This window comes from Silene latifolia, chromosome Y (genome assembly GCF_048544455.1).
Source record: "Silene latifolia isolate original U9 population chromosome Y, ASM4854445v1, whole genome shotgun sequence".
In the NCBI taxonomy this organism is placed as follows: Eukaryota; Viridiplantae; Streptophyta; class Magnoliopsida; order Caryophyllales; family Caryophyllaceae; genus Silene; species Silene latifolia.
In genome coordinates, this window is record NC_133538.1 from 374,174,099 (window position 1) to 374,246,187 (window position 72,089).

At 38.0% G+C, this 72,089-nt stretch overlaps 1 non-coding gene and 1 pseudogene across 1 annotated transcript; both read right to left on the bottom strand.

Moving 5' to 3' along the window:
• Positions 1 to 21,640: 21,640 nt before the first annotated feature.
• Positions 21,641 to 23,302, bottom strand: LOC141631865 (hypothetical protein At1g04090-like; annotated as a pseudogene).
• A 7,384-nt stretch (positions 23,303 to 30,686) lies between these two features.
• Positions 30,687 to 30,793, bottom strand: LOC141634665 (small nucleolar RNA R71). The gene has a single exon (XR_012539390.1). It is a non-coding gene; the product is annotated as a small nucleolar RNA R71 (small nucleolar RNA).
• Positions 30,794 to 72,089: the final 41,296 nt, after the last annotated feature.

Here is a 72,089-nt window from a genome sequence, read left to right on the forward strand (position 1 = left end):
ACCCGCGTTAGCGGTCTGCCTAATCCAACCCTAAACCCTTTCCCGTCCCGTTTTAGGATACCCGGTCCCCTCGGAAAGGGGTTCACCCTTCCCCTTTTAGGGCTCAGTTTACGGTTCCCATTTCGATTACAAGGGAAAGAGTTTAGGGTTGGATTAGGCGGACCCGCATTAGCGGGACGCCTAATCCAACCCTAAACTCTTTCCCGTCCCGTTTTAGGATACCCGCCCACCGTTTAATCCCTTTTACGTAATAGGTACGTTTCGAAATAGTCTTAGGTTCGTTTTACATATATTGTGGGTACGTTTCGTCTAAATAACCCATTCCCGATAACAAGGGAAAGGGTTTAGGGTTGGATTAGGCAGACCCGCGTTAGCGGTCCGCCTAATCCAACCCTAAACCCTTTCCCGTCCCGTTTTAGGATACCCGGTCCCCTCGGAAAGGGGTTCACCCTTCCCCTTTTAGGGCTCAGTTTACGGTTCCCGTTTCGATAACAAGGGAAAGGATTTAGGGTTGGATTAGGCGGACCCGCGTTAGCGGTCTGCCTAATTCAACCCTAAACCATTTCCCGTCCCGTTTTAGGATACCCGGTCTCCTCGGAAAGTGGTTCACCGTTCCCCTTTTAGGGCTCAGTTTACGGTTCCCGTTTCAATAACAAGGGAAAGGGTTTAGGGTTGGATTAGGCGGACCCGCGTTAGCGGTCCGCCAACGCGGGTCCGCCTAATCCAACCCTAAACCCTTTCCCGTCCCGTTTTAGGATACCCGGTCCCCTCGGAAAGGGGTTCACCCTTCCCCTTTTAGGGCACAGTTTACGGTTCCCGTTTCGATAACAAGGGAAAGGGTTTAGGGTTGGATTAGGCGGACCCACGTTAGCGGGATGCCTAATCCAACCCTAAACCCTTTCCCGCCCCGTTTTAGGTTACCCGCCCCCCGTTTAAACCCTTTTACGTACTAGGTACGTTTCGAAATAGTCTTAGGTTCGTTTTACATATATTGTGGGTACGTTTCGTCTAAATAACCCATTCCCGATAACAAGGGAAAGGGTTTAGGGTTGGATTAGGGGGACCCGTGTCAGCGTTCCGCCTAATCCAACTCTAAACCCTTTCCCGTCCCGTTTTAGGATACCCGGTCCCCTCGGAAAGGGGTTCACCCTTCCCCTTTTAGGGCTCAGTTTACGGTTCACGTTTCGATAACAAGGGAAAGGGTTTATGGTTGGATTAGGCGGACCCGCGTTAGCGGGACGCTTAATCCAACCCTAAACCCTTTCCCGTCCCGTTTTAGGATACCCGCCCACCGTTTAATCCCTTTTACGTACTAAGTACGTTTCGAAATAGTCTTAGGTTCGTTTTACATATATTGTGGTTACGTTTCGTCTAAATAACCCATTCCCGATAACAAGGGAAAGAGTTTAGGGTTGGATTAGGCGGACCCGCGTTAGCGGTCTGCCTAATCCAACCCTAAACCCTTTCCCGTCCCGTTTTAGGATACTCGGTCCCCTCGGAAAGGGGTTCACCCTTCCCCTTTTAGGGCTCAGTTTACGGTTCCCATTTCGATTACAAGGGAAAGAGTTTAGGGTTGGATTAGGCGGACCCGCGTTAGGGGGACGCCTAATCCAACGCTAAACTCTTTCCCGTCCCGTTTTAGGATACCCGCCCACCGTTTAATCCCTTTTACGTACTAGGTACGTTTCGAAATAGTTTTAGGTTCGTTTTACATATATTGTGGGTACGTTTCGTCTAAATAACCCATTCCCGATAACAAGGGAAAGGGTTTAGGGTTGGATTAGGCAGACCCGCGTTAGCGGTCCGCCTAATCCAACCCTAAACCCTTTCCCGTCCCGTTTTAGGATACCCGGTCCCCTCGGAAAGGGGTTCACCCTTCCCCTTTTAGGGCTCAGTTTACGGTTCCCGTTTCGATAACAAGGGAAAGGATTTAGGGTTGGATTAGGCGGACCCGCGTTAGCGGTCTGCCTAATCCAACCCTAAACCATTTCCCGTCCCGTTTTAGGATACCCGGTCTCCTCGGAAAGGGGTTCACCGTTCCCCTTTTAGGGCTCAGTTTACGGTTCCCGTTTCGATAACAAGGGAAAGGGTTTAGGGTTGTATTAGGCGGACCCACGTTAGCGGGATGCCTAATCCAACCCTAAACCCTTTCCCGTCCCGTTTTAGGTTACCCGCCCCCCGTTTAAACCCTGTTACGTACTAGGTACATTTCGAAATAGTCTTAGGTTCGTTTTACATATATTGTGGGTACGTTTCGTCTAAATAACCCATTCCCGATAACAAGGGAAAGGGTTTAGGGTTGGATTAGGCAGACCCGCGTCAGCGGTCCGCCTAATCCAACCCTAAACCCTTTCCCGTCCCGTTTTAGGATACCCGGTCCCCTCGGAAAGGGGTTTACCCTTCCCCTTTTAGGGCTTAGTTTACGGTTCCCGTTTCGATAACAAGGGAAAGGGTTTATGGTTGGATTAGGCGGACCCGCGTTAGCGGGGCGCTTAATCCAACCCTAAACCCTTTCCCGTCCCGATTTAGGATACCCGCCCACCGTTTAATCCCTTTTACGTACTAGGTACGTTTCGAAATAGTCTTAGGTTCGTTTTACATATATGGTGGGTACGTTTCGTCTAAATAACCCATTCACGATAACAAGGGAAAGGGTTTAGGGTTGGATTAGGCGGACCCGCGTTAGCGGTCCGCCAACGCGGGTCCGCCTAATCCAACCCTAAACCCTTTCCCCGTCCCGTTTAGGATACCGGTCCCCTCGGAAAGGGGTTCACCCTTCCCCTTTTAGGGCTCAATTTACGGTTCCCGTTTCGATAACAAGGGAAAGGGTTTAGGGTTGGATTAGACGGACCCGCTCCGTCTAATCCAACCCTAAATCTTTCCCGTCCCGTTTTAGGATACCCGCCCACCGTTTAATCCCTTTACGTACTAGGTACGTTTCGAAATAGTCTTAGGTTCGTTTTACATATATTGTGGGTACATTTCGTCTAAATAACCCATTCCCGATAACAAGGGAAAGGGTTTAGGGTTGGATTAGGCGGACCGCGTTAGGGGTCCGCCTAATCCAACCCTAAACCCTTTCCCGTCCCGTTTTAGGATACCGGTCCCCTCGGAAAGGGGTTCACCCCCCCCTTTTAGGGCTCGGTTTACGGTTCCGTTTCGATAACAAGGGAAAGGGTTTAGGGTTGGATTAGGCGGACCCGCGTTAGCGGTCCGCCTAATCCAACCTTAAACCCTTTCCTGTCCCGTTTTAGGATACCCGGTCCCCTCGGAAAGGGGTTCACCCTTCCCCTTTTAGGGCTCAGTTTACGGTTCCCGTTTCGATAACAAGGGAAAGGGTTTAGGGTTGGAGTAGGCAGACCCACGTTAGCGGTCCGCCTAATCCAACCCTAAACCCTTTCCCGTCCCGTTTTAGGATACCCGGTCCCCTCGGAAAGGGGTTCACCCTTCCCCTTTTAGGGCTCAGTTTACGGTTCCCGTTTCGATAACAAGGGAAAGGGTTTAGGGTTGGATTAGGCGGACCCGCGTTAGCGGTCCGCCTAATCCAACCCTAAACCATTTCCCGTCCCGTTTTAGGATACCCGGTCTCCTCGGAAAGGGGTTCACCGTTCCCCTTTTAGGGCTCAGTTTACGGTTCCCGTTTCGATAACAAGGGAAAGGGTTTAGGGTTGGATTAGGCGGACCCACGTTAGCGGGATGCCTTATCCAACCCTAAACCCTTTCCCGTCCCGTTTTAGGTTACCCGCCCCGTTTAAACCCCTGTTACGTACTAGGTACATTTCGAAATAGTCTTAGGTTCGTTTTACATATATTGTGGGTACGTTTCGTCTAAATAACCCATTCCCGATAACAAGGGAAAGGGTTTAGGGTTGGATTAGGCGGACCCGCGTCAGCGGTCCGCCTAATCCAACCCTAAACCCTTTCCCGTCCCGTTTTAGGATACCCGGTTCCCTCGGAAAAGGGTTCACCCTTCCCCTTTTAGGGCTCAGTTTACGGTTCCCGTTTCGATAACAAGGGAAAGGGTTTAGGGTTGGATTAGACGGACCCGCTCCGTCTAATCCAACCCTAAATCTTTCCCGTCCCGTTTTAGGATACCCGCCCACCGTTTAATCCCTTTACGTACTAGGTACGTTTCGAAATAGTCTTAGGTTCGTTTTACATATATTGTGGGTACATTTCGTCTAAATAACCCATTCCCGATAACAAGGGAAAGGGTTTAGGGTTGGATTAGGCGGACCGCGTTAGGGGTCCGCCTAATCCAACCCTAAACCCTTTCCCGTCCCGTTTTAGGATACCCGGTCCCCTCGGAAAGGGGTTCACCCTGCCCCTTTTAGGGCTCAGTTTACGGTTCCCGTTTCGATAACAAGGGAAAGGGTTTAGGGTTGGATTAGGCGGACCCGCGTTAGCGGTCCGCCTAATCCAACCCTAAACCCTTTCCCCGTCCCGCTTTAGGATACCCGGTCCCTCTCGAAAGGGGTTCACCCTTCCCCTTTTAGGGCTCAGTTTACGGTTCCCGTTTCGATAACAAGGGAAAGGGTTTAGGGTTGGATTAGGCGGACCCGCGTTAGCGGTCCGCCTAATCCAACCCTAAACCCTTTCCTGTCCCGTTTTAGGATACCCGGTCCCCTCGGAAAGGGGTTCACCCTTCCCCTTTTAGGGCTCAGTTTACGGTTCCCGTTTCGATAACAAGGGAAAGGGTTTAGGGTTGGATTAGGCGGACCCGCGTTAGCGGTCCGCCTAATCCAACCCTAAACCATTTCCCGTCCCGTTTTAGGATACCCGGTCTCCTCGGAAAGGGGTTCACCGTTCCCCTTTTAGGGCTCAGTTTACGGTTCCCGTTTCGATAACAAGGGAAAGGGTTTAGGGTTGGATTAGGCGGACCCACGTTAGCGGGATGCCTTATCCAACCCTAAACCCTTTCCCGTCCCGTTTTAGGTTACCCGCCCCCCGTTTAAACCCTGTTACGTACTAGGTACATTTCGAAATAGTCTTAGGTTCGTTTTACATATATTGTGGGTACGTTTCGTCTAAATAACCCATTCCCGATAACAAGGGAAAGGGTTTAGGGTTGGATTAGGCGGACCCGCCTCAGCGGTCCGCCTAATCCAACCCTAAACCCTTTCCCGTCCCGTTTTAGGATACCCGGTCCCCTCGGAAAGGGGTTTACCCTTCCCCTTTTAGGGCTTAGTTTACGGTTCCCGTTTCGATAACAAGGGAAAGGGTTTATGGTTGGATTAGGCGGACCCGCGTTAGCGGGGCGCTTAATCCAACCCTAAACCCTTTCCCGTCCCGATTTAGGATACCCGCCCACCGTTTAATCCCTTTTACGTACTAGGTACGTTTCGAAATAGTCTTAGGTTCGTTTTACATATATGGTGGGTACGTTTCGTCTAAATAACCCATTCACGATAACAAGGGAAAGGGTTTAGGGTTGGATTAGGCGGACCCGCGTTAGCGGTCCGCCAACGCGGGTCCGCCTAATCCAACCCTAAACCCTTTCCCGTCCCGTTTTAGGATACCCGGTTCCCTCGGAAAAGGGTTCACCCTTCCCCTTTTAGGGCTCAGTTTACGGTTCCCGTTTCGATAACAAGGGAAAGGGTTTAGGGTTGGATTAGACGGACCCGCTCCGTCTAATCCAACCCTAAATCTTTCCCGTCCCGTTTTAGGATACCCGCCCACCGTTTAATCCCTTTACGTACTAGGTACGTTTCGAAATAGTCTTAGGTTCGTTTTACATATATTGTGGGTACATTTCGTCTAAATAACCCATTCCCGATAACAAGGGAAAGGGTTTAGGGTTGGATTAGGCGGACCGCGTTAGGGGTCCGCCTAATCCAACCCTAAACCCTTTCCCGTCCCGTTTTAGGATACCCGGTCCCCTCGGAAAGGGGTTCACCCCCGCCCCTTTTAGGGCTCGGTTTACGGTTCCGTTTCGATAACAAGGGAAAGGGTTTAGGGTTGGATTAGGCGAACCCGCGTTAGCGGGACGCCTAATCCAACCCTAAACCTTTCCCCGTCCCGTTTTAGGATACCCGGTCCCCTCGGAAAGGGGTTCACCCTTCCCCTTTTAGGGCTCAGTTTACGGTTCCCGTTTCGATAACAAGGGAAAGGGTTTAGGGTTGGATTAGGCGGACCCACGTTAGCGGTCCGCCTAATCCAACCCTAAACCCTTTCCCGTCCCGTTTTAGGATACCCGGTCCCCTCGGAAAGGGGTTCACCCTTCCCCTTTTAGGGCTCAGTTTACGGTTCCCGTTTCGATAACAAAGGAAAGGGTTTAGGGTTGGATTAGGCGGACCCGCGTTAGCGGTCCGCCTAATCCAACCCTAAACCATTTCCCGTCCCGTTTTAGGATACCGGTCTCCTCGGAAAGGGTTCACTGTTCCCCTTTTAGGGCTCGGTTTACGGTTCCCGTTTCGATAACAAGGGAAAGGGTTTAGGGTTGGATTAGGCGGACCCACGTTAGCGGGATGCCTTATCCAACCCTAAACCCTTTCCCGTCCCGTTTTAGGTTACCCGCCCCCCGTTTAAACCCTGTTACGTACTAGGTACATTTCGAAATAGTCTTAGGTTCGTTTTACATATATTGTGGGTACGTTTCGTCTAAATAACCCATTCCCGATAACAAGGGAAAGGGTTTAGGGTTGATTAGGCGGACCCGCCTCGCGGTCCGCCTAATCCAACCCTAAACCCTTTCCCGTCCCGTTTAGGATACCCGGTCCCCTCGGAAAGGGGTTTACCCTTCCCCTTTTAGGGCTTAGTTTACGGTTCCCGTTTCGATAACAAGGGAAAGGGTTTATGGTTGGATTAGGCGGACCCGCGTTAGCGGGGCGCTTAATCCAACCCTAAACCCTTTCCCGTCCCGATTTAGGATACCCGCCCACCGTTTAATCCCTTTTACGTACTAGGTACGTTTCGAAATAGTCTTAGGTTCGTTTTACATATATGGTGGGTACGTTTCGTCTAAATAACCCATTCACGATAACAAGGGAAAGGGTTTAGGGTTGGATTAGGCGGACCCGCGTTAGCGGTCCGCCAACGCGGGTCCGCCTAATCCAACCCTAAACCCTTTCCCGTCCCGTTTTAGGATACCCGGTCTCCTCGGAAAAGGGTTCACCCTTCCCCTTTTAGGGCTCAGTTTACGGTTCCCGTTTCGATAACAAGAGAAAGGGTTTAGGGTTGGATTAGACGGACCCGCTCCGTCTAATCCAACCCTAAATCCTTTCCCGTCCCGTTTTAGGATACCCGCCCACCGTTTAATCCCTTTTACGTACTAGGTACGTTTCGAAATAGTCTTAGGTTCGTTTTACATATATTGTGGGTACATTTCGTCTAAATAACCCATTCCCGATAACAAGGGAAAGGGTTTAGGGTTGGATTAGGCGGACCGCGGGTCCGCCTAATCCAACCCTAAACCCTTTCCCGTCCCGTTTAGGATACCCGGTCCCCTCGGAAAGGGGTTCACCCCCGCCCCTTTTAGGGCTCGGTTTACGGTTCCGTTTGATAACAAGGGAAAGGGTTTAGGGTTGGATTAGGCGGACCCGCGTTAGCGGTCCGCCTAATCCAACCCTAAACCCTTTCCCCGTCCCGCTTTAGGATACCCGGTCCCCTCGGAAAGGGGTTCACCCTTCCCCTTTTAGGGCTCAGTTTACGGTTCCCGTTTCGATAACAAGGGAAAGGGTTTAGGGTTGGATTAGGCGGACCCACGTTAGCGGGATGCCTAATCCAACCCTAAACCCTTTCCCCGTCCCCGCTTTTAGGTTACCCGCCCCCGTTTAAACCCTTTTACGTACTAGGTACGTTTCGAAATAGTTTTAGGTTCGTTTTACATATATTGTGGGTATGTTTCGTCTAAATAACCCATTCCCGATAACAAGGGAAAGGGTTTAGGGTTGGATTAGGCGGACCCGCGTCAGCGTTCCGCCTAATCCAACTCTAAACCCTTTCCCGTCCCGTTTAGGATACCGGTCCCCTCGGAAAGGGGTTCACCCTTCCCCTTTTAGGGCTCAGTTTACGGTTCACGTTTCGATAACAAGGGAAAGGGTTTATGGTTGGATTAGGCGGACCCGCGTTAGCGGGACGCTTAATCCAACCCTAAACCCTTTCCCCGTCCCGTTTAGGATACCCGCCCACCGTTTAATCCCTTTTACGTACTAGGTACGTTTTGAAATAGTCTTAGGTTTGTTTTACATATATTGTGGTTACGTTTCGTCTAAATAACCCATTTCCGATAACAAGGGTTTAGGGTTGGATTAGGCGGACCCGCGTTAGCGGTCTGCCTAATCCAACCCTAAACCCTTTCCCGTCCCGTTTTAGGATACCCGGTTCCCTCGGAAAGGGGTTCACCCTTCCCCTTTTAGGGCTCAGTTTACGGTTCCCATTTCGATTACAAGGGAAAGCGTTTAGGGTTGGATTAGGCGGACCTGCGTTAGCGGGACGCCTAATCCAACCCTAAACTCTTTCCCGTCCCGTTTTAGGATACCCGCCCACCGTTTAATCCCTTTTACGTACTAGGTACGTTTCGAAATAGTCTTAGGTTCGTTTTACATATATTGTGGGTACGTTTCGTCTAAATAACCCATTCTCGATAACAAGGGAAAGAGTTTAGGGTTGGATTAGGCGGACCCGCGTTAGCGGTCCGCCTAATCCAACCCTAAACCCTTTCCCGTCCCGTTTTAGAATACCCGGTCCCCTCGGAAAGGGGTTCATCCTTCCCCTTTTAGGGCTCAGTTTACGGTTCCCGTTTCGATAACAAGGGAAAGGATTTAGGGTTGGATTAGGCGGACCCACGTTAGCGGGATGCCTAATCCAACCCTAAACCCTTTCCCGTCCCGCACTACAACAAATTGTCACTTGCGCCACGAATTATGCCACGGGAATTTAGAATTCGTGGCGAAATTCAGCTTAGCCACGGGAAAAATGTATTCATTATTTTGGAAAAAAATTTATGCCACGGGATAACTTTTCCCGTGGCAAAAAGTCACTTGCGCCACGAAATAGGCTACACCCGTGGCAAATAATCATTTTAGCCACGAAATATGTCACATCCGTGACGAAAATTTAATTAGCCACGAATTGTTCCGTGGCAAAAAATAATTTTAGCCACGAACTAACAAACTCCCGTGGCGAATATCTTTTCCGACTTAAATTAAGATATTTTCATGTTAAGGCAAACTTAAAATCGAAAAGAAATTTAATCAAATATAAATAATATGAAAATGCATTTAAATATTAAATTTTGCAAACATTTTGATTAATTTAATTAATATTTTTTTATTGTTTTATTTTTTTAATAAAAAATTTTAAAATTTTATAAATTTATATGCAAGAAAAGAAATGTTTATCGTCTAAATTTTTTTATTCTTTCAGAAATTACAATTATGTTTTGGAGGTTTTTCAAAACATTTCTAATTTAAGAAATTTGTTTTAATATATAATTCTGTTTATTAGAGTCGTGAATTTCTTTTAAGTTTTTAATTAAAACATTATAATCTTGAATAACAATCTTAAATGACTGTATCACATTTAAAGACATGGCATATACAACTAAATAAATAAGTTATTTATCATATATCTTTGATAAATCTAAAATTAACATATTGTCAAATTGGTTTATTCAAAATTTAATTTACAACTTTATTTGTAAGATATTTTTAGAAAAATTTGAATTTAATATAAAATTTAACTTGGTGAGAAAAAAACTTTTGGAAATTTTTTTTTAGGAGTGAAAAAAAACGACAATTAGATTACAAAATTGATTAAATAAAATAAGTGCGCTGAGAAATCAAAGAAAAAAAATGATCTTCTACAAATCAATTAAGAAAATAAACATATCAAAAAAATTATCAATATAAAAAATTCAAGGGTTAATTGATAAACATTACCAATATAAGGACCCTTTTTCATAATCAGTACCAACATAATCAATAATTAGTAATCAATACCAAAATATTAACTTTTTTCTACGATCGGTACTAAGTCGCCTGAAAATCTAATCTCAACCTACTTGAAAAATCCAAAAAGTCATCATTCAAGTACAAATCTCCACTCACCCACTTCCAAAATCTCTCTCTTAGAAGAAAACAGCTTTAATGTAGGAAAAACATTAGAGTAAGAAGGCGACATGGTACCTATCGTAGGAAAAAATTAATATTTTGGTAGTGATTACTAATTATTGATTATGTAAAAGATGACTAAAGTTAGTAATTTTTATCAATTTACCCAAAATTCAATATGGAGAAATTTTTTCCATTGAAAATGAGCACATCACAGGGAAAATATAGAAATTATAGTAATTTAAAGTCACATGTGCAAATAATGTGAAAAATATGAGAAAAAAACGATAAATCATAACAAAGAGAAATCGGTTTAAGAAAATAAGTGATTCTGTTGTACGACAATGTTTTTCGTGTTTCTTGAGTAAAAAGTGATTACTTTTTGTTTAATAGTGACCAATTTGGGAGGAAAAAAGACCTTAAGTTATAAAAAGTGGTCATTATTTTACCAAAAAATGGTTAATTTTTCATATCGTATGTGCGACGGTCATACAATAGCATTTGTGTAAAAAAAAATATGCGAAAAAATGAGTACAAGAGAAATGAAAATAAGAATATCAATAAACTAAAGAAATAAAAAAAATGTTAGGAAAACACGATTAAGTTTACTTTTTAGATAAAATGGTTTTGCTAACATGGGCAAAAAAATGACGTCAAAATCATTAGTCGGGAGGGTAACATCGAAAATTTGATTGTTTTGCTCAAAATAATGTTTTTCCCGCAAAAATTCATAAATCATGTATTATTTTTGTAATTAAATAGTACTAAAGGTAAATATTGAATGGAAAAAAATAAACTTAAAAGGATTAGAAGTACTAGTTATATCAACAAAGTTAACTTTCAGTTTCGGTAGCACATCAAAAGAACTCTACAGTTAAGCGTGCTTAGGTGAGAGTAGTGTTGGGATGGGTGACCTCCAGGGAAGCCTCTTTGATGCGTGCGAATGCATGACCGGTGAAACCAAAGAACGTTCAAATGAATCGTGTTAACTAGCGAAACCAGTACCCATATTGTCACTATTTCATATATGATAAAATATCGATCGTGAAAAAAAAAATTATTTACAATTTTATTTATTTAATTTCATATATATTTTTTGCCACGGGAATTATTTTTTGGCCACGGGAGTTATTAGCCACGAGAGAATCCGTGGCAAAAAATTTAATAATAGTCACGTTCTTGTTTTTCCCGTGGCTATCTCTTTGCCACGGCCACTTGCGTCACGGAAGGTATTCCCGTGGCCAAATGATTTAGCTACGAAAATTTAACACTTTCGCCACGAATTTAGCCGTGGCCCAACTGCTCATTTGTAGTAGTGCCGTTTTATGTTACCCGCCCCCCGTTTAAACCCTGTTACGTACTAGGTACATTTCGAAATAGTCTTAGGTTCATTTTAGATATATTGTGGGTACGTTTCGTCTAAATAACCCATTCCCGATAACAAGGGAAAGGGTTTAGGGTTGGATTAGGCGGACCCGCGTCAGCGGTCCGCCTAATCCAACCCTAAACCCTTTCCCCGTCCCGTTTAGGATACCGGTCCCCTCGGAAAGAGGTTAACCCTTCCCCTTTTAGGGCTCAGTTTACGGTTCCCGTTTCGATAACAAGGGAAAGGGTTTATGGTTGGATTAGGCGGACCCGCGTTAGCGGGACACTTAATCCAACCCTAAACCCTTTCCCGTCCCGATTTAGGATACCCGCCCACCGTTTAATCCATTTTACGTACTAGGTACGTTTCTAAATAGTCTTAGGTTCGTTTTACATATATTGAGGGTACGTTTCGTCTAAATAACCCATTCACGATAACAAGGTAAAGGGTTTAGGGTTGGATTAGGCGGACCCGCGTTAGCGGTCCGCCAACGCGGGGCCGCCTAATCAAACCCTAAACCCTTTCCCGTCCCGTTTTAGGATACCCGGTCCCCTCGGAAAGGGGTTCACCCTTCCCCTTTTAGGGCTCAGTTTACGGTTCCCGTTTCGATAACAAGGGAAAGGGTTTAGGGTTGGATTAGACGGACCCGCTCCGTCTAATCCAACCCTAAATCCTTTCCCGTCCCGTTTTAGGATACCCGCCCACCGTTTAATCCCTTTTACGTACTAGGTACGTTTCGAAATAGTCTTAGGTTCGTTTTACATATATTGTGGGTACGTTTCGTCTAAATAACCCATTCCCGATAACAAGGGAAAGGGTTTAGGGTTGGATTAGGCGGACCCGCGTTAGCGGTCCGCCTAATCCAACCCTAAACCCTTTCCTGTCCCGTTTTAGGATACCCGGTCCCCTCGGAAAGGGGTTCACCCTTCCCCTTTTAGGGCTAAGTTTACGGTTCCCGTTTCGATAACAAGGGAAAGGGTTTAGGGTTGGATTAGGCGGACCCACGTTAGCGGGATGCCTAATCCAACCCTAAACCCTTTCCCGTCCCGTTTTAGGTTACCCGCCCCCCGTTTAAACCCTTTTACGTACTAGGTACATTTTGAAATAGTCTTAGGTTCGTTTTACATATATTGTGGGTACGTTTCGTCTAAATAACCCATTCCCGATAACAAGGGAAAGGGTTTAGGGTTGGATTAGGCGGACCCGCGTCAGCGTTCCGCCTAATCCAACTCTAAACCCTTTCCCGTCCCGTTTTAGGATACCCGGTCCCCTCGGAAAGGGGTTCACCCTTCCCCTTTTAGGGCTCAGTTTACGGTTCACGTTTCGATAACAAGGGAAAGGGTTTATGGTTGGATTAGGCGGACCCGCGTTAGCGGGACGATTAATCCAACCCTAAACCCTTTCCCGTCCCGTTTTAGGATACCCGCCCACCGTTTAATCCCTTTTACGTACTAGGTACGTTTCGAAATAGTCTTAGGTTCGTTTTACATATATTGTGGTTACGTTTCGTCTAAATAACCCATTCCCGATAACAAGGGAAAGAGTTTAGGGTTGGATTAGGCGGACCCGCGTTAGCGGTCTGCCTAATCCAACCCTAAACCCTTTCCCGTCCCGTTTTAGGATACCCGGTCCCCTCGGAAAGGGGTTCACCCTTCCCCTTTTAGGGCTCAGTTTACGGTTCCCATTTCGATTACAAGGGAAAGGGTTTAGGGTTGGATTAGGCGGACCCGCGTTAGCGGGACGCCTAATCCAACCCTAAACTCTTTCCCGTCCCGTTTTAGGATACCCGCCCACCGTTTAATCCCTTTTACGTACTAGGTACGTTTCGAAATAGTCTTAGGTTCGTTTTACATATATTGTGGGTACGTTTCGTCTAAATAACCCATTCCCGATAACAAGGGAAAGGGTTTAGGGTTGGATTAGGCGGACCCGCGTTAGCGGTCCGCCTAATCCAACCCTAAACCCTTTCCCGTCCCGTTTTAGGATACCCGGTCCCCTCGGAAAGGGGTTCACCCTTCCCCTTTTAGGGCTCCGTTTACGGTTCCCGTTTTGATAACAAGGGAAAGGATTTAGGGTTGGATTAGGCGGACCTGCGTTAGCGGTCCGCCTAATCCAACCCTAAACCCTTTCCCGTCCCGTTTTAGGATACCCGGTCTCCTCGGAAAGGGATTCACCCTTCCCCTTTTAGGGCTCAGTTTACGGTTCCCGTTTCGATAACAAGGGAAAGGGTTTAGGGTTGGATTAGGCGGACCCACGTTAGCGGGATGCCTAATCCAACCCTAAACACTTCCCGTCCCGTTTTAGGTTACCCGCCCCCCGTTTAACCCCTTTTACGTACTAGGTACGTTTCAAAATAGTCTTAGGTTCGTTTTACATATATTGTGGGTACGTTTCGTCTAAATAACCCGTTCCCGATAACAAGGGAAAGGGTTTAGGGTTGGATTAGGCGGACCCGCGGCAGCGTTCCGCCTAATCCAACTCTAAACCCTTTCCCGTCCCGTTTTAGGATACCCGGTCCCCTCGGAAAGGGGTTCACCCTTCCCCTTTTAGGGCTCAGTTTACGGTTCATGTTTCGATAACAAGGGAAAGGGTTTATGGTTGGATTAGGCGGACCCGCGTTAGCGGGACGCTTAATCCAACCCTAAACCCTTTCCCGTCCCGTTTTAGGATACCCGCCCACCGTTTAATCCCTTTTACGTACTAGGTACGTTTCGAAATAGTCTTAGGTTCGTTTTACATATATTGTGGTTACGTTTCGTCTAAATAACCCATTCCCGATAACAAGGGAAAGAGTTTAGGGTTGGATTAGGCGGACCCGCGTTAGCGGTCTGCCTAATCCAACCCTAAACCCTTTCCCGTCCCGTTTTAGGATACCCGGTCCCCTCGGAAAGGGGTTCACCCTTCCCCTTTTAGGGCTCAGTTTACGGTTCCCATTTCGATTACAAGGGAAAGGGTTTAGGGTTGGATACCCGCCCACCGTTTAATCCCTTTTACGTACTAGGTACGTTTCGAAATAGTCTTAGGTTCGTTTCACATATATTGTGGGTACGTTTCGTCTAAATAACCCATTACCGATAACAAGGGAAAGGGTTTAGGGTTGGATTAGCGGGTCCGCCTAATCCAACCCTAAACCCTTTCCCGTCCCGTTTTAGGGTACCCGCCCCCCGTTTAAACCCTTTTACGTACTAGGTACGTTTCGAAATAGTCTTAGATTCGTTTTACATATATTGTGGGTACGTTTCGTCTAAATAACCCATTCCCGATAACAAGGGAAAGGGCTTAGGGTTGGATTAGGCGGACCCGCGTTTTAGGAAAAGCCGAATAACCTTACCCCTCTCTTTTTAGGATTTTAATCAGCCCAAATATACGGGCTATATTTTTTTAACTAATCATTGATCACTAAGTAGATGGAGACAATTGACTAAGTCATTGAGCTGCTGAGGCTTAATTAAGTTTGAAGATAACGTTGATAATGCAGGCTAAGCCTATGACAGAGACACCAGCTCAAAATAAAAGATTATCAACTCCTATTATTCCATACGAAGATAATTACGGATAGTATATACGAAGTAGCGTATTAAGATACATTAAAATTTACTACGAAAATGATACTTCTTAGAAAATATTAACAAATTAAAGATGTTACGAGTACTACTACTACTTCACCTTGACCAGTAATTTGTTGGAAAATTTTATTTAGAATAACCCAACAATTTAACATAAGATTTATTAGATGGAGGCTCTGACTAAAAATTAACTCCCTTTCGAAAGCAAATCGGTTGATCACCCACAAGAGCAACGTCACTGGACCGAAAACCAAGCTCTAGCAGCCCAACAAACTCCAAATCCATCACACCACATTCGAGCAGCTCAAGACACGCCTCCTCCGCTACTGTGTCCTGCCACTACAAGAGCGGACCACTACACCACCAACGGGCACAGTTGCCTCTACAAGTGTTGGGTTCCTCCACCAATAAAACGAGAGCACCACCGTAACAACCACTGCTGCCCCTTTAACTCGAGCAACTCATGGCTCGACAAGACCATTAAACTTAGCCTAACCCCATTAAACTCATGGCTCCACCAGTTTAACGGGGGTTAGCAACCTCGAAATCTTCCTTCTTCTCCTCAAGAATCCTTTCTAGTTCCACAATGTGCTTTCTTAATTCGCATGTTGCACTACTTTCCAAAGCTCCAGAACTTAACAATTTCTCTGATATCTGATTTATTGCAATACGGACTTGAATAAAAAGGGCTCTGCCTGGTTGCTAACCTGCAGCCAAATGAAAAATCATAACATTGACATACAACTCCATACCCAATATAAAAAATAGGACTAAAGCTGTATCCATTCTTCGTTATCGCAAGAAAACTCAAGTTTTGATGGAGGAAGGAAGACAAAATGGACATCATTTGACTGTCTGCAATTGTAAGTGAGGAAGTAGCATTAGCAAAATACAAATTTTCAGATGAAAATCGTCCGCTTTTCATTTTTGGTCAAAGAAATCACTTCATAGCCCTCTTTCAACACTTTATATGCAATATTATACAATAGTTGGTGTAGAAGCCAGTAATCAAGGAAAAGAATGCAATATGACTATGTCAAAGCAGAAATTTTAAAGAGGAGCAGAGAGTGAGGTTACAGTATTTATACCTCTTCATATTCCTTTTTCGGAGTTCCGACACGACTCTGCTCATCCTCGTCTCACATCTCAGCACGACAACATCAGCAGCCACAGCTGCTCCGTCTTCTCCTCAACTTTCGACGAGCACCATGGCGCAACCCCGGAAACGAGAGTCAACTCGCTTCTTCCTTGAACTCAACCGCGATTACAGACCAATTCACTTGATCACATCCACCTGCGCGACCAGCATTCACCTCAAAGCAACCCATCGATCGAATCCTTCAAATGATTCAAATTCAACCATCACGTTGTGTCGAGGTCGGTTTCGTTATATTCTTCGTGGACCACGAGCAAATGATCTCAACGGAGCACCATGAATTCGAGCAAGAAACAACAGAAGCCCAGATTAGATCTTAACTAATATCAGCTAGAAATTTTATAATATGAACGCATCTAGACGGAATCAAAGGAAAATCAGATAAAAACTAAAAATAAAATATAGGTATAAGAACCATGAAGAGGACACATGGTATTTCTTGTTGGGTTTCAAATTCACATACATAAATCAATTACACAATCTATGAAAATCAAAATTTCATATTTTACAAACCCTAATTTTTCCGATATACTTAATTTTTCAGTTATAACGATGATTTATCACAAAATTACATTAAAAATGGGGAGAAATTAAAAAGATCTAAAATCATAATTGAACCCACCTCATTCTATAGTGAACTTAGATCGAAATAACGGTTGCAGTAATGTTGGTCAATTAGTAGAACGACGGTTGAGCCGAATGTCGATCTAGTGAAAGAGGAAAGTGTAACGGAAGTGAGGAAGCAAGAAAGAGAGAGAGAGAGTGTGCGAGATAGTTCTCTCTCTTGAAAAATTGGACAATGGAATGCGTGACAGACTGAAGGGTATATTTCTTAGTTCGTACGGTTCGCACCGTAACTTAGTTCGCACGGGATCCCGCCCCTATATATATATATATATAGAGGCAAGATCCGGTGAGTCCACCTATATATTTGAGTCCATGAGTCCATAAAACAATATCACGCACTATACAAAACAATATCACGAATTTTTTTTTTCGAAATTTTTTCTTTCGAATTTTTTTTTTTTTTTTTTTTAAAAAAAAAAAAAAAAAAAAATTTTAATGTATCAATTTTTTTTTTCCGAAAAAGTTATTTTTTTTCTTTCTTTTTTTTTTATTGTTTAGTATAATGTGTGTGATATTGTTTAGTATAACGTGTGATATTGTATTACAAACTAATATTACGATTTTTTTTTCAAATTTTTTTTTTCGAAAAAGTTTTTTTTTTTTTTTAAAAAAAAAAAAAATTTTAATGTATGCTGTGAGATTGTTTAGTATAATGTGTGATATTGTATTACAAAACAATATCACGATTTTTTTTTCGAATTGTTTTTTCAAAAACTTTTTTTTTTCTCGATTGTGATATTGTTTAGTATAATGTGTGAAACCGTAAAGTGTGATATTGTGTAGTATAACGTGTGATATTGTATCATGGACTCACGGACTCAAAAAGATAGGGTGGACTCATGTGATCCTAATTCTATATATATATATATATATATATATATATATATATATATATATATATATATATATATATATATATATATATATATAGATAGATAGATAGATAGATTTAAGATCCGGTGAGAACAAGCTAATTTAATCCCCATCAAATATCTTTGTTTCCCGATAATCCATTTTTCCTAACTCCCTGCCACACTATCATTCCCATTTTCTATAACAACCCACTAGGCCACCATCCTGACACGCAGTCACCGGAGGTTTGACTCCACCTCGTCGGTGCCGGCGACCACAACGCAGGTGGTCAATTGAAATTCTCACTTTACCTTCCTCCTTTAAAATTAACCATCCCTCATATTCCTTATCACCACACATCACTTGATGCAGCCACCATCGAACCATTGGCGATCGTCTCTGATGTTGGCGCTTACTCCGGCGACCAATTATGAGATATCGTCGAATGAAGATTGGACTGAGAGAGATTGGGATTTGAGGTGTAATCTGGAACGTCGTATATGCTCGATGGTGGTCGATGCCGACCAAGGTTTCAACTCTGATATTGTGGTTGTTGTCGACGACGGCTTAGAAGTGGTGGCCTGGTAGTCTTCGTTTGAGTTGTTGTTGATATGGTGGTTGCAGGTTTGAAACTTCTGTTTGCCGGCGGTGCAAACCCGGAAAATTCCCAATTGAAGCCAAATCTGCATTAATGTATCTTGTTTCTATAATAGTGTATCTAAAACCAATTTTAGTGTACCTGATAACTAATTTTGTGTACTAATGGTAGATATATCAAAGTAGTGGTTAGATACATAAAAAAAATAGCGTAGGTGCATTGTCATCGATGAGAATCCAAGGAAGGGGAAAAGGTGAGGTAGAGGCGGCGAGCCTGTCGGAGTTACCACTAAAGAGGGTTCATGAAATGGGTTGTCACCGAACTTGAGGATGTCAGTGATGGTTCAACATTTTTCAAGGCTGAAACTAATTTCGGGGAAACTAAGTCTATATATTCCGGCGATGATACGATGGGACGCCAGGTCCATCACACGCCATCATGTCGGCAAATTTATCACCAGAAAATGTCTCCGGCGTGCATCCCATACCTACTCGAAGAAGATATGAAGGGGGAGATGTTCAGTAGAGGAGAAGGAAAGCAATGTTGATCTGGGAAGTTGGAGGTGAACGGAGGAGCGCTGACGTTTGGTGATGACGTCTGGCGGTGAATGGTAGTGGTGATGTGAAATCAGAGATAAAGAAATGGGAGAGGAAGACTATTTTTTCAGTGGGACGTACGTCAGGTTATATTTATACTGACAGAGTCACAGAGCCGAAGTTACTTGTTGAATAAGATTAATTTTGCTCAATTGATGAAACAATGAAACATGTATAATGAATTTATGCTGCTATGAATGAGATGAACTTTCATGAAATATAGTTTACGATGTCGGTTGTGATTTATGAGAATAAGAAGGGGAGAAGGTGCTTTAGAGATAAGGTTTGATCGTTAACTGCTGAAGTATTTTCTGCTCATAATGTTCTGTTAATCATACTGGTTGTATACTTAACACAGCAATATTTTGATGTTTTGGCTGTTTTCGAGACTGTTAATTAATTTTCCGCCTTCTCATGTAGCATGAAATTTCAAATAAATACTCCCTCCTATTCATTCATTTTGTCCCTCTTTCCTTATCGAAGCTAGTCGGATTTTTGTCCCTCTTTCCTTTTTTGGTAACTTTTGTGTGGTCCAAATTTAATTACATGTGGGGTAGAGTGGAATGGAGTGTTTTGTGTGGTCCAAAATCATTTTCTTAATTCTTGTGCAAAATAGAAGGGGGACAAAATGAATGAATAGGAGGGAGTATGTTTTTTTGACTCAAAAATGTAACGTGTACCTGAGTTTGTCAGGTTTATTTTATACAGGCAGGTCTCAAGTTATACTAATTCAATCTGATTAAGTTTGCGCAACTTATATAACCTTTATACTGTATTTAAATTTATGCTGATGTGACTGATTGAACCTCCCTGGAACATGATTTACAATGCCGGTTGTGATTTTGAGATTGGGCTCGTATTGATTGGGCATTATATGCAAAGCGTGTGACGGACATCACAAGCGTCTTGATTTGTGCAATATATGATAGTGCTATGGCCTTGTGTTTGATTTCAGCAGCTCCTAGTCCAGAGTTGAAGACAACAATTGACAAAGTTGTTACCACCATCGTCGTACGCTTATCCGGTGAGTTGATGACGTTTGACCACCATCGTCGTACGCTTATCCGTCTAACTTCTCTCACCTGAACTCACGCACAAACCACATATGGCGGCGTCTTAGCGGGAGAATTATGGGGTGGGTTGTGCCGCTGTGATGGTGTGATGGCGTAGCTATGGTGGTTGTCATCGGAAGACATGGGGAAATTGGAGGTCTGAGATTGGAGGGAAAAGGAGAAATGTGACATCCAACCCTTACATTAAAAACACAACGGCGATCAAATTAAAAACCCAAGCTCTAATATCAATTCCCTTTTCCACAACTTCACCTTCTCGCACAGGTTCACCGCATCCCCTCCGTAGGTTCCCCAACTTACTTCAATGTATATATCCTAATATTTGATGTATCTAGCCATTGTTTTAATGTATATTACCATATATACATAAAATTAGTTTTTAGGCACATTAAAATTGGTCTGAGATACAACAATAAATAAACCATATACACTATTTGGGATTCACTCAAACTTTGTATTGAATTATAACGCGATCGTTGATAGGAACTAGATAGGCGCCAAATTAAACTTCTTTCAGGCGTCACCGACGCATTACTGACGACCAGGCCAGATGCTAGCGCAACTCCGGCGAGCAACCTTTGTTAATTGAACAAATCTAAAAAAATCAACCAAGCAATTAAATCAAGACACCAATCGCTCGACTTCCGGTGGCACCACCTTCATTCGCATCGCAAACCTCGCTAGATGTGAAAACCGAACAAAAATTAGAGTAGGTGAAAGGAGAAGGGAGGGAGTTTAACAGCTGACAACCGCCACAATCATCGTCGGTCACCTCGTCAATCATCTGACGGACGACCTCGACCTTAGACATGAATAAAAGACGGTGAATCTGAAATGCAATTGCAGCTAGACAATTACCGTCAAAAGGGGCGAAAAAGTCGGTGGCCGGAAGCTAAGATCAATGGTGGTGAATGTTGATGAATGATGATCGTGATCGTGATCATGATGAGGGAAAAGGAATTTATAAAAAGTTAAGGTTTTAAGGATGAGGAGATAGAACGTATGGCTGGGAATGATTTTAGGCATTTCCACGTGAGCTAGTTACTTTTGTTTATATAGTTAGTCCGTTTTCACCGAGTGGTCGTTCTCACCGAATCCTACCTCTCTCTCTCTCTCTCTCTCTCTCTCTCTCTCTCTATATATATATATATATATATATATATATATATATATATATATATATATATAGAGAGAGAGAGAGAGAGAGAGAGAGAGAGAGAGAGAGAGATTGGATTTGGTGATTTTGGTTCTTATGGTGAGTTGTGAGTTGGGGGAATCTCAACCACTAGATTATATTAGAGATAAGTGATCAAGATCAAATCTTACATGTCATATAAAACCATCGTCATTTACTTATTTTCTCTTTTTTCTAATGTTACTTTTTTTTTTTTTACTTTAATTTTTTTTTTTTTTTTTTTTTTTACCTCGTGTTATTATGCTTTTTTTTTAACACTTTGATTTTTGTTTTCTCTTATGTTTTTCTTTAATTTACTCATTATGTTACCTTTTTTTCTTTTTCTTTTTGTACCGGATTTTTTTTTACTTGAAATTTTTTTTACTCTTATTTTTTTACCTCGTGTTATTATGCTATTATTGTGCTTTTTTTTACCTGGATTTTTTTTACGACTTTGATTTTTTTTATTCTTTTTTTTACAACATGTTATTGTGCTGTTATTGTTATTCCACTGTTATTGTGATATTATTCTGCTGTTACTTTGATTTTTTTTTACGACTTTGATTTTTTTTCTCTTTTTTTTTTACCATATGTTATTGTGCTGTTATTGTTATTCCGCTATTATTGTGATGTTATTCTGCTGTTACTGTGAATTTTTTTACGACTTTGATTTTTTTTTCTTTTTTTTACCACGTGTTATTGTGCTGTTATTCTACTATTATTCTGCTGTTACTGTGAATTTTTTTACGACTTTGATTTTTTCACTTTTATTTTTACCGCATGTTATTGTGCTATTATTCTGGTGTTATTGTGATGTTATTCCGGTGCCACTTTGATTTTTTTTTTACGACTTTGATTTTTTTTTCTTTTTTTTTTTACCACGTGTTATTGTGCTGTTATTCTACTGTTATTCTGCTGTTATTGTGTTGTTATTCTACTGTTATTCTACAATTCTACACTCAAGGAGAGCAGTAATCAACTAATAACCATCTCTCATCTCCAAACCAGTTATCCTTCTCCTTAGGCCCCGTTGGTCCTTCTTCCCCACAAAGCTCAGTCGGAAACAGCTCCATTACATTCTCCATTGAAAAACGGAATATTCTCGGGAGATGATTAATTATCTTGTTGTCTATTTCAGAAAACGCGTCATAAGTAACAGTTGGACCCCACTCTCTCATGTAATTAACCCAACACGGTTCCTCCACAGCATTTCCAAGATACTCCGCGGCAATGATCTTGTACTTCGTACTAGAGTCCACGAAGAACTTGCTTTTATCAATATCATTTCTAACACCAATCCCCAGCTTTGATGACTCTTGTATGTACGTTCCCGGGTGAGCATAAGTGGCATGTCTACATTTGGAAGCATAAATAATTGCCTTGTTTCCATTTATATATTCCAGTGTACTTGCATCGACCCACCTACCACCGCTGTGTTCAGAGCAGTAAATGCTCAATAACTCTCCGTTAAAATTACTTACCCGAAGAGTAAAGTGTTCCCAGTCACTGACATGCTCGCCAATACGATTCAAAAAGATATTAGTCAACCCGACTTTAAATGGGTTGCCGGACCATTGAAGGGGCAAAATATCCACATAGCAATATCTGTGAAAGTACCACCAAAGGTGGGTCTGCGCTCTCCAAGTTCCACATAGCAAAACTACTGCAACATCATAAGAATAGTCAAAATATTAAGCAGGATGAAGCAGCACTTCAAAGCAAAATGTATTAAAGTAGTCCAAGAAGCTACAGAAGATTATATTGATGGAGTTTGGTTTGAAACTTTAATTTATGAGCTAAAATGCTCTACAGGTCTCCTTGGTGACAGCGTATCGTAAGACACAAACTGGAATATGTAAAATGCTCAGACATCTAGACCTATCCTTACCTTCCGATACCAATAAGAGCAATCGCAAACTCAGTAAACTGTACAAAACCGTCATAATGTGCCCAACACTATCAGCATATAAAATTATTGATTGCTAGATAACTTCGAATCAACACTGCCAGATTCAGGTTTGGTTGAGCTTGTCCCAGATTCAACTTTAAATGGGTCCTCTTCTATCTCTACGCGAAATTGCGGACAAAAACCTAAAATTAATTGAATTTGATGGAAAATGTTAGAACAATTGCTTACCAAATTGATTGAAACGGCGGTAGAAATGTTCGAGAGAGAAAGATATTGAGTGAGAACAAACGATGAAGAATGTGCGATTGTGATGAAGATGAAACGATTTTCCATGTTATGTTGGTTTCAATTTGATTTTAATTGTTAATTTATTTGTGGTGGGGAGAATGACAGCGTTTTGCATACTTTATTTTATTTATTTTTTGTTTAATCTCAGTCGTTGGTTCTCTTGATCCAATGGATGAGATTTTCCAAACTCACAACTCACCATAAGGACCAAACTCACGAGATCCCGCCTCTATATATATATATATATATATATATATATATTCATAATACAAAATGAATAACATTTGACATTTTTATTTTACCAGTTAGAAGACAACTACAGAAATGTAGCTTCTTTCCTGCCAAGCATCACACATGCATCTTTTGGACTTCCGCTGCTTCAACGTTGTTTTTAGGGTCTAATGACTGCTGGAATTAAGCCACAAGCGTAAGATGATCTATTCTCCTATATTGTTATGCTTCTTTCACAACTACTACTGAACCATTAACTAATTTTGTTCCACCCGTTTGTGCCTCAATTTTCATCCACCTATAATATCCTGCCTCTTTTTTCCCTCTTAAATTTACATTTGCAGTTACTGTCTTTTTATAATCTCCAGTTTTATCATGCTACTATAATGTATAGTCAATTTAGCTTATCCATTCTGGATTTCAAAAACACTTGCAACTTTTACCAGTTTCAATAGATAACAGTAACCTAACTTCAACAATTCAACTACAGGCTTAACTGCTAGGTTTATTTGTAAAGTGTTTAATTACAATGACATCTTTGTTGTGGTCTATAAGTCCATTACCATATTTTTTCTTCTGTAATGTTCTCTTGACTCAATTAAGGGGACCACACCCCTAAAATTGGCCCCAAAACTGACAAACTGTAATGCAGATAATTAATAGTTTGCCCTCAATCTGAAAGAGGACAACATTTAACTGCAAGTTCTATGTTGGTATTGCTAGAAGTTGTTTTCCCATTTTAAATCGTGTCGGAAAATCTTGAGTTGCCTTTCAGACGGCTAATTACTAAATATTGATTAAATTAATGCTATGTTTGGGAACCTTGAATTGGAATTGAGTTCTGGAATTGAGATATTTCAAGTGTTTGGGAACTCTTAGAATTTGGAATTGGAATTGACTCAATTCCTTATCAATTCCAAGCTAGTTAAAATTTGAGGTTTTCAAATACCTACCATATACTAGTCATTTCAATTTCATGACTTCTTACGTTTTATTTTGTGACGCAAATTTCATCACAATATTTTTATTTATGATATTTTTTCCGATGACAAATATTTTTCGAGACAATATTTTATTTTTTCAAATATAAAATATCCAATGGCCTCGACCCATATCCGTCTCGCCCAAATTCAATTCCAATTTCAATTCCGCGGGTTTCCCAAACACAATTTTGGAATTGAATTTGGAATTGAATTCAAACATTTCAATTTCTACAATTCCGTGTTTCCAAACACTACCTAATGTTCTTTCCAACTGATTACCTTTTCCCTTCCTGACAATCATAGGTAAACAGTTGACATCATCAACTTTTTGACATTTACTACAGAAACCAGACCAACTTTTCCACAGGTAGGCTTCCTTATTTTGCTGTATTATTCCTTTTTCAAATTCATTACTATATATACATTTACCAGTCATAACAACTATCTAATTGATTTATGCCATATGTTCTTGTTTTGTAGTTGTTTAATCAACAGAAACTGCAGATGTCTTCACCATCATTACAAGTCCTAGCTGCAAAATTTAACGACAGATATATTTAAAGAAATGTATATTTTTCCAAGAACACCACATAATTCATTCGGTTACTTAAGACAATTGAACAGGTGATCATTTTCCGAAAGACCTCAATTCTCCACTCAAGCTGTATCATAATGAAAGAGACGTTAATGACATGCGTAACAGTGATGCTTATTTATACAGAAAACTGAAATGCACGAGCAGCATACGATTATACAGTATTAAAAAAGACTGTTTTAGATACACTTATGCTACAAAAGCTTGGTGTTCTGAACAAAATAAAAAAACTCTAGCTTTTGTATGTGCAATATACACCTTTTTTGTGAGATATATACAGCATCCACTAAATGGCTTCTAAATTTCAGATAGATACACTAAACACAATTACAAACACAAATTAGCTAATACGCCAGTTTTTGTGTTTAATCACGATAAATTAAGATTGAACAACTCACTTTATTATAATGGATAGTTAAGATCACAGTAGAGTGGTTTTGATCATGATGGCATTACGTGCTATTTTGGTGGCTTGCTGTAGTTTTACTAGGTCGACAAACTCATTGAATTTGATTATGACTGGTTCGACAAACGATACTGAGTTTTACTGTTTGATTAGGATATTACTTTTATGGAGTTCGTTTAATTTTGGTGCAGATCATTATATTCTTTAGGTTAGAACAGCTGCGAGAAACCACATTTTCATAAACTGAAATTTAACCCTTGCTGATAACTACTATCATGTGAGAAGTAATGCCCCCCTTGAGCTTGAGTTTTGATCCAGTGAAAATTAAGGAGGTGAGCAGGTCTTTCATGATTTTAATGTTAATGCACACTCTTAATTATCCACGTACCAAAGTTAACGGATTCCTTTCATTGCGTCTGTCATTTGTACTATAACAACATTTAAATAGAAAACTGTTGTTAACCAAAATGGTAAAGCTCTCTTGCTTGACATAACGCTAAATATACATAAAGAGAAACATCGCTATTTATAAGGACCAATCTACTTTCCCTTCTATTGCATGCATGTACTAAATAAGTTTGGCTTTTATATTTTCATGTTTCGGAAACATTGCAAAATGCATGCTCACTATAAAAAGAAGACAAGGCAGTCCCACTTAGATCACACACAAAGCAGAATACAACAAAATCACAAACTTAAATCAGAATAGCAACTGAAGACATTATCTCAAAAGGTATGCTCTCTAATCTTCACCCTCTTTCTCAATTTCCTATTATTGTTAGTCATTAGATTATTCGTTTGAAGCTTTCTAAATGTAGGTAAACAATGCATTTTTAGACACAAATAGAATGTTTCTTAGAATTGCAAACATCATGATCTATAAGCTATAATTGCATGCAGGTAAAAATTAGGCTAAAGATTCGAACCTACTGTTAAACATTCATGTCATGCTAATATAGTTAAGTATCTGTATTAAGATTTAAAATTTACATCGTTCTGCTACTAATGTCTTTCAATACCAACTTGTATTTTTGTTTGCATATGCGATAAAATGATTGCATGCCTCCTACTAACTGTTTAGGCATAGTTTAAGGATGTGTATACATTTTAAATAGATCAAATTAAGATATATCTCCATTGATTTGGTTTGAAGAATATATCTTAATAATATGCATGCATGTAATCCAATCTCACTATAATACATTATGTGTAGCTGCATGCAATCAAATATTAGTATAACCCAACTTATATACATTAGCCTTGCATTCGACCATAATATTAGCCGGGAACTTGCTCAATACTATGGTTAACAACACCTCATTTCATAGTTTTACAATGAGTCATCTTTCCCTTATATTCGTCCATACTTTGCTACTATCGCACCTCTATAATACTCTGGTCTCACATAGTAAACTGCATATGGAGTTGCTACATGGAAAACATGCCAGCAAAGTTTTCGTTGTTTAAGTCATGTTTTCATTAAACATTGATATAATATTCTGTCCTGTATCTACTACATATTAAACTGCATAAGGTGTTGCTACATGTCTGATATATTTTTCTGGATTGCATGCTTTATCTGACAACATAGTGTTAGTTATATGCACTTAAACCTGTTTACATTTTCTACTTGTGTTGGTATTACTAAATTATAGATGCACTTATGCTAATATCACAACTTGCAGAATGATAAATAGTCGCCTATATCTTAATGACCTCACCACAACAAGTAAGAATTATAGTGTGACAGTAAAAGTTATAGAGAAAACACGCCCCAAGTGCTGTGATGTGATCAATATTTGAGCATATTTAGTTCCCGAATTAGCCTCCTTCCTATGCTTTTTAGTGCATATTTGGGTCATTTACTATCTTTAGTCCTTTGTTTTGCATATTCTTTGAGGTTTTGTTTCCTTGGTAGGAGAGGAGTGCAAACCTTGCATTTTCATGGCAAAATAGAGCTAAATTGATCGAATCTAATGACCAAGCATCAAAGAAAAGACAAGATTAGAAGGCCTTTGTACATAATGTAGTAGATGGGCAATGATGAAAAAGATCCTTGCATCCCCGACAAAATCCCGGAGGATTGTTGGAAGAAGAAAAGAAGAAAAGGAAGCTGCGTCCCAGGACGCTCGTCCAAACCATCGGGACGCCCGTTCAGCAGCTTCCCAGGACGCTCGTCCACGCCACCCAGCCGCTCGTCCAGCAGCTCCCCAATCCGCCCGTCCCGACACTTGGATGCTCGGATTCTACTCCAAAAGGGCACGTCCTCTTCTTTCTTCATTTGAGATGCGCATATTTTTGGAAGACTAGCTAAAAGGAGATCCGCATCTTTTCTTGAGAGGAGCGATTCCTCAAGAACTTAATCGTCATTTAAGCCCTTAGTAACCCTAATTTGTGCACCTAATCCCCACTATAAATACCCCATTAGTCTAATTAGATTATCAAGTTCTTCTTATCAATCTTTAGTGTAGTTTATATTATTCTAATCTCTATTTAATCTTGTAATCAACTTCTAATCAAATATTAATACAAATCTCATTTCCTTAATTTCTCTTTTGTTCATCTTTTATTTTGGGTAATTGAAAATTATTTGGGTTTATTGGGAGATTGACAACCTTCCATCAATCATCAAATACTTCTTTTATTCTTTGCATTATTTTTTTGGAATCATCATTAGGTATAACTATCTTAATCCCTTTTTAATTATTATTAATCATCTTCATTTATTCATCATGTTTTGCTTTGTTAATATGATTGACAACCTTGTTAATATGTTAAACTTGATAATGAGTGAGTAGTTTCTTTAACTAGGGTTAATGGGTAATTAGGGAAAACCAACATGGGGGAAGATTCATGCTTAATTTAATATATTTTCATAATTTATTTGCTTGGTTGTTGTGATCTCAACTTATGCACATGTTATGTTTGATGAAATGCGAGTCTATGAATCCTTGCATTTTTTACCCATCACCTACGTTTTCAATGAGACTTGTAAGACCTAAACCAACTCGAGTCTCATTAGAACATACATATAGTTGAGTGAGGAGGATTAGGTCGACTTGTAGGTGTTGTACAATCTAATCGATTCGGCTCCGGGACCCAAACCTTCCTAGGATTGTAAGATATAAACCAACTCGATCCTATCACAACAACAATTGCTTGCTTATAATTTGAGAACTTGTTTTTATGATCAATTTCCATTAATCCCCTATGACCCCATGACACCCTAGTTCTTTTAATCAATTGTTTACATCTCATTTTAGTCATCTTGCTTGTTTACTTTTATTGTTATTTAGTTTAGTGATCTTCTCATCTCAACCCAAATTGTGACACCCCTAGGGACCACTACTTGCAATCGAAAATTCTACATCAATACCCGTCCCTTGGGATCCGACCTTTACTTGCCTCTTTACTAATAGTAGAGTTGTTTGTGAAGTTATAAATATTGTTTTGGTCTAGGTTCTCCTAACGACAAGTAACCGAAATCTAAGCTCAAAGCGGACCGACCAAAAATGGCGTTGTTGCCGGGGACGGTGTTAACTTGATTTGATTTTCTTTGATTGTTATTAGTTGTGTCTTTCTTTGCCTTGGGGAAGTAAAAGTCCTCAAGTTTTGTTCTAATTATTTTCAAGTTGTTTGATATTTTGCATGTCTAGAAGATCACAAGGTAACTTGTTACCCATTGATCACGAAATTGAAAGGACTTTGACAACCAATAGAAGAATTGCTAGAAATACTTTGAGAGGTATTGGTGAGGTTGTAGATATTCAACCAAACACTATTGAGTTCATCAACCCTTTTGCAAGAGAAGGTGAGGAGAACCCAACACAAAATCAATCACACAATCAACTCACAATGCCTAAATTTTCATCACATTCCGTACCAACCGAGGAGAACCTACCCAATGGTACTCCCACACCACAACACTTAACCGGAAATTTTATTGCAAAATCCGCATTTATCCAATTAGTCGAAAGAAGCCAATTTGGGGGGATGCCTAGTGAAGACCCTCATTCCCACATGGAAACTTTTTGTGACTATTGTGATGCAATTTCACAAACCGGAGTGACTCAAGACCAAATTCGATGGGTCTTATTTCCTTTTTCTCTAACTAGCACCGCAAAACAATGGTTGAAAAGCCTTGATAAGGCTACTCTTGGAATTGACTCTTGGAAGAAGTTGGTGTTGGGGCTGGTGTCCTCCACAGTTAGTGCAATGACATATAAATCTCTAAAAGGATCAAAGGGTATACTTTTGTATTATTATCAGTTGGTCCACGTTTATCAATAACGGTTGGCTTGCTAGATAAGTTTGACGTTATTGTCATACTGATGGCGGTGATCAACTGGTCCCTAAAAGTCACACCTATAGGATACGTTTGAGAGATGTGACGGTATAAAAATACAGTCATGTTGATGCCTAATATGACTAAACAGTTAGTCGGAGTTATTGACTAATAATTAGTCAAACGCGATGTTGAGATAATTATTTAATACAGATTAAATAATACTGGCTAATGTGAATTAAGCGGTTAATTCGTAAATTAAATATAAACGGTTATATTTAATTAATGTATATTGAATTGATTAATTATACAATATCGTTATTGTCGGACATGTATTAATATATCGACTGAGTCATGTTGCTAGTTGATATTTTAATAACCGATAAATCGATGACAATTTATAATAAAATCCCGTCATATACATTTTAGCATTTTGAGTCGGACCACGAGTTAAAAATAAGGAGAAAGTGAAAGCCCACTCCTCCCTTGTAAAACCCACGGTAGAACCATATGAACAAAAGGAGAGGGCTTCTCTCCTTTTGACCTAAGTATATTCATTTGCACAAAAATTAGGTTTTTGGAGGCATTTTCTCTGAAACCTAGATCTCACATCGAAAACTCACAAAAACTCTCTCAATATTGCAAGGCAATTAGAGAGTACTTTCTAGCACAAGGGGCATAGTCTCAGACGGTCTTGGGTGTAACGATTAGGAGGAAATCTATATTGATTTCTGTTCTTAGGCCGTATTCACAAAGGACCCGAGGTTGATTCTTATTCTTTATCGTTTCTCTTGTATTTTTCCGTTTATGACAATAATCACATGTTAAAGATACGTTATAGTCCTAAAATTTAAGGGAATTTTACGGATATTTCCCTACAGTTGGCTCTAGCTTTCTACAAAAAATTCTACCCTCCGGAAAAGACTAACATGCTAAGAGATCAAATTATGGGTTTTAAGCAAAGGGACGAAGAATCTTTGTATGAAGCTTGGGAGCGATTCAAAGGAATTTGTCGCTCATGTCCTCATCATGGACTTAGCAAGTGGTTCTTGGTACAATAATTTTGGAATGGTCTTTATGAAGACCCGAGAAACATTCTCAACATGGGATCAAATGGTATGTTCACCGAAGTTGACGATAATCAAACTTGGAACAAGATTGAGGAAATGACGGTCCATAATTCACAATATAGTAGACCTCGCAAGGCTACTAGAGGAGGAAAGCATGAAGTGGACTCTATTACTCAATTGGGTGCTCAACTTAGTGCTCATATTGATACCATCAACTTGAAATTCGAGAAGGTTATGGCTAACCTTGAAGAAACCTCAAAATCACCAAAGCATCATGTTAATGCCACGATGGCATCTTCATCAATCCTAAGTGGGATATGTGAGAATTGTGGAACTTTGGGACATGACTAAAGTGAATGTAGGGGAACAAATGAGCAAGTGAATGCTTTTCAAGCATACAAAAGTGGTACACCTTATTCGAACTATTACAATGAAAACACCAAATTCCACCCAAATCTCTCATACAAAACCCAAAATGTTCAAAACCCTCAACCAACATACACCCCACCTCCCATGAGAAACCAAAATCAAAGACCCTTTTTCAACCAAAACCAAGGTTATCAAAATCAAACTCCATACAATCAACAAAATGACCAAGGAAGTGATGTTAAAAATGCGGTCCTCCAAATGCAAAAGAATCAACAAGAATTTTTCACTCAAATGAAAAAAGATAGCCAAGCAAAAGACATCACCATCAACAACATCCTAGCCCACACAAAAATGTTGGATACCCAATTGACCCAACTAGCATCTTCAAACTCTCAAAGACAAAAGGGGCAATTACCATCTCAAAGTAATCCCCAAAGACATGAAACGGTTAGTGCCATTCACTTGAGGAGTGGTACGAGATATGAAGGACCAAAGAAGTAAGTTGAGGATGAAGTTGTGGAAGCTAGTGACAAGGAAAGAGTTGTGCAAAACTCTAGGGAAGACTAACCCACCAATCAAGAAGTTTCAAAGAAAAGTGAAGAAAAGGCCAAGGAGAAGGAGCCCATTGTGATTAGACTTCCATTCCCGAGTCGTCAAGCTAAGCCTAAGTTTGATGACCAACTTGGAAAATTCATGGAGATTGTGAAGAATTTAGAAGTCTCGATTCCTTTCACGGAATTGATCAATCACGTTCCGGCGTATGCAAAGTACATGAAGGACATCCTTACGAAGAAGAAATCAATCTGGAAGCTCAGACTGTTGCCTTCACTAAGGTGAGTAGTGACATCCTTTAAAGGAGTTCACCTCCGAAACTCAAGGATCCAGGAAGCTTCTCTATTCCATGCACTATTGGTGACACTACAATCAACAAAGCTCTATGTGACCTTGGGGCAAGTGTTAGTGTCATGCCACATTCGGTTAGCAAAAGGCTAGGAATGGGAGAACTCAATTGTACCAACATCACGCTTTAAATGGCGGATAAATCAACAAAGACACCTTTAGGGGTATGGGAAGATGTTCCTGTAAGAATTGGAAAATTCTTCATCCCGGTGGATTTTGTTATTGTTGACATGAAAGAAAACTTCAACATTCCTATTATCTTAGGAAGACCTTTCTTCCACACCGCGGGAGCAGTGATCGATGTAAAACCTGGAGAACTCACCCTTGAAGTGGGAGATGAAACCATCACTTTCAATCTTGACAAGATCATGAGAGCTCCCCGATTACATGAGCCGTGCTTTATGGTTGATCACTATAGCCGGAAGGATGATAGGAAGAAGTTGGAATGGAAAAAGAAAGTGGATGATGCTCCATCAAAAGAGCAAGGAAATAGCAACAATGAGAGCTTGAAAAGCTCACTCATGACAAGTGAAGAAGATGGCCTCATTGGCCAAGACAAGAAAGAAGGAGAGTTGTCTCTATCAGCTCAAGAAATTTTTAATGATCAAGTAGACGAAGTTTGTGGTCTTTGGGATGATGAGTTCAAAGGGATATTCAATCCCTATATTGGCAATGCTATGAACCAAGACCATCACGGAGAACAACAAGTGCAAAAATCTATTGAGGACCTTTATCATGATAATGAGCAAGCTTTCGACTACTTCTTCAAGGTGTTGAGTAACATCAACAACACCTTGAACATGCCCCCTTGACATGTCACATTGGATGAGAGTTTGGTGGATTCCTCCCTAAACCACCATTTGTAAATATTCTAACTCCCTAACTTGTATTTCAATTATTACATTGCATTTTTGTCATCTTTGGATTTTTTTTTTTGATCAAGGTATTCATTATTTTGAGAGAAGTGAGGGAGAGACTTATGATTTTATTGATGTGTAGTGCTTTACCTTAGTGTGGGGATAGCAATTGCCTAGGCTATTCATGCCTTTATAGTGCCCCTACAATGAAGAACACGAGAATTGAACAATGATAATGACACGGGTTACGAAGTACCCACGGATGGACCTGAATCCGTGTGGTCAAGGAGGAATCCGAGCGTCCAAACGGATAATCCGCTCGTCCTGAAGAACCCGAGCGTCCAAAGTCACTAGACGCTCGTCTGGTAGAGCTGCAGAATACAAAAAACTTGCCTGTAAAAGAATTCGAGCGTCTCAGCTGAGAATCCGCTCGTCTCATTCTGGACGGCCGTCCTTCACAAAAGACGCTCGTTTTTTTAATGGCAAAAATTTGGGATTTTCTCTGTAAAGGAATCCGAGCGTCAACCCAGAAAGACGCTCGTCCCTACCCAGGAATCTGCTCGTCTTAGAAGCAAGACGCTCGTCCTGTGGCGTCTTTTCTTGAGCCAAACATTGAAGAATCCGCCCGTCCCGATGCCTGGTCCGCTCGTCCTCTGCTACACTTTCAAATATAACCGTTCATTTAAACCCCTTTCTCCCATTCATTCTCATTTCTTCAACATACAAACACTACCCACTACCCAAAAACCCTCATCCTCTCCATCAACAAAATCAAATTTCCTCAACCAAACTCAACAAAATCAAATCCAAACTTTCTCACAACAAAAATTAATCACTCCTTTTGCAACAACAAGTGATTCAAACACCAAAATCTTCAACCTTCGAGTCGATTTTTAGGATACAAAGCAACATTCATTCATCTTAAATCGATTTGGATAAAACTAAAAATTAAAGATTTCAATCTCTGATTGGTGTAATCAAGCAAAAGAGAATCGCAATAACTAAAGGAGGTAACAAGGCACCCCCAAAGAAGACACTTTCCAAAAGGCAACTAGCTCTTCAAGCAAAACAATTGTCAAAGGCATTGGTAGTCCATGAGGCAAGGTTGGAGGTTCAACAACAAGATCCCCCTATGGAAGCTACAACATCAACAACTCCGGTCATTGAACAATTATCCAATTATCCGGAGGTAACTTTCACTTCCGACTCTCATAGGGAGAAATTCATTCTCTTTGCTAAGAAAACCATCATGCCTACTAAGTTTATTTGTGAAAATGCATTGTCGAAATTGGGTGTTCTTGAAAAAACCAAAATCTTCTTTGAGTCTATGGGATTGGGTAAATTGTTTACAATGAAAGAATTGACATACCCCTCCCTCACCTTGGAATTTTTAAGTTCTTTGAAAGTCATAAGGGTGGAGACTCGAACCAACATCGAGTTTCGTCTTGAAAATGTTGATAGACGCATAACTTATGGCGAATTGGGTAAGATATTAGGCCTTAGTGATAATCCTAAATATACAAAGACTCCTATCAAGTATGACCCCGCTCCTCTTTGGATGGCAATTTTCGAAAAGAAATTGGTGCGCTTTCATGATTGTCGTGCTCTCTAAGTCCACCATCCGGGCATTAGAGTATGGCACAAGGTCATTGGGAATACTTTGATAGCTAGAAATGGCACAAATCATCTTACCAAACTCGATTGTATTCTTCTTGAGTCGGCCTTGAACATTGGGAGGGAATTTACCAAGCCATACAATGCTCTAAGACTTTTGGTTGAACGATGGCTTAATGTCGATTGTGGCAAAGAAGGCGCCGCCTTTATTGTCAATGGAGGACTAGTTACCCATTTGGCTAGGTATTTTAACAGGGATTTCAACAAAAACAACACTTATGTGCCGGTTAAAGGAGGCCATCTTGTTGATATGGACACCATGATTCACAAGTTCAAGTGGGTCAAGCACGACACTCTTGACGACAAATATGGGTGGTTAACAAATGAAGCTAGATCCTTCACCTTGCCTTCCAAAATTTTCCGATTGAATGTTCACTGACCGAACTACCTTCTCCCACTCTCCGAAGAGACCGAGTATATCATTCAACAACAAATGGGCGAAATTGCCGAGCCTTCCTCCTCTATTATCACCCCACCTTACTCATTTGAATACCAAGAGTTCAAACCCAAGGATGTCGAAGTGGGAAATGACTACTTGACACTACTCATGAGGGAAATGCACAAGCAAGCTTACAATGATAGAGTGGATGCTTACAAGGCCCAATATTTGCCCCTCCTACATGTAGCTAGGCAAGGACTTCTTGATCCGTCTTGTCCTTTGCCTAGTTGGGCGGATAGGGAAGTATTCTTTCCTAGCATTCCTAGTGGTGGTAGACCGGGTGGAGAGGATATGGTTGTTGGAGAGGGTGGTCACCAAGAAGAGGTTCAAGAAGAAGAAGCTCAAGAAGAGGAAGAGGAAAGTGAGGAAGAACAAGCAAGTGAAAGTGAGAGTGGATATGATTCCACATCCTATGGAGGTTGATGATGCCTCAAGAGATAATGATGATGATGATACAATGGATGAGGATTAGCAAACTTTGGAGGCTCCTACATTCTTACACCTCCCTTATGGTTTGTCTACTTCTTTTGTTTTTATTTTATCTTGATCATTTACTTTGTGGAGTCCTAGAAACATTAGAGGACTAACACCTTGGCTTCATTAAGGTGTTCTTTATCTTTGTTCCCAATTTATAAAATGCAAAATGACAATCTTTAGTTTCATGCATTGCATTCCATGTGCATAAACTCCCCCGAAATTCATGACGTTAGAAATAATGTCTATTTTGGTTTAGGGAAGTCCATGCATATGCATTAGGAGCTAATTTAAATTATGCTCTCCGCCATAACAAAAACACATGCATCATGTAGTGTAGCTTAGTATAATTTGCATTTAGTTTAGAAATCATGTATACTCATTGCATAATTTCCTATCGTATTGGCCATTGAGGACAATGCTCATACTAGTGTGGGGATGGGAAATTCTAACTTGACTTTTATTCAAAATCTAAAAAAATCAAAAATTTCGAAAAATCCAAAAAAATTTGAAAAATTGAAAATCCAAAAACATGTTCATTCCTTTTTAGTATAGGTTTGTATATATTATTTTGTATATATTGTGTTTGTTCATCCTTCTTCACATTGATTGACTACGCCACATCCGAGACATGAGGATATTGAAGACCGCATGGTATGATCTTTCCAATCTCCTTTTTCCTCTTTACGTTAATGACTATGTGGCTTTATTTTGATTGATGCGGTAAAAACAATGTGAATTTAGGATTGCATTTAGATTATTTGGCATGCTAGTTGGTAGAAGCATATGCATTAGGATGTATATATGTTAGTTGCATCATGGCATATAGTTGCATTTAGGAAATTTTTTTGTGAAAAAATCTATTTGGGAAGCTTGACAAGTGTATATAGGCCCTAGTAGATGCTTTTTCTTCTTAAGACTTTGCTTGTTAGAATACTTGTAAAACACCCTAGGATGTGTCATACTAGTATCCTTTGACCCATGGATTAAGGCCTAGTCAAGTGTACCTTGTGGTGTGATAATTCCTTGGCTACCGTTTATTCTAAGGTGAACCTTGAAACCATGCGACCATCATTCATCCATGTTCTACCATACATCTTGTCATCAAAGGGAATGGGTACAAAAAGTATTCAAATTTGAGTTCAAGAAATGAAATGAAAAGTAAAAAAGTTTGCAAATTGCAACAAAAGAAAAGAGGAGTAACAAAAAATAAAAACTCCTATGCTTCAAATATAAGGCACCCTCGTTACTAATTGGAGTGACTTTGAAAATGTTCAAAGAAAAATGCAAAAAGTTGAAAAGTTGTCAAGTATTGAAAAGCAAACATCAAAAGAAATGGCAAAAAGAAAGTGTTCTCAAATGTCAAATGACACAAGAAATTGGGGGGAAAAACAACAACAAAAAGCAAACTCCCAAATGAAACTCAATTACTATTAATCCCTTTATCCATAGTATCCATTTTTGTGCATTGTAGAGAGGGGACAACCCTTCTTCTTGTCTAGGTAAGAAGAGGAATTCCGCGATCCTCCAGTGTTTCTAACACCATAGAAGTCTATTCTTGACAAAAGCATTTAACGATTGAGGAAAAAGGTACCCTAGCTTGACACAACTTGGAGGTGATTTATTGGTATCCTTCTAGGCTTAGTAGTTTGAAGAAACCATATCTATAAAGGAGTGTGTACCCTTGAATTGCTTCCCCTTTAGATAATTTCCGCCACTTAGATGAGGAAAGTGGCTATTCTTTTGTAGATGCATCCATTACTTGATTTTGTGTGCTTTAATGCTTGGATGTGTCGCCATTTTGGCAAGACCCACCTTGCCTTGCAAGAAGGCATCCTACCTCATGGTTGTCTTGTTGTGAGTTGAAGGGGCGGAGTGAGACCCGCTAATTGTCTCATATCGGCTATATTAGTAGGATAGTTTAAATACGGGTCCTAGTTTTGTCACCTCTTTACTCGGGACGAGCAAAAGTTCGGTTTGGGGATATTTAATGTGATCAATATTTGAGCATATTTAGTCCCCGAATTAGCCTCGTTCCTATGATTTTTAGTGCATATTTGTGTCATATACTATCTTTAGTCTTTTGTTTTGCATATTCTTTGAGGTTTTGTTTTCTTGGTAGGAGAGGAGTGCAAACCTTGCATTTTCATGGCAAAATAGAGCTAAATTGATCGAATCTAATGACCAAGTATCAAAGACAAGACTATACTAGAAGGCCTTTGTACATAATGTAGTAGATGGGCAATGATGAAAAAGATCCTTGCATTCCCGACAAAATCCCGGAGGATTGTTGGAAGAAGAAAAGAAGAAAAGAAGAAAAGGAAGCTGAGTCCCAGGATGCTCGTCCAAACCATCGGGACGCCCGTCCAGCAACTTCCCAGGACGCTCGTCCAAGCCACCCCGCCGCTCGTCCAGCAGCTTCCCAATCCGCCCGTCCCTACACTTGGACGCTCGGATTCTACTCCAGAGGAGCACGTCCACTTCTTTCTTCATTTGAGATGCGCATATTTTTGGAAGACTAGCTAAAAGGAGACCCGCATCTTTTCTTGAGAGGAGCGATTCCTCAAGAACTTAATCGTCATTTAAGCCCTTAGTAACCCTAATTTGTGCACCTAACCCCCATTATAAATACCCCATTAGTCTAATTAGATTATCATGTTCTTCTTATCAATATTTAGTGTAGTTTATATTATTCTAATCTCTCTTTAATCTTGTAATCAACTTCTAATCAAATATTAATACAATTCTCATTTCCTTAATTTCTCTTTTGTTCATCTTTTATTTTGGGTAATTGAAGATTATTTGGGTTTATTGGGAGATTGACAACCTTCCATCAATCATCAAGTACTTCTTTTATTCTTTACATTATTATTTTGGAATCATCATCAGGTATAATTCTCTTAATCCCTTTTTAATTATTGTTAATCATCTTCATTTATTCATCATGTTTTGCTTTGTTATTATGATTGACAACCTTGTTAATAGGTTAAACTTGATAATGAGTGAGTAGTTTCCTTAACTAGGGTTAATCGGTAATTAGGGGAAACCAAAATAGGGTAAGATTCATGCTTAATTTAATATGTTTTCATAATTTATTTGCTTGTTTGTTGTGATCTCAACTTATGCACATGTTATGTTTGATGAAATGCGAGCCTATGAAACCTTGCATTTTTTACCCATCACCTACCTTTTCAATGAGACTTGTAAGACATAAACCAACTCGAGTCTCATTAGACTATGCATATAGTTGAGTGGGGAGGATTAAGTCGACTTGTAGGTGTTGTACAATCTAATCGATTCAGCTCCGGGACCCAAACCTTCCTAGGATTGTAAGATATAAACCAACTCGATCCTATCACAACAATAATTGCTTGCTTATAATTTGAGAACATGTTTGTATGATCAATTCCCATGAATCCCCTATGACCCCATGACACCCTAGTGCTTTTAATCAATTGTTTACATCTCATTTTAGTCATCTTGCTTGTTTACTTTTATTGTTATTTAGTTTAGTGATCTTCTCATCTCAACCCAAATTGTGACACCCCTAGGCACCACTACTTGCAATCGAAAATCCTACATCAATACCCATCCCTTGGGATCCGACCTATACTTGCCTCTTTACTAATAGTTGAGTTATTTGTGAACTTATAAATATTGTTTTGGTCTAGGTGCTCCTGACGACAAGTAACCGAAATCTAAGCTCAAAGCGGACCTACCATGCTGGCCAAGAAATGGAGTCCTATACCAAAATCTGCTTCTTGAAGATGAAAAGGTACTACGAAGTTCCTCATGTTATTATATTAGTAATCAAAAAAGTAGAGGGAAAGCTAGAGAGAGGAAAAGCTCTGAAAAAAAGGAAGATCTTCTAGGTTTTTTGTGCGCCGTTTTCTGCAATAATGGTGAGATCATCTGCATCGACCTTTAATTCTGCAACTAAATCTACACAAAATCCCAAAAACATGTCAAAAAATTCATCTCCTACTATAAATAACCAACGGAAAACTGGTCTGTCTTAATCCGCAGTTCCTAAGACGAAGAACGTGAATGAAATTACTGGACTGACTCCTTTTGATCTTGAGTCTGTTGAACTTAATGAAAATGGGGAAGAATGGCTAGTTTAGGGTAAGAAAAAGAAATCATTGGCTACTATTGAGGAGCAGCCTAAGGATTTGATGCAAGTTACTAGGGAGGATATTCAGGAAGAGCTCAATTTCTGGAAACCCTCTGTGTATTGCTTCATTTTAGGTGCGAATCCACCTTTGGATGTTGTTGAAGGTTTTATCACGTGAATTTGGACGAATTATCCAATTGATAAGGTATCCTTATTGCCCAGTGGTATCTTTTTGGTTCGATTTCAGACTGCACAGAGTAAGGAAGCTGTTCTCAGGCAGAGTCATTTTTTGTTTAATAATAAGCCCCTTATTGTGCGAAATTGGACTGAGACTGTTGAATTAACAAAGGATGATGTTAATGCAGTCCCTGTGTGGTTCAAATTGATGAACTTACCCTTGAAATTATGGGGTAAGTGTCTTCCAAAAATTGTAGGGTTACTGGGTAAGTATATAAATAGTGATGTTTCTACTATGGAAAAGACTCGACTTGGTTTTGCCCGTGTCTTACTTGAAGTCCCATTTGGTCAAAAGTTACCTAATTTTGTTAAATACCTTGATGAAGATAGTAACATTGTTAAGATTGTGGTTGAGTGTGAATGGAAGCCTTTTTTATGCTCTGTGTGTGGGGATACAGGTCATAAATATAAGAAGTGCAGGAAGCCTAAACCAAAAACAGCTGTGAAACCTGTCCAGCAACAGTGGATCCCAAAAAAGACCACTGCTCCTGTCATACCTGTTATGAAACCACCTACTACTACTGTGCCCATTCCACAACCATCTAAACCTGTATCTCCTGAAGTCCTTGTGCCTGTGACCCCTGTTGGGACTAGGACCCCTGAGGAAGTTCAACATAGGTTGTAGGTTACTTGGTCCAAAGGTGGTACTTACAATCAAGCAAACACTCCTGCAAGGCCACCAATTACTATGAGCAGGCAGGAAATCATTAGAGCATGGAAGACTAATACCAATCTCAGTCAATATACTTTTCAAGATGCACTGAATAATACAACTCCAAAACCTGATATTGGCAATGCCTTGTCTGGTGCTGCTCATAAGGTTGGGATTGGTACAACTGGTAGTGTGTTACTCCCTTCTGGCGGTAATGCATAACATTGGATTTTGGAATATTAGGGGCCTGAATAACCCATCTAAACAAAAACAGGTCAAATGGTTCCTACATTCTCATCAGGTGGGTTTATTTGGGCTCCTTGAGACAAAGGTTAAACCTTTGTCTCTAAATGCAGTGAGAACCAATGTTTGTGATGGTTGGTCTGTTTCTACTAAAACTTTTTGTCACACTGGAGGAAGAGTCTGGGTGCTCTGGAATCCAACTATTTTTCATGTTCATTTTGTCCATTATAGTGCTCATCTCATTCATATGGAAGTTACTGAGATTAGTACTAAGTTCCATTTCTGCTGTTCTATGATTTATGCTTTTAATGACACTGCTGAAAGAAAGTCTCTCTAGCATGATCTGAATAAGCTCTCAGATGGAATTCATATCCGTTGGATTCTTTGTGGGGACTACAATTGTGTCCTGAGCTCTTCTGAAAGATCAGGGGGTCAAACAACTGAGAAAGAAATAGAGGATTTCCAGGCCTATATTGATTACTGTCATTTAGTGGATAGTCCTGCTATTGGTTCCTTCTACACCTGGAATAATAAACAAGACCCACAGACTAGAGTGTATTCAAGGCTTGATAGAGTTCTTGTTAATAGTGAGTGGCTTCAGTTGAGATCTCATTCTTATGCTCATTTTTACAATGAAGGTCTCTTTGATCATACTCCCTGCATTGTTCAGGATGCTACTAATCACATAAAAGGGTGGAAAAGTTTTAAATACTATAATATGTGGAGTCAAGTTCCAGAATTTCAATCTTGTGTTGCTCTTTACTGGAATAAAGTCTGGCAGGGGACTAGAATGTTTAAAGTTGTCATGAAATTGAAGAGTTTGAAATACCCTTTGAAAGCTCTTAATATGCTTTTATTTGATGATATTGAGAATAGCACTTCACATGCCTGGAAAATTCTTTCTAACATTCAAGATCATTTAAAAAGCTTCCCTATTGATCCTTATTTAATTGCTCAAGAAAAAGAAGCTGCCAATCTGTATAGAAACCTACAACTTGCCTGTGACAGTTTTCTTTTGCGGAAAACCAAAGCTACTTGGGTTAATCAAGGTGACAACAACACCAAGTATTTTCACAGTATTTTGAAAAGTAAAAGTGCAAGAAATAAGGTCTTCCTCATTGAAGATGTCAATGGTGTTGCATATACTGATGGGAGTAATATCCAAAAGGCTTTTCTGCAATACTATGAGGATCTCCTTGGTACAACTGGGACTGTCACCAAAGTCAGTACTACTGTTGTTCATTTGGGACCTGTATGCTCTCAAGATCATGTTGTTGTTCTCTTGTCACTTGTTACTAAAGCTGAAATCAAGGAGGCCATTTTCTCTATTCCTGCTCATAAGACCCCTGGGCCTGATGGGTTCTCTAGTGCATTATTTAAAGATGCATGGCCAATCATTGGGGAGGAGGTATGTGATGCTATACTTGATATTTTTCACACTGGCAAACTCTTGCAGCAAGTGAATCATACCTTCATCACTCTGATTCCTAAAATTGAAATACCCCAAAATGTCACCCAATTTAGACCCATCTACTGCTGCAATGTTCTCTATAAGGCCATCTCTAAAATTCTTTGCACTAGATTAGCTGCAGTTTTGCCTGACATCATTGATAAGAGTCAGGGAGGTTTTGTGAAAGGCAGGAGCATAGTTGAGAACATCTTAATTTGTCTGGATCTTGTGAGACTGTACAATAGGAAGTCTATCTCTCCCAGATGCTTGATGAAAATTGATTTAAAGAAAGCTTATGATTCTGTGCATTGGGATTTTGTGGAACAAATGCTTACTGCTTTACAGTTTCCTGACAAGTTCATAAAGTTGGTTATGGTTTGTATTAGATCTGCATCCTACTCTTTGGTACTCAATGGAGAAAATTTTGGTTATTTTAAAGGAGCCAAAGGACTAAGGCAGGGTGACCCAATTTCCCCCTTGCTTTTTACTATCACAATGGAATATTTGAGTAGGATTTTGAAACATGTGACTAGTACTATGCCTTTCAAGTATCATCCTCTTTGCAGTCATCTTAGACTTTCTCACCTGATGTTTGCTGACGATCTCTTGTTGTTTTCAAAAGGTGACACAACTTCTATTATGATTCTCTTAAGAGATTTTGCTACTTTTTCTGTGGCCACTAGTTTACAGATGAACACCATGAAATCAAACATTTATTTCAATGGTGTCTCCCCTAGTATCAAAGCTGATATTATGCAAGTCTCGAGTTTCAGTGAAGGATCTCCACCATTTAAGTATCTGGGAGTCCCCATCTCTACTGGTAGAGTTCCTGTCAAAGCCTATGCCTGCCTCGTTGAAAAAGTTACTGCTAGAATTAGAGAGTATGATGCAAAAAAGCTCTCTTACTCAGGCAGGCTAACTCTTGTGAATGTTGTTCTCTCTACTCTTTATACTTACTGGGCAACAATTTTTATTATTCCCAAAGGAGTCTTGAGGAAAATTGATGCTCTCTGTAGGAACTAATTGTGGGATGGTTCTACTGAATATATGAGGGTTCCATTGGTGAGTTGGGATTCTGTGTGAAGGAAATCATATTTTACATATCACATATTTTAGTTTAAAGTTTTAGTCATAAAAACTTAAGGATCTTATGCATGCAAAACATATAAATAAGTGTAGAGGAAAACCGGTTCCTTACGTTGAATATTTCGATTCATGGGCACAAGTAAGGTCTCCTACCTTCACTTGTTCTTGAGCTATGATGAGTAATAGGATGATCCTCTAAAGACTTCAAGTATAGAAGCCACTCCTCTTGATTGCACCCAAGATTATCCCTTATCTCTACTAAATAATATGTGCTAGATATTTGTTTAGTAGTTTACCTTAAAATTGATTACTAATACTCATATATTACACTAATAATATTAGTAATTTGCTTGAACAATTTTGATTGAATCTTCTCATATTTTAGATGAGGATTAAAGAGAAGAGAGAATAATGCATAAACTTTTGCATGTATTTTGAATGGACAAGTATATTAAATGAGTAGTGAACAAAAGTCCTCTAATAGTGGAGGAGGTGTCACGGTTCAAGGAGGGATGAGGACCAATATCTTGTCCTTCACTTTTCCTTTTGTTCTTATCAAAACCTTAGGCATGTAAGGCTAGGTGTAGACTAGGCATCATTAGCTTATTTTATCTCATAAAATAATTCACCCACTAACACCCATCACTCTCATTATTTCGGTCCATGTACCATAAAATGGACTACTATTTTATTTTGTCAATTTGTCATTTGTCACACAATATGTCACATGTAGTATGCTACATGTTATTAATTAATTTTAATGCACATTTATCACATAAATATCATTTTATAAATTAATTAAATTACATTCAACAAATTGACTAGTGATACTTGATCATATAAATAAAATGGGTCATTTAATTATAATTCACAACATCTTGTAATTATAATTAACCTTTCATTATCATCTCTATTGTTTTACAAACAATAAACAATTTTAGTAATAAAATATTTCAATTACTAAAATAAATCTTATTTAATCCCATTATTATAAGATATCAATATTTTCTCTCTCAAATTGATTTGTTCAATTTTAAGGAATTGATTAACTTGTATCGTCATACAATTAATCAACTTTACAGATTAGGGCATCCTCCTTTAGGTGTGACCTTAAGAGATCAACTGACCACCACCGTCCCACGACAGTAACGTCAAACTCTAGCAAGTTAATCGTTACCGATTAATGTTGATCAGTTGACTATATAATGAATCATCCCTTACGTATTCTTAAAAATGTGATCTAAACATGTGATCATCATGATCGACAATTGTGATCGCATTATTGTCGGGGACACTCCAACAATCTCCCACTTGTCCTCGACAAGTGTGCGTCACCAATTCTCTTGTCCTATTACTATCTCCCACTCAATGCAAGGTGTCTTTCAGGTCGTACTTGCAAGTGATCATATCAAGAGTGGTTTCCTCGATCTGGATAATAACTGATTTGACCGGAATTATCTACCATAGATACCTTCCGAGCGTGGCCACGCATTTCCAGTTCATTACTCCTCGAGTGGCCCTGAGATATTGTTTTGACCCTGACAAGGGGGTAGACAATTCCTATCGCACTATTCCCATCGACTAGCCATAGCCATCATAACGCAAAATATGCCCATTTGACCCCATTTACGAAGGTCGTAGTAACATAAATCAAAGTTAATCTGAAACCATGCCACCTTAGGCGAACAGTCTTTAGTCAAAAGAATCGACTCATTAGAATACTATAGTAGCTCTCGCCACGACCAGGCTTTATAAATTTGCCAGAACTCTGTAAGCGGTCACTGCCCGACAAAGTGTTCCTAACAGCCTGCCTATGTGATCGACTAGTCATCTCATATGACTCTATGACACTTGAACTTGCCATCAATCGCATCACACTCTAGTTACTTGGAGACGTCACCTCATACAAGTGGCTGTGGGCAAATACCATGTTAATCCGAGTTCACTTTAACGGGGTTCAATATTGTCTCTACAACCCGTTTGGATGTAACAAGGTATAAAAGGAGTTTTTAGATTTTAAAAACTCGAACGACAAATGTGATTATCTCATATGAATAGTCAATACCCGATTACTATTTCATATTTTTATAATCAATTTTCATCTTATATGTAGTTGTTCATCTTAATGCAATTAAAATGACATATGACATGACTCATCATGTTAAGCCTATGAGAAGGCTTTGTTTAGTAGGTTTTATCAACTTCATGTACCTTACTCAACCTTACTACATACTCGTTTTCCTTTGTAATGTATACATTTGCATTACAAAACTTTCTGAGTACTTGTCTAGATCCAATCTAGACATAAGCTATGTAGCCTTAGAATAGCTCCCACTGTTTTCACAGTGTGCGGGATCCATCCTCTTGCACATCTCATGATTGCAAGTGTACTCAATTTCCGTTGTAAATATTTCTCACTGTTCTTTATTGCCTAGAACGATTCTAGAAAATCTATTTCTTAAATAACATAGCCACAATGGTATCTTAACCATCCTAACGTGTTTTGATTTTGGTTTTGTCGGAAACCATGCGCAATCTCAATTGTCAATTGTCATTTGTGTAACACCCTTACACAAAATTGCATCAAAAACACTTTGCTTTACATCCTTAATGGTTTTTCAATCACTTAAGGGTAATATTTATGGCTTACTTGGTAAATATTACTTAAATTCGATTTGAAACAATTCATCATACTCAAAGTATATGAAGTGTTATACATCATTTCCTATTTAATTGATTCGGCAGCGGAAGCAAATGGAATCAATCAAATATGTTCAATTCGATTGAACTAATCATGAATCTTATCAACATAAGACTCCTTATTTGACATTAATATCATGTAGATTTGTCTCCATAAATCCGGATATTAAAGATGTACTATATTTCTCCAAAGTCTTAAATCATTCGCAAAGATCAATATGTCATCCACATATTAGACTAATTAAAATTACCGTAACTCCCACTAAACTTTATGTATAAACACAACTTCTCGACCTATCGAGAAAAGTTTTATAACATGATCAATACATTTATTGCAACTCATTGATGTCCTACTTAAGACCCTCTCTTAAGTTTCACATTATCTTAGGATGACAAGAATCTACAAAACTCAAGACATGTATTGAATACATTCCTTCTAATTGAAGAAGTGGGTTTTAGATTCACTCGCTATATATGTCTCATAATGAAACACAATCCCTAAGAAGATCCAAATAGACTTAAGCATTTCAACTAGTGCAAAACCCTTTGCAACCAATCAAGCTTTGATATCTAACAATTCACTTGGAATTTATTTCGGATTTTCATGGCTCTAAGCCTTGTATTGAGTTGTAACTTAAACACTCTCATGTAAGTCATATGTTCATTACTTTCCAGAAGTAATTAACTTGAATCAAACAATTTCTTTGTAAGTTTCAAGCTCTTTACTTTCTAAAAGTAACACTAATTCATCATCTTCAACAAGTGATGACTTTAACCTCCTAGGTTTTGAAGAAACAACGTCTTACACAAAACGTCTCATGTAGCCAAGAAAGACCAGTTTCTTGCGACATAACATTCTTTGTGGCTCTTGAATAATTTCTCCCACTCTGTCTTCTAGAGATAAACTTGTATTCTAGAAAGACAGCTTCACGAGCCACAAACCTGTTGTACTCGTGATTATAGTAAGGAAAAATGAGCATTTGTTTCTTTTGAAAACTTACAAACATGGTACCCTACCATTTCATATCTCATATGATTCGTTTTAGATTTAGTGGAAAAAATTTAGACAAATTGATAAAATCCCCAAAAGGATCAAGTAACTAAAAGTAACTTGATTAAAGTCCAAATCATATCGAATAGGGTTTGATTTCTTTATCCAACCACACATTATCCCATAATGCGTGCTAAGAGAGATTAACTTGTGATACTATATCACATTTCCTTTGGCATATATCAAAGTCTTCACTTTGATAATCCCATCACGACTAAATTGTGATTCCTGGAACTCTTTGAACTTCTTCAAAGATTTCTTTATTTACCTTATTAAGTGAACACATTAGTGTCAACTTAAATTGTTGGTAAAATAAAATGATCAACCTAATCTGGATCAATGATTTACAACCTCGATCTCGTTTTCAACCAAAAGCACGAGACATATTGCTTTGAATACAAGATACCGCATATACCATAAGATTAACAATCTAATGGTTCCAAGAGTACTCGATAACTCTTTGCGTTCATCATTCCAGAATTTAAGATTTAATCTTTGGTTACCAATTTGAGTCTTGCATCATCTACATGATGTATCATTCTAGTTTGGTTTAGAATATATTCACCTTGATAATGGGCTAGCCATACATCAAATCATGGTGTATAGGGTCATAAAAGTGAAACCTCTTTTCTATCTTAACAAGATTATATTCTTATTCAGAGTTTATGCACTTAATAGTCATAATTAAGTACAACTTTAAACCCAAAAACTAGATTGAGTACACAATGACTCTATCTCTCAACACCATTAATTGTTGCTAGTCGTCATATTCTAATCATCCTATGTATCAAATACAATGATGAAAACCACCATCGGTTTCTAACATTGACGAAGTAGTATTAGCAAAATTTATGTCAATCGAATAAACATTTAAAGAAGAAGGTCACATTAGATGTGTCATACCTAACTTGTTGATTCTTCAATAATTTGGGGTAGTTTCCTTTCTAGCGTCCAACAATTTAAACAATGGAAACTTTATCGGTCGGGATTGATAGGTTTAGTATTGTTATTCTCAATAACGTTACTTTTAACATTACCTTGTATCAATTCCATTCTAATTTTAGTTCTTTGAACCTCGTCCTTTTCTTAACGGTTAAGAGAATGCTCCCACTCATTTCAATGAGTCTTTGCTTAGAGAAGCAAAATTGAATTTCATGAAGACTACTCTTGAATTCATCCGTTTAGTCTTAAAACTTTCATTGAAGTGGCTGCGGTATTTTGTTAAATTATAATTTCCTACAAATCTAGTTACCAAAATGATTTAACGTTTCAAAGTACTTAACTCAATTAAGCATATGAGAAACAATTCATTGTAAGTAGATATATTAGTCAAGAATCAAAAACCCTTTTGATCATGAATAACTTTTATCTATACTCTTCACAAGAGACCCTTCCAATGGATAACACGAGGTTTTAGAAGAAAAATTCATATTTGTCTCAAGTTACAATGTTTTAATGGAGATTTTGTACTAAAATTGAAATGATATCGTATAAATTGAGGTAAAGAAAAATAATGATGCGAACGATGCGACAACGGAATGATGAAAACTAACATTTATCGTTATAATAATAATACTTGTAATACTTGTAAACAAGTAAAATATTTACATAGTGACCTCTACCCAACTATGATAAATGATTCCAAGATCCAAATTCATATTAACTTGGGCATCGGTAAAGCCGAATACAACCCTCACCAATATAACTCAGTGGATTAACTCTTTAATCGATTCAAATTTTATAACTCTTGGTCGATAAAATTAAATCAATATTTATCTTTAGCCCGAAACACATCCGGCAACCGTCGAGAATACTTTCGTTGAGTTCAACCCAAATTTCGAATAAATGTGTCCATGATCCAAATTTACATCAACTTGGGCATCGGTAAAGCCGAATACAACCCTTATCTTTATAAATTCGGTGGGTAGACATTTATCACCCACTTCCTTTACGTAGCAAGGTTTGTACCCCGGTAAGGCCGAGCGCACTCCCTCACGAAATAGGTTTTCATGGTTTCTATTTTTTGGTAAGGCTAAGTCTCAATTGTTTATATAGCGATAGGGCATGTCAATTTATTATCTATCACTTTTAAGTGAAGTAAAGCGGTGAACTACGATAATTATAATTGACACGGTCGATTTACTTGATTAAATAAAATGCAAGTTTTAGTTATGACGATTTAGCGATGCATGCAACATATAAATAAAATGCAAAGCATAAAATAAAATCCTAGTATGGCCTTCCCAAAATAGTAAATCATATAAACTATTAAAAATTCGGAAACCAACTCCATTGGTCCCTTGAACTTCGGTCTTGGCACGCATCTCGAGGTAACACTTTCTTTGATGGACCGCCTTCTCGAATGGCACCGTCTTCAAGGAACTCCGGAATAATTAAATTAAAAAACGAATTACATAATTTCCTATTATACATTTGTAATTAAAATAAAAATAAATTTATTAAACTACAAAACGGTGATACGAGATCACAATAATTACAACCGAATCGATATTCCCATACATTTCGGGTAATACCAACTAAAACTAAGGCCATACTAAGTAAAATTACATAATTCAAAAATTACATAAAATTAAAATATGACAATCATAAATAAAATGCAGCATTATAATATGTATGAACATGCTTAATTTTATGATAAATCACTTTTAAAGAGCCAATATTGTATATTTTATCGGTTTTTATGGATTTGCGTGATTATAACTTGTTAAAATCACAATAATTACATAAATTCATATTTATGTACAAGTTAATTACCCTAACCATTTTAGGACTCAAAACTTAGTCTCCATTAATATTTTGACAATAATTCAACTTGATTTCTTAATATTGTTCATTAATGGACCCAAAATACAAAATTATGCTATAAACTTCAAATTAAATCATAAAAATTTCAAATAACTTCGAAATTTGAAATTTAAACTCATGAGAATTCTAGAAAAATATCATGACACTAATAATGTTCAAAACTTAGGTTAAAAATTTCGAAAATTTATCGAGAAAAACAATGTTGCGGTTTATCGGTTTTAACAATTATGACCATAAAAATAAGAGAAAAATTATTTTCATCAACTTTTCACTTTTAGATCTGAAATATATGATAAAATTCAATATGTGACATTTTTTCTTTATTCATGAAGTATGTTTTAGCATTATTACTAATTATAGTCACTATTTATGTGATTTTTCATCAAAAAATCATAAATCATGCTAAAAGACTTCATTATAGCCGAATATTTTACACATATATTGTAAAATTTCATGTAACAACATATTAAATTTCCATGACGAGATTCGAAATATAACTCATATTAACCTATTTACCCATTTAAATACGATTTTAACTTGAAAAAGCCATATTTCGAGCAAAACAACTCATTTTATCATGAAAATTTACAGGCCATCAGTAGATAATATATGTGAAAATATATTCAAAAACCACTTTAAAATTCAAAGTTTAGCTATTTTTCGTCAAAAAATGACATTTTTATCATAAAAATCACATTTTAATGCCAATATTATATAAAATAAACAATAAAATCCATAAATAAACCAAAATGTCCTAAAAATCATTTAGGACTAGAAACTTGTAACATGAAAAATTATTTCGTGATTTAGCAACATAAAACACAAATTTCAAGTTTTATTCGTTAATCGTATTATCTCGGAAAAACGATCCCGATCTTGCATGCAACAACCATAAAGCTCTAATACCACTTGAAGGAAATCATATTTTAAATATCACATATTTTAGTTTAAAGTTTTAGTCATAAAAACTTAAGGATCTTATGCATGCAAAACATATTAATAAGTCTAGAGGAAAACCGGTTCCTTGCATTGAATATTTCGGTTCATGGACACAAGTAAGGTCTCCTACCTTCACTTGTTCTTGAGATATGATGAGTAATAGGATGATCCTCCAAAGACTTCAAGTATAGAAGCCACTCCTCTTGATTGCACCCAAGATTATCCCTTATCTCTACTAAATAATATGTGCTAGATATTTGTTTAGTAGTTTACCTTAAAATTGATTACTAATACTCATATATTACACTAATAATATTAGTAATTTGATTGAACAATTTTTATTGAATCTTCTCATATTTTAGATGAAGATTAAAGAGAAGAGAGAATAATGCATAAACTTTTGCATGTATTTTGAATGGACAAGTATATTAAAGAGTAGTGAACAAAAGTCCTCTAATAGTGGAGGAGGTGTCACGGTTCTAGGAGGGATGAGGACCAATATCTTGTCCTTTACTTTTCCTTTTGTTCTTATCAAAACCTTAGGCATGTAAGGCTAAGTGTAGACTAGGCATCATTAGCTTATTTTATATCATAAAATAATTCACCCACTAACACCCATCACTCTCATTATTTCGGTCCATGTACCATAAAATGGACTACCATTTTATTTTGTCAATTTGTCATTTATCACACAATATGTCACATGTAGTATGCTACATGTTATTAATTAATTTTAATGCACATTTATCACATAAATATCAATTTATAAATTAATTAAATTACATTCAACAAATTGACTAGTGATACTTGATCACATAAATAAAATTGGTCATTTAATTATAATTCACAACATCTTATAATTATAATTAACCATTCATTATCATCTCTATTGTTTCACAAACAATAAACAATTTTAGTAATAAAATATTTCAATTACTAAAATAAATCTTATTTAATCCCATTATTATAATATATCAATATTCTCTCTCTCTCTTAGTACTAGGTTATTATTTGTAACTCACCCGTCTTATGAGGATGAGATAACTAGAATCCTTGGTTAAGTAGGATAATTATTGGTTATACCTTTGTAAGATCCGACCTCTTTATTCCCTTAATGGATGAATAATATGGCTTGCCTTTCTTGCAAAAAAAATATTCTCTCTCTCAAATTGAATTGTTCAATTTTAAAGAATTGATTAACTTGTATCGTCATACAATTAATCAACTTTACAGATTAGGGCATCATCCTTTAGGTGTGACCTTAAGGGATCAACTGAGCACCACCGTCCCACGACAGTAACGTCAAACTCTAGCAAGCCCATCGTTACCGATTAATGTTGATCAGTTGACTATACAATGAATCATCCCTTACGTATTCTTAAAAATGAGATTTAAACATGTGATCATCATGATCGACAATTGTGATCGCATTATTGTCGGGGACACTCCAACACTGTGTCCCAAAATGTGAAGGTGGTTTGGGAATAAGGAATAGTTATGCATGGAATTTAGCTTGCCATTTGCAAATTATCTTGGTGGATCTATACAATGCCAGATAGTTTGTGGGTTCAGTGGGTGCACCATGTATATATAAAAGAAGTTCACTGGAATGATTATACTCCAAAATCTGATACTTCATGGAGCTGGAAAACCATTTATAGTGTTAGACAGAAGTTTGATTTTGCCTTCTCTTCCTCTGGCCAATGGTGCCTGGTCCCCATGAGTACACTCCTTCCAGTGGATACAATTGGATTAGGAATAAACAACATGTGGTTAATTGGGAGCATACTATCTGGAATTCCTGGTCCATTCCTAAACATATTTTCATTAATTGGTTGATAGTACGTTAAGCTTTGTTGCTCAAGGATAGACTCTTCCAGCTTGGGGTTTCTCATGATGCATACTGTTTCCTCTGTGGTACTGCTACAGAATCTCATGTGCACTTATACAGTCAGTGTGTGTATACAAGAAGATTACCGCATTTACTGAGCTGTAAGTTGAAGATTTCGTTGCCTGCTGTTAATTTACTTGGGTGGATATCATCCAAACCATGGGCTAAGATGAAGAAATGGGTTACGATTGCTTGGATCCATGCTGTCTACTATTCTATTTGGAATCAACGGAATAGTGTAAGGCTTAAAGGATATGTCATGCGTCCTGATGTAGGTTTTAAGCAAGTTAGTAACATACTTAAGTTGCGTAATATGTATTGGCTCAAATTTATCAAGAAGATTAGTGATGAAACTTGGATAAAATCAATTAAATATGATTGATTTATCCTTGTTTTATGAATTATAGTGTTTGTAATAGTTTGTTTATGAGCTTAATGAGAATTTCTAACCTTTCACCAAAAAAAAAAGCAGTTACAGAAGTTTAACAAACACTTTTACAAAAATGATTGCTAATGTAAATTTGCAGGGTACTAAGATACGTGGAATACTCTTTGGTGAACAAATTGGACTATACAGGGGTGCCTTGGTGTACAATGGCCACTATGAAATTTCAAATGCGCCAATAAAAACTTCTCACAGACAACAACCAGGAGCTCTAGATGATCGCAAGCACCTAATGGTTTTTAACCGTCTTACTAGCATTCGTTCTCTGGACATGGAGCCAGGGCCAATTCATCCAAAGTATCAAGACATATGTCAAATACCAAAAGTGGATGACACAAATGAAAGATAAGGTAAAACAACAGCTTTATAATCAGTATTTTTGATAAATGTGTATGGAAATCTTCCACGTAGAAATTTCACTGACCACATTTGTATGTAGATGTCATGGGCATTGTCATCTTTGTAGAAGAACAAACATACAACATCACCACAGAACAAGGCAAAGAATACACAGTTCGAGAACTTGCCATTTTAGACTACAGGTAATTCGTAATGAATCCAATAATAGGGACATTACAATATGCTTTATTACAAATTTGTTACTAAGCCACCGATTCCCTGTTTACAACTCCACAGCACCGAACTTCCACTTCTTATCGCTGCCTTGAACGACTTAGCTTCTACAGAATGCAATTTGCTGCTTTCAAAAGCAGCAAAGTTACAAATGGTAGGCATCACAGCATTGAAGCCCTCCAACTACAAAGGTCGTGTTAATTAACATAATTTAATTGATTATTACATGTACAAATGTTGAACCAATATAATTAACTATTTCAAATCACAGGTTTCTCTATGGCCACTATAGTGTCAACAACATTTATTCACTCACCCACTGGAGGAAAACAAAGAATCCTTGAAGACTGGTAAGGCTTCCAAACTAGGTCTGATTTCCCCTTCTCAGCAATCTCACTAGACAGATAAAAGAAATTGCCACAAATGCAGGCGCAGCCTAAACCGGCCTAAGCTCATAGAAATGCAAGAACACTTTATAAATGGTCGGCGATCATTCCTAAACAAACACAAGACATCAATCGCAAAACTACTTAAGAAAAAGGTATTCAATTCACGAACAATTTTACTTTTTACAAATGACGAACTAACACCCATTCTGAAACATCTATACTATGACTATCTCACACATGTATATAACTCAGCTCAATTGGAGAAGTATATCCTCAAAGTCACAATACCAGAACCAAGCTTGGACAAGGTTAATGCATATTTAGGTTGCTCCGAATGTGAAAAACAGACAAATACAAGAGAAGGGGACGTCTATTATTACACTAGTTGTTTGACAGACAATGTCATATCATTGCCTAGGTAATTAAATGCTTAAGTGGAAACTTAATCATCCATTAATACTGAAACTCTCTTATGTCTGGTTACTTACATTTTAAACCACCCAAAAAATAGGGCAACTTGTAACTGCCAAGTTATTGATGGCACCGGAAACTTGGCAATCACATCATTCACAACAAATGCAGAAACGATTTTAGGCATGCAAGCCAGTGACATTGTCAAAATGGAAAACACGGTAAGCTACCCAAATACTATTAATTCTAACCATATGAATATTTTCGCTTCTATGACAAGCATTCCCTCAAACACTTGACTATCCGGCTTCCTGTTACTGCACTTACAATTTGTTCAATACGCATTACTTAATAACTATTGTTTACAAACTGTACAGGGAAAATATGCAACAATTCAACAATTGAAAAATCTAATACAAACATCCCAATTCACGATTGTAGTCGCCCCAGCTACAACCCCAACTACTAGCAACGTAGCACAATGGGAATTAGAAAGTGTGGAGAACCACTTCAGCCACAGTCCCGCATAAACATCAACTGTTAACTACTCCAACGCAGCCCAAGCAAACACAGGAGAACCCTTCAATGATGTAGCTCAACAAAGCTGCTTTCACATAAACTATAAACACAGCTCATGCTACTCCAGCAACATAGGCACCCATGATATCAACAGCACAGAAATATTTGACTCAACAACTATGCTAGGCAACCCGGAACAACAGCCTCAGAAAACAGTTCTGAACTCTGGAAAAAGGAACTCACAAACGCAAAAGGTGATACAAGTGAAAATGGAGAAAGTAAGGAAAACAATTTCACATGTTTCAACTCCAATTGCTGAAGCCAACAATCCTAAACAACAGGAAACACCACCAGTTTAAAGACTCCTTAAACATTCCCATGCAGACAACTTCAACGCTGGAAAAAAAATGTATATATTATAAAATAGTTAGCTTTTGGGAACACTCAAGCTTACTAAGCTAATTGTTCTGTTCAAAAGCAAGGCATACTTGCTTTTGATCTACTACCAATCTAAATCATTTGAATGATGTATTAGACATATTATCTCCCCTTAACAATTGCACTACTTAAATTATCATGTAACGATTCTCGAATGACAGTATTATAATAAAAACATTTCGCTGTAAAAATTTATTTTTGTTTATCAACCTAAAATGTCCAGCACTTCAACCTAATTACACAGTATTCTTAGCTTGGTAGGATTAACTTAAGGGATGGCACAAACAAAAAACCAAAAAAAAAAAAATTATAATATGGATTTTATAGTTGCGAATAATTTACAAGCAGAATGATCATGGAGCAACAACACATTTAGCAAGTGATAATCTAAAATTGAAAATTCTTTTCCGCAGTCGGTTTTGTCGAGGAGCCTGCTGCTGCTACGGCTTCAAATTGACAGTTGGTCTTTGTAGAGATGGTATATAATTGTTTCCTTTTAGGCCACTATACCATTGTTAAGTGCATCTTTTTTTTTTCATTTAATGTATTTTACCTTTTTAAATTGGATTAAAAAAAAGACTTGCCTAACTTTTGGAGACTTATAAAAGGACAGGCATACTACATATATATTCACAAGTTATCACTCCACCAAAGAAACAAAGCCACCATCACAACTCACCATAAACCACAAACAAGAAACAAGTATAGATCAAAAGGTATGTTCAATTATTTCTTATTTGTATTCACTTTTGTATGAGATTTCTTTATGTTTATTCTATAAATATGACTTACATTAATACCATGTCTCATATTTTAATGCATGCATATGAAAAATATTATTGACATTCCTTCTCTAAACATGTATATTCTTCATTGTTAATCTGCTGCTATTTGCTCAATATTATTGATAATGCTTCTTTTTACGTGCCTGTTCTTCATTATTATGTTATGAGAAAGTCTCCACTTAGACGATGATTAATGTCTGATGGTTTCATGAGAGTAATGGTGGTTATGTTAGTATTTTTTGGTAAATAGCTCATTAGGCACTTGATACTTGATAGATCTAGCTTTTGTGAATCGTGCATCTAATTGCATGCATGTCCTCACTATCATTGGCATTATTTGTTTAAAATTGCATGTTCTTAATTAGTAATTTGCTGTTGTTACTGGAATTATAAATCTAATCGCATGCATTTCCTCAATATTATTGATACTGCTTCTTTTTATTTAGCTGTTCTTCATTATTAATCTCCTACTGTGCAATGTGATATACTTCCAATATACATAATTCAAGCATACAAGTCAATCATGCATGGTTTGGTTACTATGGATTAAATATCACTCAGAAAAATAATCACCAACTACTGCTGAAAGGCAAATCACCTGCATATAATCTACTGCTAATCTGTTTGCACAGTGCTATTTTTTCCCTCAAATATGTGAATTCTTGTCAGATTCTAATTGCCTGCTATTTTCTCAATACAAATTGCATGTTTAGCACACTTAAATATGCGTATAATCTACCACTAATCTCTTTCCACAATTCAAATTTAATTCCTTATTTCTGGATTCATGTCATGTTCTCATTACTTGCTATTATATCAACATAAATTGAATACCTATTCTATCACATTTACATGCAGGTCATTCATACGATCATACATACAATTTATCACTATAAAAAAATTTCCCAAACAATTCCATGTTCAAATGTTTTGCAACTTATATTCTATTAAATTACATAAAATTAAACATCACGATACAGTTGTAACTGTACCTTTACGATTTGGACTATTTGCATGCAGGAGGCGGCCAAATAAAGTATATCTCAGTCAGCTGACAACATCAAGCAAAAACTACAAAGTTAAGGTGCACGTAATTGAAAAAGGATGTCCAAAATGTTCCCCCAAAAAGGGAACCCTATACCAGAACTTGCTATTAGAGGATGAAAAGGCATAACAATTCCCTACCTATATTAAGCTACTTGCAAATGTCTTAACCTTCACTATTTCACAGACAAATGATTTTAACACCAAGTATATTCTAACAATAACTATTTCACTTGTAGGGATCAAGAATGTGAGGCACCCTCTTTGGGGAACAAATAGAAGGATATAAGGACGTCTTAATGTATAATGGTGACTATGAGATTGCTAATGCACCTATCAAACCTTGTGACAAAAAATGGAGAATATCTACATCAGATCTAAAATACCAAATGCAATTTGGTAAGCCAGCAATTGTGGAACGCATAGACAGTAGCCAAGGGCCCCTCCTACCCCAATATAGAAACATTGCTCAGATTCCTAAAACCGCTGACCCGGTTGACAAATTTGGTAAGAGTACAAACTAAGGAAGTTACTTATGCGCACTACATCACGTATATTCACTCGCTGTCCTGTCTAATACATTAACATAAATGTGTAGATATAACCGCTGTAGTTCTATTTGTGGAGGCACACCCACGTAGAATTACCAGAGACGAAGGACGTGTAATTGCTGTTGGTGAAATTACTGTTATTGATCACAGATAATTGTCCTACTTGCTAAAAATAACAACTGCTAGAGCCAAACAATTTATAAGTTTCTTACTAATATAAACAAGTGTCTTATGCACAAAATATCAGCACTGAACAACCACTATTTATCTCGGCTTGGAACGACTTGGCTGAAGAAGAATCGGATTTACTGCTACAAAAAGCAGAGCAACTACAGGTCGTTGGTTTCACAGCACTAAAGGTTTCACCTCACAGAGGTACAATCCTCTTCCATTTTTCCATTATTATTTTACAAAATCAAATTGCAAATGTTAACTACATACACAACCACAGGTTTCTCAATGACAACTATAATTATGCATTCACCTGATAGTTACAAGCCCCACGCTTTGGAGGATTGCTAAACCCTTCACCTTGCCTTGTTCATATATAAAATCAAAAAACCTTTATAACGCCTTTTCATCCAAATACAGGGCAGCTAACCACAAAGCGAAGCTATGCAAAATCCAAGCAAGAATTCTAGCACTCAAAGGCTTACAGGGAAACCAACCAAACACAACGATTGCTAAACTACGAATGAAAAAGGTAATATTTCCTCGCCTTTTTTACATCCAAAAATTTAACGCTGGCTGATATTTTAACAAACGCACTTGGCTCGCCTCAGTTTTTGCTTTTAGTGTCCAAGTTGATGTTGTTAGTGTTACTTAATGCTATAATGAGAAATTTACAATATTGAATTGTCTTACAACCGCATAATATACAGGGTAATACCACTCTACAAGATGAAAGATATACCCTGCAAGTAACTATCCCAAAACCTGGCTTTCAAACAGTAAATGCATATATTAGGCTGCTCAAACTGCAACAAACGGACAGACAATTCAACAGGAAAAACCTTTATCTGCTCAAACTGTAAAAAGTCAGAAGCAAAATCTATTCCAAGGTAAAAAGCATTCTTTAATCTATATTTACTGATATAGTCAAACCTCAAAATCCAAAACCCACTTTCTAATATGCCTTACAGGGTGACATTCAACTGTGGAATCTCTGATGGTACTGGTACGCTACCAATAACATCTTTCACCGCAGATGTCGAAAAAATATTTAACATGCTTGCCCCAGATATTTTCAAAATGAAACATTCAGTACGTTCTTTATTATTTCCTCCTAATTTCCACAATAAAAATAGTATATATACATGATCCTAACTCACCTAAGCAAAATGAATTAACAGGAGGACATGGGAAAATTTGAAATGCTGAAAAGTCATCTCCAGACATCTCCAATAACAATTGAAGTCGGGCCAAATACAACACTCTCAAAAAATAACGTACTACACTGGGTGTTAAAGAAAGTTATCGACCTTACAGAAGAGGCACCATGTGCATCAATCCATGATCACATTTCTTCTTCCTCTGCACAAGTCTGCTCCATTGAAACCTCAGACCAAAATAATGCAGAAACAACCTTCACCACAGCATCTACCAATGACACTCCATCTGAAAAGAGTGCCGAACAACACAAAACTGAAGATAATACAGCCACTGCACAAACTTCAGTTCAAGCGTCAAAGCTTATCTCCGTCAAAATCGAAGGCTCAAAATCAAAGAAACCAATTAGCCACAACAACCAGGAAATTCAACAGCATGATGTTCACAACAAAGCTAGTATGCAAGAATAAATATATAAAATAACGTCTATGTAACAGAAGTATATAATATATAACAAATACAATATTTTGGGAGCACCCATACTTACAAAACTAGATGTTCCATTCAAAAGCAACTATTTATTGCTTTGGTTTGGTCCTAATGCAAAATGTAATAGGTGCATGTAATGTTTTGCTTGTGTATGTGCAATACGCACAACTTTTATTATAAACGCTAATGCTTCGATTAATTACAATTTCTACAAATAACATACACAACATAGTAATCAAAAACTGTTTAACCAAATCGGGGCATTGCGCCCGATAGGGCGCGGTGCAACAGCTAGTGTTTTCAAATAGATAAGCCACGTTAATTCTTGATGCCTCTACATTTAATGGTGATTTTTACAAGTTGACCCAAGTTTCTGACAAATTGCTGTTAAATTTCTGGTTAGACCAAACAAGCTTTAAAATTCATTATAAATTAACCTTATGAGCTCTGGACTAAATCTTTCTCTCATGATTTGTTGACTCTCTATATTTTCTAGAAAGTATAAATGCTCAAGAAGTAATTAAGTGATTATTTATTGATAATTTTTAGGATTTGTAACATATTTTTTTATCCTTGAAGAATGTAAGTTTTATGCGAAGTTTAAAGGAAGTTTTTTTCTCATCTCTTGCACCTTGACATTTGGATCTTGTAAAACATATGAAGTAGAATAACATGTCTAGAGATATGCGGCTTTTGTGACCCGAAAGCATGTTTGATATAGATAATTGGTAATGTACGTTGTGTTAGTATTTATGATAAGGGGTAGGGCTCACGGTTTTGCCATGTGGAGATACTGCCGTGGAGGCCGTGGGGTAGGGGCAGGATCACCGTGGTTGGCCGGTCTTTGGTCAGTGCAGTCAACCACATGTTGTTTTCTTTGCAGGAGCCTTATTTCAACCTTTATGCCACATTCCCTAAGAAAAGCTTATATTCTACCTTATTTTATTCTTATAGAAACATGCCTCTAAAGAGATCTACACCTACACCCTATACCATGTCCCAAGAGAATATTGAGAGTTTGATATCTATGAATGAGGCTTTGACTATGGCACTGAAGGCTAAGGGGTCAGTTCAGGATCTAGCAAAGATGAGTGCTAATATCGCAAGACACAACCCGACAAACTATGACAGATTAGGTGAACCAACATTACTAAACCTTCCTCTTCGGAGCGGAAAGGGACGTGGCCAAGATATTGGCATAGGGAGTTTGATAACCTTTTTGAGTTGCTAGGTTGTCCTGCGGAGTTGCAGGTAGATCAAGCTGCTTACTATTTGAGGGGAAAAGATGGTTTGTGGTGGAATCATAGTAAGGAGGTCATAAGGGAAGCTTGGAGGGAGAGTGATGAATCTTTTATCACTTGGAAATGTTTCAAGGAGACTATGAGGGCTGTGTTTGTACCAGAACATGTTAGGTGTAAGATGAGAGCTGAATTTGATTCTTTCAAGATGACTGATGAGATGACGGTGGAAAGCTATCACAATAGGCTTATGGAGTTGGCAGAATATGTGTCTGATTTGAACTTCAGTGAGGTGATGCTAGCATTAAGGTTTGAGAAGGGGTTAACAACAACTATTAAGAAGAGACTTGCTGCTGGTCAGCCAAGTACCATGGATGATGTTTATGTTGGGAAATGTGTCCTCAACAACAGTGCGATCATATGATTTAAATATCATTATTAAATCTCATTTTAAAGAATACATTTGGGAAGTATTTATACTGTCAACTGGTCCACACATATCGGTAATGATTGGCTGACTAGAGTTTGACATTACTGTCGTGCGACGGTGGTGATCAGTTGATCCCCTAGGTCATACCTATAGGGCAACACTCTTAATTGATTATTTAATTAATCGTATAATGTTACGAGTTAATTAAATTACTTGAAAATTGACGGACGATTTTGGAAGTAAAATTTACGTGTCTCATTTAAATGAGATACTATGCGAGTAATCGAATTGTATCTTTACTCAGATGAAATTATTGTTTATAGAAACAATTGAATGAATTATTATAAATACAAGTTGTTGTGATTTATAATTGGCAAAATATTTTGGTACAAGTAATTATGAATTACTAAGTCGATTTTTGTATATGACGTATTTTCATTAATACGTTGATTTTTAATATGTTAAAAATACATAACAATTTTATGTGACATACGATACGTAACATATTGACAAATTGACAAAAATAATATGGACCCATATTATTATATGAACCAAAAAGAACATAGAAGAGAATCAAAACTTCTTTCTTCTTTGTCCCACCCGTTTTGTGAAGTCAAAAGGGCATGACTTTTGTTCTTACTTTGCCCCACCTTGACTAATATATTCAAGGGCCATCATTCATTCATAATTATTCTGAAAACACAAGTGTTTTGTGATAGAAATTGGCTTCCTCTTCTCTACTCTTCATACACGGTTTTGGAGAGCCAAACAACCAAATTTTTGGTTCAATTTTCTTACAAAATTAATATTATCTAGTCTTCATAATATTGGTTTTAATTAAGAGAAAGCTTTGGGTATAAAGCCTTGGGAGAGATCCTACACTTGGGTCTTGGGTCTTTGTTCTTCCATTAAGGATAGCTCAAGAACAAAAGAGAAGGAGAACTCTTTTGTGCCCATATATACCGATATTGCATTGTAAGAATAATGTTTCTTCCTTACTTTGTTTTAATGTTTGCATGCATAAGATCATTAGTTAATTTTATGACAAATTAAATTTAAGCATATATGAGTATGTTGTTAGGTATAAAGATCTACCTTTCCTTCAATTGGTATCAGAGCAATGGTTGTTTGCATGCAAATCGGTTATAGTTTTTCCGAGTTATACGATTAACATATAAAACTTGTGAATTTGTGTTATTATGATATATCACGAAATTAATTCATGCATGATAAGTTTCTGGTCCTAAAATGATTTTTAGGATTTTTGGTTAATTTACGGATTTTACTGTTCATATTATATAATATTGGCATTAAAATGTGATTTTTATGATAAAAATGCCATTTTTGGACGAAAATTAGCTAAACTTCGAATTTTCCAGTTCTTTTTGGATATGTTTTCACATATATTATTATTAGATGATCTGGAAAGTTTCATAATTTTATGAGTTTTTATGCTCGAAAAATGAATTTTTCATTATTAAATTCGTTTTTTGGTGAAAAATAGGTTAATATGAGATAAATTTCGAATCTGGTCATAGAAATTTAGTATGTTGTCACATGCAATTTTACAAGATGTGTGTAAAATAATTGGCTATATTGAAGTCTTTATGCATGATTTATGGATTTTTGATGAAAAATAGCATAAATAGTGACTTAATTAGTGAAAATTGCTAAAACATACTCTATGACTAAGGAAAAACGTCACATGTTGCTTTTTATTATCTTTTTCAGATCTAAAATTGAAAAGTTGGTGAAAATAATTTTTCTCATATTTTTATGATTATTTTAGTTAAAACCGATAAACCGCAACATTGTTTTTCCGGATAAAATTTCGAAATTTTTTAACCTAAGTTTTTGAACATTATGAGTGTCATGGTATTTTTCCAGAATGTTCATAAGTTTAAATTTCAAATTTTGAATTTATTTGAAATTTTATGATTTATTTGAAGTTTATAGCTTATTTTATAATTTTAAAGTCCATTATGAACAAATATGAGTTAATTATGGTCAAATTATTAGTGAAGACTAAATTTTGAGTCCTAAACAGTTAGGGTAATTAACTTATGCATAAATATGAATTTATGTATTTTTGGTGATTGTAAAATGTTGAATCACGCAAATCCGTAAAAACCGAGTAATATATGATATTGGCAAATTTAAAGGCGATTTAGCATAAAATTGGGCATGTTCATACATATTATAATGCTGCATATTTCAATTGTTGAATGTCTTTTATTTATATAATTTTTGAATTATGTAATTTTGCTTAGTATGGCCTTAGTTTTAATTGGTATTTCCCGAAATGTATGGGAATATCGATTCGGTTGTGATTTTTATTGTGATCTCGTATCACCGTCTTGTAATTTAATAGATTTATTTTATTATAGTTACAAATGTATAATAGGAATTATGTAATTCATTATGTAATTTTAATTCATTTCGGAGTTCCCAAAGACGGATTTCTTCAAAATGACGATACATAAAGACGGTGTTACCTCGAGATGCGTGCCACAACCGAAGTTCAAGGGACCAATGGAGTTGGTTTCCGAATATGTAATAGTTAAACAGTTTTCTATTTCTAGGAAGGCCATACTAGGATTTATTTTTATGTTTTGCATTTTATTTATGTCGCATGCATCGCTAAATCGCCATAACTAAAACATGCATCGTTCTAATCGAGTTCATCGACCGTGTCAATTACAATTATCGTAGTTCACCGCTTTAGTTCACTTAAAACGTGATAGATAATAAATTGACATGACCTCTCGCTAAAATAATCAATTGAGACATAGCCTTACCAAATAGTAGAAACCATGAAAACCTATTTCATGAGGGAGTGCACTCGGCCATACTGAGGTACAAACCTTGTTACGTAGGGGAAGTGGGTGATGAATGTCAATCCACCGAATTCATGTTAATAAGGGGTATTTCGGCACACCGTGCCCTAAGTTGATGTGGGTTTGGATTATGGACACATTTATTCGAAATTTGGGTTGTACTCAACGAAAGTATTCACGACGTATTTCCGGATGTGTTTCGGGCTAGAGATGAATATTAATGTAAATATCATCGACCAAGAGTTCTAAAAGTAGAATCGATTAAAGAGTTAATCCACCGAGTTATATTGATGAGGGGTATTTCGGCACACCGTGCCCCAAGTTGATATGAATTTGGGTCTTGGAATCATTTATCTAGTTGGGTAGAGGTCACTAGAAAAATGCATAAAACTTGTTATCTACAAGTATTATTAAAACGATAAATGTTAAGTTTTCCACTATTCCGTTATCATATTGTTCTATTTCTTTACCACAATTCATATACGATATCATTTCGATTTTACAAAATCTCCTTTAAAACATCGTAACTAGAGACAAATATGAATTTGCTTCTAAAACCTCAAATGAACCATTGCTAAGGATCTCTTCTAAAGAGTATAGATTAAAGTTATCTATTATCAAACAGGTTTTTGATTCTAGACTAACACATCTACTTAGAATGGATTGTTTTTCATGTACTTAAAAGAATTAAGTACCTTGAAATGATTGTTTTGGTAATTAGTTTTGTCAGAATTCGTAATTGACCAAAATAATGCAACCACCTCAATGAGAGTTTTTAAGACTAAAACGAACAAATGAAGAGTGTTCTTCATGAATTCAATTTTGCTTCTCAAAGCAAAGACTCATTGAAATGAGTGGGAGCATTCTCTTAAACCGTTAAGATAAGGACGAGGTTCAAGAAGTAAAGATTATAATGGAATTGATACAAGGTAATGTTAAAAGTAAAGTTGTTGAGAATGACGATACTAAACCTATCAATCCCGATCGATAAAGTTTCCATTGTCTCAAATGTTGGACACGAGAAAGGAAACTACCCCAAATTATTGAAGAATCAACAAGTTAGTTGTGGGACATCTAATGGGATCTTCTTCTTTAAATGTTTATTTGATTAAACATAAATTTTGCTAGTACCACTTCGTCAAAAACCAGTGGTGGTTTTCATCATTATGTTTGATACATAGGATGATTAGAATATGACGACTAGCAACAATGAAGTCGAGAGATAGAGTCATTGTGTACTAAATCTAGTTTTTGGGTTTGGAGTTGTACTTAATTGTGACCATTAAGTACAAAAACTCTAAATAAGAATACAAACTTGTTAAGATACAAAGAAGGTTTCACTTTTTGTGACCCTATACACCACGATTTGATGTATGGCTAGCCCATTATCAAGGTGATAATATTCTAAACCAAACTAGAATGATATATCATGAAGATGATGCAAGACTCAAATTGGTAACCCAAGATTAAACCTTAAATTTTGGAATGATGAACGCAAAGAGTTATCAAGTACTCTTGAAACCATTAGATTGTTAATGGTATATGCGTATCTTGTATTCAAAGCAAGATGTCTCGTGCCTTTTGGTTGAAAAGGAGATCGAGGTTGTAAATCATTGATCCAAAATAGGTTGATCATTTTCTTTTACCAACGATTTAAGTTGATGAGGTAAATAGAGAAATCTTTTGAAGAGGTTCAAAGAATTCAAGGAATCACGATTTAGTCGTGATGGGATTATCAAAGTAAAGACTTTGATATAAGCCAAAGGAAATGTGATATAGTATCACAAGTTAATCTCTCTTAGCACGCATTATGGAGTAATGTGTGGTTGGATAAGAAATCAAACGCTATTCGATATGGTTTGGACTTCAATCAAGTTACTTTGAGTTACTTGATCCTTTTGGGGATTTTATCATTTTTGTCTAAATTATTATTCCACTAAATAGAATCATATGAGATATGAAATGGTAAGGGTACCATGTTTGTAAGTTTTCACAAGAAACAAATGCTCATTTTTCCTTATTATAATCACGAGTACACCAGGTTTGTGGCTCGTGAAGCCATCTTTCTAAAATACAAGTTTATTTCTAGAAGACAGAGTGGGAGAAAATTATTCAAGAGCCACAAAGAATGTCATGTCGCAAGAAACAGGTCTTTCTTGTTTACATGAGACGTGTTGTGTAAGACGTTGTTTCTCTAAAACCTAGGAGGTTAAATTCGTCACTTGTTAAAAATGACGAATTCAAGCTACTTTTAGGAAAGTAAAGAGCTTATAACTTACAAAAGAAATTGTTTGATTCAAGTTGATTACTTCTAGAAAGTAATGAACATATGACTTACATAAGAGTGTTTAAGTCACAACTCAATACAAGGCTTAGAGCCATGAAAATCCGAAACTAAAAGGCTTGATTAGTGACAAAGGGTTTTGCACTAATAAAGAGAGATTTCAAAGCAAGATTGGTAGCAAAGAGTTTTGCACTGGTTGAAATGCTTAAGTCTATTTGGATCTTCTTAGGGATTGTGTTTCATTATGAGGATATGAATACAACAAGTGAATCTAAAACCCACTTCTTCAATAGAAGGAATGTATTCAATACATGTCATGAGTTTTAATAGATTCTTGCAATCCTAAGATAATGTGAGACTTAAGAGAGGGTCTTAAGTAGGACATCAATGAGTTAGAATCAATGTTTTGATCATGTTATAAAACTTATCTCGATAAGACGAGAAGTTGTTTTTTATACATGGAGTTTAGTGGGAGTTACGGAAATTTTATTTAGTCCGATATGTGGATGACATATTGATCATTGAGAATGATTTAAGACTTTTGGAGTAATATAATACATCTTTAATATCTAGATTTATGTAGATAAATCCACATGATATTAGCGTCAATAAGAAGTCTTATGTTGATATGATTCATGACTAGTTCAATTAAATTGAACATATTTGATTGATTCCATTTGCTTCCGCTGCCGGATCAATTAAATGAGTAATGATGTATAACACTTCATATACTTTGAGTATGATGAATTGTTTTTAAAATCGAATTTAAGAAATCTTTATCAAGTAAGCCATGAAGATTACCCTTAAGTGCTTGCAGAAGTATTAAGGAAGTAAAGCAAAGTGTTTATAATGCAATTTTGTGTAAGGGTATTACACAAGTGACAATTGACAATTGAGATTGCGCATGGTTTCCGACAAAACCATAATCAAAACACATTAGGATGGTTAAGATACCATTGTGGCTATGATAATTAAGAAGTAGATTTTCTAGAATCGTTCTAGACAATAAAGAACAATGAGAGATATTTATAACGGAAATTGAGTACACTTGTAATCATGAGATGTGCAAGAAGGATGAGTCCCGCACAATTTGTGAAAACAAGGGGAGCTATTCTAAGGCTAGAGGGCCTATGTCTTGATTGGATCTCGACACGTACTCAGAAAGTTTTGTAATGCAAATGTATACATTACAAAGGAAAACGAGTATGTAGTAAGGTTGAGTAAGGTACAAGAAGTTGATAAAACCTACTAACCGAAGCCTTATCAAAGGCTAAACATGATGAGTCATGTCATTTCAATTGAATTGAAATGAACAACTACGTACAAGATCAAATTAGATTATAGAATATGAAATAGTAATCAGGCATTGACTATTCATATGTGATAATCACATTTGTCGTTTGAGTTTTTCTTTAAAAACTCCTTTTATACTTTGTTACATCCAAACGGGTTGTAGAGACAATTGAACCCCGTTAAAGTGAACACGGATTAACATAGTATTCGCCCATAGTCACTTGTATGAGGTGACGTCTCGAAGTGACTAGAGTGTGATGCGATTGATGGCAAGTTCAAGTGCCATAGAGTCATGTGAGATGACTAGTCGATCACATAGGCGGATCATTAGGAACACTTTGTCGGGCCTAATGACCGCTTATAGAGTTCTGGCAAATTTATATAGCCTGGTCGTGGCGAGAGCTGCTATAGTATTCAAATGAGTCGATTCTTTTGACTAAAGACTATTCTCCTAAGATGGCACAGTTTCAGATTAACTTTGATTTGTGTTACTACGACCTTCGTAAATGGGGTCAAATGGGCATATTTTGGGTTATGATGGCTGTGGCTAGTCGAAGGGAATGAGTGCGATAGGAATTGTCCACCCCTTTGTCGGGGTAATAACAATATCTCGGGGCCACTCGAGGAGTAATGAACGGAAATGCGTGGCCACGCTCGGAATGTATCCATGGTGGATAAATCCGGTCAATCAGTTATTCTCCAGATCGAGGAAACCACTCACGATATGATCACTTGCAAGTACGACCTGAAAGACACCTTGCATTGAGTGGGAGATAGTAATAGGACAAGAGAATTGGTGACGCACACTTGTCGAGGACAAGTGGGAGATTGTTGGGAAATGTGTCCTCAACAACAGTGCGATCATATGATTTAAATATCATTATTAAATCTCATTTTAAAGAATACATTTGGGAAGTATTTATACTGTCAACTGGTCCACACATATCGGTAATGATTGGCTGACTAGAGTTTGACATTACTGTCGTGCGACGGTGGTGATCAGTTGATCCCCTAGGTCATACCTATAGGGCAACACTCTTAATTGATTATTTAATTAATCGTATAATGTTACGAGTTAATTAAATTACTTGAAAATTGACGGACGATTTTGGAAGTAAAATTTACGTGTCTCATTTAAATGAGATACTGGTCCGAGTGTCGAATTGTATCTTTACTCAGATGAAATTATTGTTTATAGAAACAATTGAATGAATTATTATAAATACAAGTTGTTGTGATTTATAATTGGCAAAATATTTTGGTACAAGTAATTATGAATTACTAAGTCGATTTTTGTATATGACGTATTTTCATTAATACGTTGATTTTTAATATGTTAAAAATACATAACAATTTTATGTGACATATGACATGTAACATATTGACAAATTGACAAAAATAATATGGACCCATATTATTATATGAACCAAAAAGAACATAGAAGAGAATCAAAACTTCTTTCTTCTTTGTCCCACCCGTTTTGTGAAGTCAAAAGGGCATGACTTTTGTTCTTACTTTGCCCCACCTTGACTAATATATTCAAGGGCCATCATTCATTCATAATTATTCTGAAAACACAAGTGTTTTGTGATAGAAATTGGCTTCCTCTTCTCTACTCTTCATACACGGTTTTGGAGAGCCAAACAACCAAATTTTTGGTTCAATTTTCTTACAAAATTAATATTATCTAGTCTTCATAATATTGGTTTTAATTAAGAGAAAGCTTTGGGTATAAAGCCTTGGGAGAGATCCTACACTTGGGTCTTGGGTCTTTGTTCTTCCATTAAGGATAGCTCAAGAACAAAAGAGAAGGAGAACTCTTTTGTGCCCATATATACCGATATTGCATTGTAAGAATAATGTTTCTTCCTTACTTTGTTTTAATGTTTGCATGCATAAGATCATTAGTTAATTTTATGACAAATTAAATTTAAGCATATATGAGTATGTTGTTAGGTATAAAGATCTACCTTTCCTTCAGTTTATCAGCGAGCTGAGCATGCTGAAAGGATTACAGATATGTTAAAGAAGGAGAAGGAAGAGAAAAAAAGGAAGGGGGAGAAGAGAAAAACTTGGGCGGTAAGTGAATGAGGAGATAAGAAGCCAAATAGTGACCAATTTCGGACCGATACATCGAGTGGCATCATCTTTGGAGGGAGCTTAGGGGCTGGTTGTTAGGGATAAAAATTACATCTTTTATTACTTATGACGTGGCAAGCATTGATTGGAGGATAGAAACTACAAAGGACCAATGACGTGGCGTATCATGAGCCATAAGATGAAAGTTAAACAAACACAGTTGAAATAATACTTTGTCAAAGCCCACGTGAGAGAATCAACAAACACTCCCTATTCTTATGGGGTTGACCAAGGGATTAGGAGCATAAGTAGGAAAGAAGTTTGTGGACTCTTGAGCTGAATCCAACATCTATATAAGGCAAGGGATGAGCAACGCAAAAGGGCATCCAACATTCAAGCACTTTCAACACTTTACTGCTCAACACTCCGTCTATACTTAGCAATATTCCGCTAGAAAAATAATTCTTGTATTTCCTTACTCACAAATTCTATCTCGATTATAGTGCCAAATTGGTGGGATTCTGACTCCTCCCGCGGTTGTTCCCATATCGGGTTTTCCGCGTCACCAAAAATTTCTCGTGTCACTCTCTTATTTTGTTGTTTATTTGTACGTTAAATTCGTTGCATTCATTTCGTCGTTGGCCATAGATTAATCACTATCACTCACTAAATTAAATCAATAGTCGGTAAATTTTTACCAAAACAATTTGGCGCCCACCGTGGGACATAGTTATCATTTTCTATAGCCAAATCTCACAAAACCGAACCAGCCGTCACAATGTCTGGAACCAGCCAGAATCCTTCTAGCAGCCAGAGCATGTCAGCCATGTCTTCAGGAGCAGGACTCTCCCCTGCTTCTGCAGGATCAACAATCGCTTCTCCAGCATCCAGCCAGATGGTTCCCGTCAGCATGTCACCCAGAACCATGCCTCTGCCTCTGCAGCCGATGTAGATACCCAAGGCAGCAGGCGCACCCAACCAACCCAGATCCAAAGAGAAAAGCAGCCCCGAGAGGTGAAGGCGCATCCGAGCCCCAATCCAGGAGGGATCGGTGCGAAGTTCTCGAAGTAGAGGACCTCCGATGCTTGACCGTCGCAGTGATGATTCGAGGGATGGATACTCTACGTCGGGCCGTTCAGGATCTCGAGAAAGGACAACCGAACTGATTGCACGATCGTGACAAAGATCCAGACCAAGCCAACACCACACTGAGAGGCTCCTACCAGAACCAGCGGTGGAGGATCGAGTCGATCAATTCCGTCAGAATTAGTCACCAGACTGGACCTTGCAAGAGTAGCACCCCGCGAACCAATCGAGCCTAGAGGATTGGGGTGCCTATCATTTGATAACCCGTCCAGCCTGCAGCAGACATCAGGTAATGCTTTGTTTAGCACCCCGTCAGGATCTGACCTTCCGCCTTTTACAGGTACCCCCGCACACCTGACGTCAGGATGGCAATCTGGACCTGTCATCAATGCAGCAGCTCCATCCTGCAGCCAGTTCACCAGTGGAGCCTGGATCAGAGGACTACAGCAGACACCAGGATAGCAGCCTGGATCCATAATCAGTGCAATACCAGTAACCATTTATCCAGCACCAGGCCAATTTTATGGAGTGCCCTGGCTCGGAGGTACACCTGCTGGTTCCTTCCCGCCTGTTTCTAACCCTCTTGCAGGAGCAGGTAACTCGCTGGAGCAGCAGTACCAGGAGCTGAGGGAGCTGATGTACAGGATACCAGGTGTAGCCCGTCCGTTGGAGAAATCAGTCCGAGACAGCTACGCAGACTCACCTTTCGTGGACGACATAGCCCTAGTCGGTGTTCCTAAGGGATGTGTGCCGCTAGCCATGACGCTCTACGACGGAACCATGGACCCACTCGATCATATCCACCAGTACAAGCAGAAAATGATGGTGATAACCGCAACTGGATCCTTAAAGGAAGCTTGTATGTGTAAAGGATTCGGGTCAACCTTATCTGGAACAGCTCTACAGTGGTTCGTCGGCCTGCCCAACAAGAGTATATCTAACTTCGCCGACCTAGTTAATGCATTCAACCAGCAGTTCGCCAGCAGCAGAAAGCCTGAGAAGCAGACCAGTGACCTCTACCGGATAGTGCAAGGGTTTGAGGAGTCTACACGTGATTACTTGAACAGATTCAACAAAGAAAAAGTGGCAATTCCGAGGTGCGATATAACAACCGCTATACAAGCCTTCCGCCGAGGACTG